General features: G+C 35.5%; 6 protein-coding genes and 3 pseudogenes across 8 annotated transcripts; 6 read left to right on the plus strand and 3 right to left on the minus strand.

Annotated features, from left to right (window-relative positions):
• Positions 1–5663: 5663 nt before the first annotated feature.
• On the minus strand, positions 5664–9803 carry LOC149382844 (protein HEAT INTOLERANT 4-like). The gene is made up of 14 exons (XM_089629435.1): positions 9559–9803; positions 9072–9110; positions 8926–8979; positions 8780–8843; positions 8613–8671; positions 7818–7942; positions 7681–7740; positions 7527–7585; positions 7335–7414; positions 6914–6952; positions 6590–6652; positions 6449–6496; positions 6132–6260; positions 5664–5987 (listed from the first exon to the last, which is right to left on the minus strand). The coding sequence occupies exons 1-14, from the start codon at positions 9685–9687 to the stop codon at positions 5940–5942; spliced, it is 996 nt and encodes a 331-aa protein (XP_089485561.1). The 5' UTR covers positions 9688–9803; the 3' UTR covers positions 5664–5939.
• Positions 9804–9956: 153 nt separating this feature from the next.
• On the plus strand, positions 9957–13537 carry LOC149382845 (uncharacterized). Of its 3 annotated transcripts, none has more exons than XM_089629578.1 (13): positions 9957–10090; positions 10506–10631; positions 10727–10853; positions 11286–11413; positions 11492–11561; positions 11650–11752; positions 11853–11970; positions 12083–12164; positions 12252–12313; positions 12456–12528; positions 12643–12726; positions 12952–13032; positions 13160–13537. In XM_089629578.1, exons 2-13 carry the CDS (start codon positions 10597–10599, stop codon positions 13331–13333), a joined length of 1137 nt encoding a protein of 378 aa, XP_089485704.1. In that variant the 5' UTR covers positions 9957–10090; positions 10506–10596; the 3' UTR covers positions 13334–13537. The 3 variants fall into 3 exon arrangements, with proteins under 3 accessions (XP_089485704.1, XP_089485703.1, XP_089485705.1); XM_089629577.1 differs by having other exon boundaries at positions 9973–10090; positions 10393–10631; XM_089629579.1 differs by having other exon boundaries at positions 9975–10137.
• A 3227-nt stretch (positions 13538–16764) lies between these two features.
• On the plus strand, positions 16765–19736 carry LOC149382846 (40S ribosomal protein S27). Its single transcript, XM_089629326.1, has 3 exons — positions 16765–17034; positions 17313–17587; positions 17702–19736. Exons 1-3 carry the CDS (start codon positions 16833–16835, stop codon positions 19574–19576), a joined length of 2352 nt encoding a protein of 783 aa, XP_089485452.1. The 5' UTR covers positions 16765–16832; the 3' UTR covers positions 19577–19736.
• Positions 19737–24542: 4806 nt separating this feature from the next.
• Positions 24543–26078, minus strand: LOC149382847 (cytokinin riboside 5'-monophosphate phosphoribohydrolase LOG1-like). Its single transcript, XM_089628476.1, has 7 exons — positions 25922–26078; positions 25751–25848; positions 25635–25665; positions 25416–25515; positions 25234–25304; positions 24776–24919; positions 24543–24694 (listed from the first exon to the last, which is right to left on the minus strand). The coding sequence occupies exons 1-7, from the start codon at positions 26060–26062 to the stop codon at positions 24611–24613; spliced, it is 669 nt and encodes a 222-aa protein (XP_089484602.1). The 5' UTR covers positions 26063–26078; the 3' UTR covers positions 24543–24610.
• A 1418-nt stretch (positions 26079–27496) lies between these two features.
• LOC149382848 (uncharacterized) lies at positions 27497–28953 on the plus strand (annotated as a pseudogene).
• An 825-nt stretch (positions 28954–29778) lies between these two features.
• On the minus strand, positions 29779–32089 carry LOC149382849 (KOW domain-containing protein). Its single transcript, XM_089628940.1, has 6 exons — positions 31950–32089; positions 31667–31742; positions 31484–31579; positions 31078–31181; positions 30850–30986; positions 29779–30078 (listed from the first exon to the last, which is right to left on the minus strand). Exons 2-6 carry the CDS (start codon positions 31724–31726, stop codon positions 29996–29998), a joined length of 480 nt encoding a protein of 159 aa, XP_089485066.1. The 5' UTR covers positions 31727–31742; positions 31950–32089; the 3' UTR covers positions 29779–29995.
• Positions 32090–40706: 8617 nt separating this feature from the next.
• On the plus strand, positions 40707–42986 carry LOC149382850 (polygalacturonase-like; annotated as a pseudogene).
• A 944-nt stretch (positions 42987–43930) lies between these two features.
• Positions 43931–46697, plus strand: LOC149382851 (small ribosomal subunit protein eS25w-like). Its single transcript, XM_089628844.1, has 5 exons — positions 43931–43985; positions 44324–44387; positions 45521–45530; positions 45704–45838; positions 46541–46697. The coding sequence occupies exons 1-5, from the start codon at positions 43931–43933 to the stop codon at positions 46652–46654; spliced, it is 378 nt and encodes a 125-aa protein (XP_089484970.1). The 3' UTR covers positions 46655–46697.
• Positions 46698–60856: 14159 nt separating this feature from the next.
• On the plus strand, positions 60857–63042 carry LOC149382852 (polygalacturonase-like; annotated as a pseudogene).
• The last annotated feature ends 7344 nt before the right edge of the window (positions 63043–70386 follow it).

Raw genomic sequence — 70386 nt, forward strand, 5'->3', positions numbered from 1 at the left:
AAGTCCAATATTTCCATTCCTAAAAATCACGTGAATCACAACCAGAATCAGTTCATGTCCAATTCGAGTGGGAAAAAGAACAAGTGGATTTGCCACTACTGTGACAAAGCTGGTAACATCAAGCCTTGCTGTTTCAAGTACCTTACTGATCTCAGAATTAAGAACGTGAAGAAAGTGCAGCCGGTAACACAAGAATAGAGGGTCAAACAGAAGATGTGTCTTGTGGTGTATAGCTCAGCCAACAACATGCAGGACATAAGCTGGTATTTTGAAAATGGTTGTTTTGGGCATATGACCAGTTACAAGAAGTGTCTCATTAAATTGAAGCCTTGTAAAAATCAGATTGTATGTTTTGGTGATGGTGGAAAAAAAAAAGAAGGTCATTGGAAAAAAAGACTCTTCATGTTACAGGCTTACCACAATTTGAGAATGTACTTCTCATTGATGGGTTGAAAGCAAATCTTATCAGCATCAACCAACTGTGTGATGGAGATCATCATGTGAAGTTTACCCATGGAGATTGTCAATACTTTGATAAGCAGGATCAATGTGTAATGGAAACTACTACTTGTAAGGAGTTAGTCGAACAAATTCTCATACAGCCTACTTGATAAGCAAGTCCAACACAAGCAAATGTGGCATCTAATTATAAAGACCATGATAAAAGTTTCTACATGTGGTCTAGTTAGAGGTATTCTAGTTCTAAAGGGAGATCTTAGCTTTATGTGTAAAGATTTCCAAATTGGGAAGCAGACAAAAGCAGTTCACCGAAGCACCACACAGCTCACCTGTAAAAGGCCTATGGAACTTCTTCATATGGACTTTATGGGCCCTATGCATGTGAAAAGCATTGGTGGTAAAAAAAATGTTTTTGTATGTGTTGATAATTACTCACGTTACTCTTGGGTAGACTTCATCAATGAGAAATCAGATGCCATCAAAGTGTTCACTACTTTGTGCAAGAACTTCAGAGAGAGAAGGAGATCAGTGATGAACACATCATGTCTATCCGTAGTAACCATGGAAGAGAGTTCGAGAACAGAGTCTTCACTGACTTTTGTGAAGCACGAGGGATTGCATATAAGTTCTCTTCTCTAATTACTCCACAATAAAAAGGAAGTTGTTGAGTGCAAGAACATAATAATTCAGGAGATGGCCAGAGTCGTGATCATTGATAAGAAGATGCCATTTATAAGTTCTGGGCTGAAGCTGTGGATACTGCTTGCTATATCATCAACAAATTCTCTATTTGTACTGGAACTAAGAAGACCTGCTATGGAAGAGAAAGAACCCTTCAATCAAGTACTTCCATGTCTTTGGAAATGTTTGCTATATATATTTTAAATGACAAAGACTACATGAAGAAACTAGATCTAAAGAGTGATGCATGGATTTTTTTTGGCTACTTCACTTCAAGTAGAGCCTACAAAGTCTATAACAAGCGCATCAGCACAATCATGGAATCCATCAATGTCATTGTCAAAAATGCTAAACACAAAAGAGAAGATGAAGATGAATAAACCCTTGTACACATTATATGAATGAGGGTAATTATATGTCTAGGCATAAGTTCAAATAATCAACTAGCCATATATATATATATTTAGTTATAATAAAGTGTTGCGTTCAAATTTTGGTTTTCAGAATATTTATTTTTTTAATCGGGTTAGAATATATGAGTCTCCAATGAGAAGTTTCGTGCTTTTACAAATGTTTTGTTTGTAGTTTGTACCATCAGTTTTATTGAAAATGATTACAATAAAATTACAAGTAATCTAATTTACAATATGATACTTGTGGGGGTTAAAAATCAATAAAATTATTTTTGTTGGGCATTAATTCGACCAAAGCCCAACAACCGACCCAGTCCGACCCTCGATGACTTTTCCAGGTCCAGATCGACTCTTCAAGTTCGGCCCAAGCGCAATCAGCAGCCCAGTTCGCCAAAGGAAGGATCAGTCGACCGTGTTGACCCAGTCGAAGGAACCAATCTTGAACAGATAGAAGACTTCGCCGCGAAGACCGGATCTGAGATAACTTCGACCAGCGACGTGGCAGAACCGAACTGATCAACACGTGTCCTCCTCGACGAATTCTCTTCTGCTATAAATAGAAGCTGATATGCTGATTTACGCATAAACAAGTCTACGCAATTATCTTCAATTCTTCTTTACCATTTCTATTGTTGAGCTCGCCCACTAGAGTCCGGCACTTCGTCCCTTTTGTAATACAGTTGATCATTAATAAAGATACTAAATTCTTTTATTTATCTTCGTTCATTTCTTTTATAACGCTCTTGTTTCCTATACGATGTCTTTTGAGACTCATATTTAAATAAATCATATATATATATATATATATATATATATATATATATATATATCATATTGTAATTTGTGATTGTTGACGATCCCGAAATCGACATCAACAATACGTATGCATTCACTTAAATTACAATTTAAATATTTCTTATACTTATTTAAAAAAACAACATAATGCACAGAGTTAACAATTATCATTATTTTAACAATAAAAATTCTAAAATAAAATAAAGATATAATAAATTTAAAAAATAGCATATTTAATATCTAGTATGAATACATTATAATTAAACATCTTTAAATTTCTTAAAATAATATATTTATTTATTTTTAAATGTATTTCTAGATCGATGAGTGAATATCGTGCATAAAAAGTAGTTCTTAATTAAAAAAAAAATTCCTATTGTATATATGTCATTTTTCCGTACAATCTTATGAGATATCCTTCGAATGTAGACCTGAAATTCATGAAGCATGTGTACGTATAACGTGAAGGTTATACAAACAATTTTATGGGAATAAACGATGAATTTATTACGTGTATGTAAAGCACATATTAGGTTAACATCATCAACAACAAACAACAAGAACAACTACAAGACATCAAAACATTGTACTTTTTAGAAAATAAAAAGGCAAATGGCATATGAATATCGCCCCACTACGCTATACATATATTTATTAAGATGCACAAACAAACAATATAATGAAGTTTATCTTCTATGACGAGTGTAACCTGAACTCTGAAGAAAAAAAATTAAGAACTGTTAGCACAACATGAAATATTATCATTTGTAATCGATGAAAATAGAATATATATCTTGTTAGATCATATCGAGCTATCTTATTTGTTCAATGATAACTTGAAGGGTGAGATTAGATGTAATTCAAACAATTAATAAATTAATATTATTTTTAGGGAAAAATTGGAAATTTCATTACTTCACCGAGACCAAATCAGTCCGGAGAATATCATAAATACAATGTACATTTAGGTGCGACATGTGGCACTTAAAAAACGTACCAAATTGAAGGATGTTTGAAGTACCAGATTATAATTGCAAGCCACTTATTTGAAGTACAATATTAGTTATGCTTAAATAATAATTGGGTCATGTATACCGTAATATGTTGAACAAAATCATCTTACAGATCTATAAACTGAAACGTACATGCCTAGTGTGGTTGATGCCTTGATGGCAACACAAAAGCATAGCAAAAACGTAATGTACGGAAAGAGAGGCAAAAGTATGGCAAAATCCAAATTTTGCCAAATTCTCACATTTATTACACATGAGAAAATTTCTGAATATTGACACCTATAAAACGAGGGAATCAACTTCAAAAGAATGACTGAGAGATGGACTTACGGAGAGTAAGTGGAGTCTATAACAAGCGCACCAACATTGTCATGGAATCCATCAATGTCATTGTCAAAGATGTTGAACACAAAAGAGAAGATGGTCATGGATCTGCATTAGGATACACATAATTAATGTGAGAGAGTGGTATAGACAATGGAATGTTTTGAGAAGAAGTGCAATGATTAGGAGTCTTTGGTTTTGAGAAAATGGATGAGTATGGAAATCCAGTTTCAACAAAAACAACATCTCTAGATGTAGGCATTTATACCCTTTGAAATGACCAGTGGGAACTAAGTACACACATTTTTGGTAGACCCGATCTGAAGCTTATTCGAATTATAAGGTCTCAAGTAGGGAAAACAGGAGCAGCCAAAAACTTTTATTGAGCTTAGAGATGGTGATTTCAAAATTTGTGATGGAGATTGATTGCTTATAACATGAGTTGGTAAAATGCTGATAAGAGTAACAAAAGTGTGCAGGTAAATGTGATTTGAGCAAGAATAGAGAGACCAATTTTTGCAAGAGAAATTTCATTTTCTAGACCCAGAAGTAATGAAAATATCTCAATTAGACCCACTACTTAAAAAATATCCAAAATTGGACTTTTGTACCAATTTTGGATGAAAATACCCTTGCAAGACCATATGACACTACTAATAACAAAAAGTTCATTCACTACTTATTGAAAATCTCTCATTCTCTCTCATTTTCTCATCATTTCGCGTATCCAATTGGTTGAATTCCTTCAAAATTGGTAAGTATGCTTCTTCATTCATCTTTTTCTTCATTCATCTTTTATAGCTTTAGTGATATAGTTTGTGTAGAATAAATAAAGTTGGTAGATGTAGATTAAACTTTCCGGAATTTGAATTTATTTCCGATGAAATCCGACCGTTTCGGATGAAATTCATGTAAAAATTCCGATGAAATTCAAGCAGAAAATCCGACAATTTTCCATTCCGACCCATTCCGACCAATTCCGACCCATTCCGACCCTTTCCGACCAAATCCAACCCTTTCCGACGTCTCCGACCAATTCCGACCCTTTCCGACCTCTCCGACCGAATCCGATGGATTCCGATGGTCTTCATCGGAAATTTCCAGTTTTTCAAAAAAAAAAAAAAAAAAACTATTTCTACCTCCAAATCTCATTCAAATCAACCTAAAATAACTAATAACCACTAAAATCTTGTATCCTATCAATCCTACACTAATCAAACCATGAAAAAAAAAACATAAAAAAACTAACTTTTTTTTGTCATTTTGGGTTATGGCACTTTGAGAGTTTGAGACCTTGAAGTGGTGTGGTGGAGGTCGGATTTGTGGTGGTTTCGGTCGGATTTGATGTGGTGGGCGTCGGATTTGAGGTGATGGAGGTCGGATTTGTGTCGGATTGGTGTGGTGGCCGGGCGTCGTAAATGAGATTTGGGGGAGCATGAGAGAAAGTGAGAGAGTGAGAGTGAAAGAGATGAGAGTGTGAATATTTGAATTGATAGTATTTTCGTCCAAAATTGATACAAAAGTCCAATTTTTGATATATTTTAAATAATGGGTCTAATAAAAATATTTTCATTACTTTTAGGTCTAGAAAATGAAATTTCTCTTTTTGTAATGTGTTGGTGTTTTCTTACAGAGATGCCATTTTGATGGTGAATGCCATTTTTGTAATGTGTTGTGTTTTCTTACAGAGATGCCACTTGATTGCCAAATGGCCAAGCCTTCCATAAACTGAACCTCTTGTAGATTCGGCTCTCCTTGCCGCGAGGCTAGTATGATGTGTACAAATGAGTCTCTACAATTATGTAACATGTTGTCCTTTTTTTTCTTCTATCACTTAAGTATTGGAAAATTCTCTTTGGCTTTAAGAGTGATTCTACTTTTGGAAAAGCCTTTGTACGTAAGCTGTAATAATGATATGCTAGGACTTGGGTCACAACTTGGAAGGAACCCATTGATGTTTTAATATTTAATAGAGAAGTTGGAGTGCGATGTTGTAAAATTTACTGCTTCATATGTTAATTGAACACTTTTTTTTTTTAAATCAAATTCAAAAATGGAAATAAAAAAGGGCCTCAAAACGTCTTATTTTACAGTTTCTCTTTGCTAGTTCCAACAATGGAAATAACTTGTTTCTGGTATCTGATATAACAAGAGCCCACTAAAGTTTCCCGGTGAGCTGATTCTTCACCGATCAAAATCTGAGATGATCTAAGCTTGGCTCGGGATTTTACACTGAACATGTGACAAAATCCAATCACAGAATCTCGTGAGCCTTACCGTAGTATCTGTTTATAAATAACGCCTGTAATACACCAATACCAAAACATCAATTTATCAATAACACCAAATCACAGTGAATACATTGCAATGAACGAACGAGTATCAAAATGCATTTGATCATGCAAAAAGAGTGAAAGTATATGCGACATTGATTTGGTTATTTTACCTTGACATTTGATATGTCGGGAGTATCGGGTGTTTGCACGGGGTAGAACTTATAGAACCTCATATTTTCAAATGCCGATCTGGCTTCTTCGCTCATCTCTTCAACGGCTTTTTTCCGTGCCTCCCTCGCCTGTAACAAATTTATTTTAATTGAATTTCAATAAACCAGGCAAATAAATGAATAGATGAAACAATCAAAACGAAACAATGCTCTTTTTCTTATATTAGTGGCATTTCTAGCATGTAAATTTGAAAATTTGCAGTTATAGAAGATAAAATATAAATAAATAAATAAAAATGAAAAAATATAAAATATACCTCTCGGTTGGCTCTCTTGGCTTCCCGAACTTTTTCCTTTACAAACTCCTACGTAAAAAAAAAAAAGAAAAAAAAGACAGATTAAATGACAGATTAAACATATAAAGGAGTTGATCACACAAATTTTATTACAAATTTTACCTTGAATGCGTCTTTCTGATCAGCAGGTAATTCCTCCTCTTCGATCATCTTGTCTGTGAACTCCTAGAAAACAGAAACAATTAGAAGGCAATGTTTATACAGGTGCCTTCACTTGAATTGATATAAAAAAAAAAAGAGCTCCTATTATATGTTTTTCAAGGTGGACAAGTTAAAATTGCTCGACTCTAATCTACAAACCTTCAAGTAAATCTAGAAAGCTTTCTCACATACTTGAAGATTGTAGTGCCCACAACACAACAGCAGGTTCTCACAGGGAGGAAGTAGATAAATTTATACATAATAAAGTGAGATTTGATTCTGTACCTCTAGCTCGTCCAACTCCCAATCAAATTCACAAAATATCTGCAAAAAATATTTTATAAAAAAAAATAAAGACAGTTAGCGTAGAATACGAAAACGGCAGTGCGCTTACAGAAAACTTCGGATCCAAACTTGCATAAACTAGAAATCACATATCCAATTAAAATTGAAATGAAAATGCAGAGCTATTTCACAGTAATGGGTCGGGCTTTCTACTCAGATTCAAAATATTGACTGGCTAGATACAGTGATCTAGAGATCATATAATTCTCAGATTCAGATAAAACTTGTCACAGTAACATTCATATTCTATCCTATTATTGTACTTCCATGACCAAAGACAATTCCATTATTTGTTCTCCAGGTAATAATGTATATTATTTCTTGCAGTAAATGTATATATTTATACACTACCGTAACATACCGGTTTTGGTTCTATGGGAAATAGAATCGAAACCTCGGTACTTTGCTCAAGCTCGTCCTCCTTGAAAGGCTGGTAGAAATCTGGCAGTGTAATTAGATTTGTCAACGCTCATAATAAGGCAATGAACCATACAGATAAACAAGTTTAATTGTGCAAAAATATGACAGTTTTAACAGAAGTTTGAGGACATACATGGCAAGCAGTACTCAAATTTCTTTACACGGTCTATCTTCAAGTGCTTCAAAGCAGCCCTGTTGCATTTTTCGCACACATTACCAAACTATTATTTATTATACATACAGAAATAATTACCAAATAGAAACTGAGAGTGTGTGTGTGTGTGTACCTTCTCTGAGTGCAACTCAAGATGAATATTTGAGATTTCAATCGATCAATTCCACTCTTTCTGTTGGCGATTTAAGAATTAACAACAAAATAAAGATGCCAAAAAGAAAAATCCAGATGCTACCGTATTAAATATACCTATCCTCCAAAGGAATATAAGGGACCCAGTCCATTTTCATTTGTTTCATGGGGATGATTTCTTCAACCTCTCTCTGGACAGACTTAATCCCGATTTTATCAGACGGTGGGAAAGGAGATACGACCTAAATTTAAATATAAAAAAATTAAAGGTACTTCAATAATACCTATTCGAGAGAAGAGTGATAAAGAAATTGAGAAACCAAGAAAAGAACTAGGATTAAGCCAGCCAAGAAATATGAAAAACAGACCAATTACCATGATTAAAGTCACAACCCATTGGGACAAGAAATAGTTTTGTGGATATGCAATAATATCAAGACAGAGAGCATATACATATGCCATTTATCAATTTCAATTTTATGATACATACTTTTTTCATTCAATAACAATGAAGCTTTTTGTTAAATAAAATAAATCAAATGTATTCTTTAGATTCAGACAGTGAGGTTCTTTATTCATAATTCTGCATCCCCACTGCAAAAGCTTATAACTCTTTCATCCAAGCACCAGTGATTCAACGTAGCACATGATTGCACCAAAAATTTGATTGATAAAAATATTCTTCAAAGCGTTAAAGAATCACGAGTACGACTTGAAAAATAAACATCTTTTTTTTTATTATTATAAAGAAACGAGCAACTTAAATCTCTGATATCACAGTTGCAAAAAATGCAACTTTTGGAAACCAAAATAGATAAACAAATTTCACGTGAAGTGGCAGCAGTATAATATTTGAACAGTCATCAAAACATCAGATGAGCAAGTAAAAGTAAAACAATGTAAACAGCTTACCGCCACCACGGCTGGAATGCAGACAATTTTATTTTCCCCATTGACAGAGACCAATTGCGCTGCAAGAAATAAAATCGAATAGCAAATGAGGGAAGCAATTTAGTAATTTCAATTGATGAGATCTTTTTCGACGAAAAAACAAAAAATAAAAAGTTGAAGCTGCTTACGTTCACTGCAACCAAATAGATAAACTTTCTTCCCATATAGTTTCCCACCCTCTTCAAAAGCATTCTGTCCATGACGATAAAATGAAACAAAGTTCATAACAAAATCATTCAAAAGACAACAATATACAGAAGAGATTCTTGCTCACCTCTAGATTAGAAAAATCCCACTTGAACTGATAGAGCAAGTCAAATTGATCCCACTGTCGTAAATAAAAAAAATATCGCAATGTGAGAAAAAAAAAGGTCACAATAACATAACAGAATTTTCGACCAAAAAAAAAAAAATAATCACCTCTGTTCCAACAGGGAAAGCGACCTTCCATAAGTCCTCCTAACACCAAAATTCATTGATTGATGATAAGCATAACAGTTTAACAATAATCACAATAAATCCAGCTTTGCAATTAGAGAAATGAAATGGAAAAAATAAAAATAAATAACATGCACAAAACACCTGGCCTAGAGCAACTCAGTTGATTCTTCACAAAGTTAGTACCAATTCAATATCCATTCAGAGCTCAGTAAACAAAGACAAGTAAATTTAAAGTTTCAATCAAGACAACGTTTCTGGATAGCGCAATGAAAAGAGGAATCAACGAATATAATAATACCAAACCCTAAGCTCAACAAGCAACCAACGAAGAATTCAAACATCCAAAACAGCCGAATCGAAACAAAATTATACCAATTTCCAGCTCAAAAACCATAAACAAGTGACAGATTAACTTGTGGAAAGCAATGAAGAAAAATTTGAAGAAAACCGAATAAGGTAATAGTACCAAGTTTCGCTGATCCTCGAAGTACTGAGGCTCGGATTCAGGCTTGGAGGCCTTGACTCGCTTGGCACGCGTGGTTGTCTTTTTCGCAGAAGGACTCGACTCTTTTCTCTTCGCTCCTTTCTTCTTCATTGCTACCTGGTTCTAGAGAGAGAAACCTCGCGCTGAGAAATGCGGAGAGAGAAAGTAGGGTTTTGTTTGAGCGCAAAAAATCTGTGGATCCGAAATTTCGAAATTGAAAACGCCAGAGAGACAGAGAGGGAGAGAGAGGACACACGGACAAGAAAAAGAGATTCGTTACTGTGTTGGGCCTAATCGGATTGACCCGGAAGATATTGGGCTTTCCAAATAAGGCCCAATAGTTAAAACGCGTAAGCCCAATTACCCATTATAAACGGGTTGACCCGAACTTACTTTTGTGGAGGATAAAACTTGTCTTGAACCCGATTCTGGCCGTGGAAGGCGTTTCTGCGAATCTACTCTTCGTTGGCTGAGAAAAATCCGCGGCAAACTTTTCTTCGTCCGTACAATCGAAGTAAACTTTAGTTCTTACCGATATATTGCATCTATATATCAACATATGTATGTATAGAGCTAAAGCCTTGTTCGTTTGCGCTTCTTAATTCGTCTCAGCTCTTACTTTAAACTTTGCTTGCGATATGTTTGACGAATTGCTTCGTAGTTCGAGTTCGAATTTGGCCTAGCTCTACCAGAATTTCATTGCTCGTTAAGCTCTAGTAAATTTTCCTTGGCAAAGCACTGCGCTTTTGAATTCTGAGATTGTTGAATTTTTGGTGTTTTTTTTTTTTTTTTTTTTTTTTTTTTTAATTTGATTAGGTGCTTCAAAGAGCAAGCTTAGATTTGAATGGAATGAAGATGATGACGTTGAGATATTCTTCGGTTGTTTCGGTACTTCCTATTCATGAATCTTTATTGAATACACATTGCAGATCTTCTTCTCACAGTAAAGTGAGTGGTAGCCGGAGAAAGATATCGAGCTATAGTCGGAAGTGTAAAGCAGCGGCGAGTCAGAATTTCGATATGGTTTCGCAGAAATATCTTCCACCTTGGTTTAGGTGGGTTTTCCAAATCCAGTGTATAGTCTGTGTAATTGAGATGGGTTCATAAACTTGGCTGTGTGGTTTTTTTTCCTTCCTATTTTTCTTTACAGTGTGGCTCCGATGATGGAATGGACCGATCCACATTACAGAACACTCGCTCGCCTGATATCGAAACACGCGTGGCTCTACACCGAGATGCTCGCCGCTGAAACCATTGTCTATCAGCAGAAAAATCTCGTAAGTTTCCGACTTTTTTTGCGATCGTGACATTTTGGTACCTATTAATTTTGTAGCATTTTAATTGAGTTTTGTTACCCAATGAAATTCGACACCTAAACAACTTTAAACATATTTAGAAACTACAAAATCTTGTTAATTGTATATAAACAACTGATTTTTTTTTTTTTTTGTTAAAATACATCATATTGAACCTAAAAATACTAGATCAAAGTTAAAACAATTTTAGAGTGTTATTCTATTTTCGTTTTTAAATATGTTTTAAAGTGTTAATTTCATTAAATGAATAATATACTACAAAATCAATAGGCTAGGGATCAAAATGCCACAATTATAAAAGTTCATGGACTATTCACGCCAAAAAAAACCTTATATATAACAAGTTTTGCCATTTTTGGTGCCGGGTATTTTGGTCTGTTTCTGTCGGCTCAGGACAGATTCTTGGCATACTCATCGGGACAGAATCCGGTGGTTCTTCAGATTGGAGGGAGTAATTTGGAGAACATTGCTAAAGCGACTCAACTTGCACATCCTTACGGCTATGACGAAATTAATTTCAAGTATGTCTCCATTTGTTTACTCTGTTAATCATAATTTATTTCATGAACTGATTGTTTTTTTGTTTTGCCTGATATTAGTTGTGGATGTCCTAGTCCAAAAGTAGCCGGGCATGGGTGCTTCGGCGTTAGTCTTATGCTTGACCCAAAGGTTTGGAAACTAGGGTGATGATTATAGTATCCTATTCTGTGTTTAAATAGATGTCTTCTTGAAATTAGTTTGGTTTTTCCGAGGGAAGTTTGTTGCTGAAGCTATGTCAGTTATTGCCGCTAACACCGACGTTCCTGTCAGTGTCAAGTGTCGAATCGGCGTTGACGATCACGATTCGTATAACGAGCTCTGTAAGCTCTTAACTTTAAGCTTCAGTGTTGAATCGAATACTTCAGATAAAAAAAAATGTCTTATTGTATGTTACTTAAATTAACTTTTTTTTTTGTTCAGGCGATTTCATATACAAAGTTTCTTCTCAGTCGCCAACCCGGCATTTTGTTATACATTCGCGGAAGGCACTTCTCAACGGAATCAGCCCAGCTGAAAATCGATCAATTCCACCTCTCAAGTATGATTTCTCAGTATTTTTTTTTTTTTTGAAAGCTCTACTTATTTAGTTCTCTGTGTATCCATTACTCTCCTTCATTGGCGTTATTTATTTATTTATTCCGTACATGCAGGTATGAGTTCTTCTATGGCCTCATGCGTGACTTTCCAGACATAAGATTTACAATTAATGGAGGCATAAAGACTGTTGATGAGGTGAGCCCAAAACTTTTTTCAAATTATATATATAATTTGCTAGTTTGGTTAATCACATAGTTACCGAGGTTTTTTTTTTTTTTAAAGGTCAACGCAGCTAGGAATGTAGGAGCACATGGTGTGATGGTGGGGCGTGCTGCGTATCATAAGTATGTTTTTGTTTTTCATTTTTGAATTCCAAACATCTTCGCACTTTTTCTTATTCAGTACAAAATAAATACTGTACTATTTATTTAACGTCCTATTTTTCATAGTCGGTATGTTGATACTCTGTATCATATAAATTTACAGTCCGTGGCAAGTTTTGGCGCACGTTGATTCCGCAATTTACGGTGCGCCATACAGCGGTATCACACGCCGACAGGTTTGGGACCGAACTTGGCTCTTTAAGCAAAGCTATATATTGGTTTTGATTATATATATATATATATATATATATATATATATATATATATATATATATATATTTGTTTCGCAGGTCATTGAGAAGTATCAAATCTATGGCGATTCTGTTCTGGGTATACACGGAGGACGTAAGCCAAATGTCCGAGATATTATAAAGGTCCGAAATTAAGTATTCAAACCCAAGCAGTTTGTTATAAAATGTTTCGAGTTGTTTAGGTGTTGAATTTCATTAATAATATTATAAATAAAAAGACTTGAAAGGTTCCAAAATGAATGGTTTATGGACCAAAATCTCTGAAAAAAAAAGTTTAGGGACCAAAATGGCACTATCGCAAAAGTTGAAGGACCAAAAAGTCTAATAATATTTGTGGTTTTTATGCAGCCTATGATTAATCTTTTCCATTCGGAACCCGGGAATAGCTTATGGAAGCGCAAAGCCGACGCTGCTTTCCAAACTTGCACGGTAACCACTTGATTTTCCCCGGCCGTTTTCTATTTGATGATCTTATTGTTGCATAGATTAAGAATAGTAGAGCTCTTTTTTATTTTACTTTTTAATTATTATTATGTTTTTGTTTGAATTGATGTAGACCGTGAAGTCGTTTTTTGAGGAAACACTAGTAGCTATACCGGACTTTGTGTTGGATAGGCCTATTGGTGAGTCACCGCCGCCGGGCCGCCAAGATCTTTTCGCCGGCGTCGAGAAATTATTGCCTCCTCCGTACGAATCGAGCGCACTCGAAAAGATATGCGCTTTTTATTAGTTTAATTCACATTTACACTTTCTAATTATGATTTTTGGTTACCTATATATTAAACATTCATTTTTTTTTCTTCCCCTTTTTTAATCATATATATAAACGTTTGTTGTAAGTTAGACAAGCTTCAAATGTAAGCTTATCATTCATTCCATTTTTGGAAACATTGATTGGTTTCAATGCTAATGTAACAAAAATATTTAGGGAAAATATCAATAGTATCCCTCGTGTTTAATCGAAATGCGAGATTTATCCCCTCTATTTCTAGAAATATCAGACATATCCCTTCAGTTTAATATAAATGATATATACATCCCCTAAAAAAATGTTATATTACAAATACCACCATTTTTCGTTTATTTTTTACAAAAAAAATAATTTGAACTCCCCAAAATACCCTTAATGAAATAATTTTTTATTTTCTATTCTATATACAAAAAGTTTAAATTAAAAAATTTCTTTATAAAAAGTTAAGGATTTTTTTTTATAAAGAGAGATTTTGATTTTTTTAATAAAATAGTAAATAAATATTTATTCTATTAAGGGTATTTTGGGGAGTTCAAATTATTTTTTTGTAAAAAATAAAGGAAAAGGGTGATATTTGTAATATAACATTTTTTAGGGGAGGTATATGTCATTTATATTAAACTAAAGGGATATGTCTGATATTTATAGAAATAGAGGGGATAAATCTCGCATTTCGATTAAACACGAGGGATAGTATTGATATTTTCCCAAATATTTATGTGCGCTTTAGATCAAACTTTTATACTTTTCATATTTTTTTTTTTTTGCTCAAAATATATATTTTTTTTAGTTTGCTCATTGATAATATTCTTTCTTTTGTTTTGTTTTTGTTTTTTTTTGTTTTTTTTTGCTGTTTTTTTTTTATTGAATTCGCTATCAACACGAGAATTATGTAATGGTTTCACTTTATTTTATTTATTTTTGTACAAAACTTACTAAAAAAAAATTATAAATGTGCCATAGAAACATATTGTTTGACGTTGCTTGAAACATAACACAAGTTGACTATTATCTTCCGGAATAAATAATGACTAATGCTGGAAATGTTAAAAATAAAAATGTTAGACAATATTTTTAGCTTTGATTAGTTTTTTTTTTTTTTTTTGTCGAAAAAAAAGTAGCAATTAAAAAAAAAAATTAGATAACTAGCCAGTTCAGACGTTTGGGTTTGTTATATAGTCAACGTTTGGTAAATATTTGGTAAATAACAACAAACATAACGTGACATTTCTGGTTTGCCTTTTCATTGAAATAAAATAGTGGGGTATTTATGTCAATTTAAGCGTATAAATACATAGATGTAGCTATTTACCAAATATTTACCAAACGTTTGCTAAATAGCAATATCAAAATGTAAATATGGATATATAGTTAATCGACGGCGAAGCCTCCGCCACAGCGCCATTCTGCTCCACCGCGTTCGAGGTCGGAGAGAAGAAGAAAGACTCGACGGAGACTTGATTTTGATTACATTGAGATGAATTCAGGTGAGGCATGTTGTGCAAATCCTCGTCGGAGGTGACAGAGATGAGAGAATTGAGACCCTTATCATAGTAAATCTTATTTATAATAAAAATTAATTCAACTAACTGTCACAGTTAATCTGATTAACTGTCACATCGAATCCGCCGCTCGATCTGTCATGTCAGGGAGTCTATCTGAGTCGGCTTTCGTGACTCGCTCGCTTCTGCAAATCCGGCTATGCGTAAGTTAATTCGATTAACTGCCATAGTAAATGTGACCAACTGTCACGGTTAATCTGAGGAATCTAAGCCGTTCGATCTAGACAGTTTTTTTTCTTCTTTTTCGTTCGCAAATGGTTCGGAGCTACTCGCCGAACTGGAACTCGTAGCATCGCTGATTCGGATGATGGAACTCAACGATTCAGCAATCGAAGAACTCGCTCCGGCGTCCTCTGCATCGACCTGAACGAGATCCCATCGCCGGCGGTGGAAGCTCTGTCCGATTCGATCGACCTAATTAGGTCATACCACGACCATCCATCTCATCTGTCGAGAAATCGAGATTCTGGCGACGATGTGGAGGAGGAACAGTGACGATGTGGAGTCGATTAGGTTGAATATGCGGATTTCGACAGCAATGGACGTGATGATGGAGATTCTTCGGTGGTCGAAGAAAGCTTGGATCGGAAACGAGCGATTTTAAGGTTCGTCAAAATAAAATCGCGAATGACCGTGGAGAATGGCTTCGTTTATAGGGATATAATAAGGATTATTATTTATTAGTAAATTAGCTAATTACCCGATTATCATGATAGTTGGACTATTATTTAAAAAAAAAAAATACGAAGTGAAAAAGAATGAGAAATTTCATTTTATAGACCTAAAAGTTAACAAAATATCGAGATTAGACCTCATACTTTAAAATATCTAAAAATGGACTTAAGTCCCAATTGCGGACACAAATACCCTTTTCAACAAATACACTCATTTCACTTTCACTCTCTAACTTCTCAATCCCTCATTCGATCTTTCACCCTTGATTCCGACGAGATATAAATAAATTCGATGAGATACGAGGGAATCCGATGAGCTATGATAACTTAGAATGACAAAATTTCACGTTAATTTGACTTTTTGCCACTTAAAATATCCAAAAAGTATGAATTTTAGAGTATAACATCCTACGGTATCGTACATTATAACGTGATTTCATTTTGTATGAATTTTATCGACATTATAATTATAATGTATCGTATCTCATCGTATTATATCGTACGGCATCGTATATTATCGTACGTTATAACGTACGATAATATACGATGCCGTACGATAGTGTACGATATAATACGATGTCATACGATAGTGTACGATATAATACGATGTCGTACGATATGATACGATACGATACATTATAGTTATAATGGATCGTAAAATTCATACAAATTATAATGTACATTATATAATTATAATTATAACGTACGATAATATACGATGCCGTACAATAGTGTACGATATAATACGATACATTATAGTTATAATGTACGATAAAATTCATACAAATAAAATTGCATTATAATGTACGATGATATACGATAGTGTACAATACCGTATGATAATGTACAATGTTATACGATAAAATTCATACTTTTTGGGCATTTTAAGTGGAAAAAAGTCAAATTAACGTGAAACTTTGTCATTTTAGGTTATCATAGCTAGTCGGATTCTTTCGTATCACATCGAATTTAGTTATATCTCGTCGGAATCGAGGGTGAAAGATCGAATGAGAGATTGAGAAGATAGAGAGTGAAAGTAAAATAAGTGTATTTGTTCAAAAGTGTATTTATCTCCGAAATTGGGACAAAAATCTATTTTAGATATTTTTAAAAGATGTGGTATAATCTCCATATTCTATTGAAATTTCTCAAAAAAGAATACTGCACTAAAATAAACCACAAGTCTAAGAAGAAGAAGAAAAAGTGACATCGGAGAAATAGGAAAAGGGCGTTCTTCGAGAGATGGAATCTGAAGCGAGCGTGAACGGAGATCCCAATCTATGGAGCTCCGATACGAACTGGACCGTCGTCCGTGGCACTCTCGTAAATTCGATCACTTTCGAGTCCTCTTCCACATCCGACGAAGCTCTCAAATCCCCGGCTAAACGATGTCCTCTTATCCTGAAACCTAACGCACCGGATTCCAATCCATGTGAAATCACAAGTAAGTCAACGAATTTGACCTTTCACGTTCACTGATTCATTTTCATAACACCGTTTGGATTCCGATGTAATTGTAAGAAATAGGGTTTTTTTTTTTTTTTTTTGGGTCGGAAAGCAGTAATTGAGCTTATAGTAATCGAATAATTCGTTTGTAAAGAAACAAAGACCTCACAGAAATCATAAAATTGCCAAGCTTCGAACTTTAATCCTAGTCTTTTCTGTTACTCTGTTTTGAAAATCAAGTTCATGATAATGTTTTTAATATTATTTTTTTTCCAGTTAGTTTCGCCCGAAAACACGAGCTTCGACAGATTTACATTAAGAGCACGGCTCGAGTGTATGAGATATATTCTCAGTCGAATCTGCAGAGTGAAAGTGAGTATCTCTGGACCGTCCGATGCAGCTCCGCCACTTCCGATGATGATCGCGATGATGAAGTTTCAAATGGATCGCATGATCATGATAAGCGATCGAAAGAGAATAATGTGGGAAGTGAAGAAGAATGGGTCAGCGTTAAAGGCCCGGATGATAGTTCATCGGTATTAATCAAGCCTGTAAGTAATAGAGGATTTTAGCTTATTAAGAAAATCGACTGAAATTGGATAAGTATTGGAATTGTTTATGATTATATTCTGGCTAAATTGGATTCGGACCCGGAATTTTTTCAGGAATTGTACGAGGCGACGGCGCAGATTAATGACGTGGATCCTTGTCTATCGATCACTCTCCGTCTGCTTTCGGTTCAGAGCAAAGACAGCGTCGTCATTGATGAGATCTTTGTCTTTGCCGATCCCGTTGACGATGCAATGGAGTCGGAGAATCAAGTGGGTCGTCACGAGAACACGAACGGGAATTCTCTCATGGCAATGCTATTGCCTTCCCTTTTGCAAATGTCCAAAACGAAGACTTCTAACGGAGCACAGGAAAAGTCGAATTCGGAGCTGCCGAGAAAACCGAATTTCGAAAAACCGGCCTCGTTGGAAGCTTCTTTTTCGGGTTCCTCGAATGTTGAGGGCTCGAAAACCGAGTTGCAGAGTCCTGGGATTGAGAGATCGGTGGACCAGCTCTTTTCCCGAATCGACAGAATGGAGGGTCTGTTTCTGAGATTGGAAGAGAACTTGCTAAAGCCTATTCACAGCATCGAGGCGAGACTCGGCCGGGTCGAGCACCAACTTGAAGCGCTCAACAGCAAAACGAAGAACACTGATCAGCCTTCTTGTTCACGATTCTCGGCTCCAAATTTTTCGTCCGTCTTGTCGGATTCGAATTCCTTTCCTTGTCGAGAGACTTTCGACCCTCCTCGTTCTGAGGAATATGAATCGAATGCCAAGAGATTTCATTTGGAGTCCGATGATGATGAGGAAGAAAATCTGGTATCGGATATGGTGGCCGAGACTTCTTCAGTGGATCAAGAACCCAAGAGAGCTTTGACGGTTGAGGACGCTTTGGCATCGGCACTTGCCGGATTGATGATGAACCACACTCCGGCTTTTACCATGAAAGTTCCCGAGTTTTTGAACAGTTCATGTTCTACGGAAGCCAATGAAAACGATTCGCCGAGAGGTCAACAAGGCGGCGCCGGAACTGGTTCGTTTACGAATGGTTCCAATCATCATTCTTTAGTATCACCACTGACTCTTTCTGTGGAAGATACGAAGGATCTATCGAGAGTCCAACGGGATATAGAAGAAGCTGACGAGGCAGAGACAGAAAACGGTTCTCTTTTAGAAGAACCTATTGATGAGGATAGCTCGGAAAAAACAGCCGAAGAAGTGAACGACAAGAATGAAGAAGTTAGCTCTGCAGCTAACCAAGAAGAAGCTTCCTCAAGTGCCGATCCCGACTCTGTAGTCGAAGACGGGAACGGAATCGTTTTACCTGAGATTTTGGAATCTCCGCTTGCTGCCCCGTCCAAGGTAGGTTTTGAATTGCCGGTCTTGGACGTAAAGTTTCGATCGGTGGATATTCGAAAAGCTTCGTCAAGTGCTGATCCCGACCCTGTAGTCGAAGACGGGAACGGAATCGTTTTACCCGAGATTTTGGAATCTCCGCTTGCTGCCCCGTCCAAGGCAGGTTTTGAATTGCCGGTCTTGGACGTAAAGTTTCGATCTGTGGATAGCCGAGAAGATTCGTCAAGTGCCGATCCCGACCCTGTTGTCGAAGACGGAAAAAGAGTTGTTTTACCAGAGATTTTGGAATCTTCGCTCGCTGCCCCGTCCAAGGTAGATTTTGAAATGCCGGTCTTGGATGTAAAGTTTCGATCTTTGGACAGCCGAGATAGCAACTTTTCCCTGGAAGCCCTTCTGTCGGAATTCCCAGAATCCCGGGAAGAAAGTATCGACACGGAAGCTCAGAGCGAGAACGAGGATCGTAACTTGATTTCGGTGGAGGACAGTGAGCCAGTTGGTCCTTTGATCAGCACCCAAATATTTATGGACTTCAATTATTGTTCTCTTCAAGAGCCTTTGAGCAGAGAAGATGAAACTCCATTAGCTTCTGTGATTCCCTGCAGTCATGACTCTCTTCCTACAACTCTCATTTGAGATGGTACCTTTTTTTATTGGTACATGAATCAACACTCATCTTTTGCTAATATGTACTTTTTAGTGTACTTTGGTGGTTTGAAATGAAATACTTAATTTGTGCAAAACCAAATTATTAATCTATTCTACCATCTCTGTGATCTTAATATTTTTGCAACTATACTGATTTCTTGGCAGTTATAACTTTTAGCATAACTGTAATATTATATGACTGAAAGTCTGAAACAGATTTGTGGATAGAATAGTCACTGATGATATCCAACAAAATTATTGCTTCTAGAGTCCCCACTTGTATTTCTATCTTTTCAGCACTTTTGTGTCTAGTGTCATTCAACAAAAATAACGCTCCTTTTATTTCCCCCCCAAAAAAAAAAATCTTAGTTTTGAGTCTTTTGACTATATAAGAGCATGGCATATATGATATGTATATATACATTGGAAATCATGTGTTCTATTGTAAAAGGAACTAGTGAATAGCCTCTTCTACATAATGAATCTTGTCCATATAAGTACTTACCATTATTACGATATTAATGAAGTTGTTCATAAATATATCTATTTCTTCTATCCCAAATCTCGTTCAAAATAACCCAAGCCAAAATTCGCGAATATTGCGTGAATTCTTCTTCGGTCGAGGTCGCACAAGACCTGCCTGCTCCCCTTAGGTATGATAAAAATTAATGTAGATGCTTTTTTTAAACTTGATATTAGGAGGTTAGATGGCTTTGGAGGAGCAAAGTGTTAGCAAGCACTCCGATGGAAGCTGAGATGAAGGGAGTCTTTTTGGCAATGCTTATTGCGAAATTCAGAGGAGTGAGGAATGTTATTTTGGAAGGGGACAACAAGAGCATCATGGACGGCTTGAGAGTCTCTAAGTAATGTCCGGTTTGGTTTTTGTTGCCTTTGTTTTTAGATATTCTAGAATTGTCGAAATAGTTTGATGTTATTCATTTTGTCTGGATTAAGAGAACGAACAATGTTGTGGCTCATGAACTTTGTAAATGGATGTACAATTCTATGGAGTTTAGTTTTGGGCGTTCTAGAAATATGGCCAAAAGCAAACCTCTTTTTTTTTTTTTTTTTTAGCACATGTTTGTCAAACTTTAGGAATATAGTCAAACGGACTGATAAGCAAAAATAAAAAGTCTGATTTGCTCTTATCTATTAACAAATTCGTCACTTTCCCTCTCCTATTTTTTCCTACACTTTTTTTTTTTTTTTTTTTTTTTTTTTTTCATAAAAACTTCAAAAAACCATATTTATCTCATATGAACTCGAATGATTTTTCGTGTAGATATATCTAATTGTTTTTCGTGTCATAAAAACTTCATAAAACCATATTTGCCCTCATAAAACCTCTCCAAATCAAAATATCTAATTGTTTGTATTTATATTTATTTAAGGACAAATATGAAATTTTAATCCATCACCTCTAATGCCACCTAATATAATTGGTTATTTTTTTAAAATTCTAAACGTGGACTACATCACAAACCTCGAGTTTAAGGTGGCCTTGTTAGTTACAAAATTCTTTAGTTTTTGTGTTGTTGGGGATTCTCCGCCTCTTGTGCGGAGAGTTTTGGCTGGCGATTGTCGGGCTTTTATAGATGCAAGGGGTGCTCTTTCCTCGCCCATTTCTCCCTCACGGGTTTGATGGAGAGGTTTTATGAGGCTCATTTTCAATAAAAAAAAAATGAAGTTGTTCATAGGACTAGTAACTGAATATTGGAAAGACTGTTCTCAGTCGTAAATGTGTAACAGTAAATCTTAGTTTCCAAACGATAATCATGTGCTATTATTGTATTGGAGTTTGTACACTTTGCCATTCCTTTAGCCTCTTATATTGTCCAAAAAAAAAAAAGCCTGAAAGAAAATGTGTTTTTTTTAAAGGTTTGTTTTTAGATGGAAGATTAATCCAAGGAAACAAAAATTGGAAAAATTGTACGAGATAGTCAAATTATTACTCAATTAAAATCATAACTAAACTATTTAAATATTAAAAAAACGTAGGAGTCTAAATGGACTATGGACCTGTTTGGTACAGCTTATTAAACTTGTTTTTGGTTTTTTATAAAAGCTAAATCTCTTTTTTCCTGTTTGGTAAAACAGCTTTTGAAAAAAATGACAAAAACACTTTTGAGATTATAACGTAAGTTTGAAAAGCTACAATTCTTAGCTTTTGAAAAAAACTATTCTTAAAAAAAATACAATTACTTATTTACCCTGTATGAATGTAACAATTATTACCTAGTTAAATTAATACACCACCACCGTGTTTGACTTTTCTTACTCTCAGTAGTTTATTTGGCCCATCATACTGTGTGGGTGAGATCAATTTTTTTTTGAAACCCAGTTTGAAAGAAGGTTCGTCGACTATCGAGATAAATTTTAATAATGGCCCCTAAAAACGTGCAATAAAACTTATGCCTTTATATTTTAGATGAGAAAAAAATGGATTGAGCAACATTAGAAACACCTTTTGTACCTTGCTGAACTAAGAGAATTACAGCACTACATAAAGGTAGATATTTTGGTTATAAAAAAAAAATATAGTGAAAATTGTATTGCGTTAACTTTTTTAAAATTAATTTAACTATTTGTCAAATTATGCATTTTTTTGGCTGCTTATACTTTATAAATAAACATATTAATAATTATTATTTCATTTTTAAGAACATGTCTATTTTAGTCTTTTTTACTATAATATATTTATTTTACCAAACGCTAAATCAGTTTTTGTTACCAACAGCAACTGTTTTATAAACAGTTTACCAAACACATGTCAGTTTAAAAAAAAAACAGTTTTTTTCAAAAACTGAATCTAAAAGCACTTTTTTTAAAAACAAAGTTATGCCAAACAGAGCCTATATTGTGTACATTTTATGTGATCACTATTCCGATTGAGTCTCATACGGAGGGATTACTTGTCTTAAACTAGTAGAAAAAAATTCGATGAGTTTCATCTCACGAAACGACTCGAAGGAACTTCGGTAGTCGAATAATTTTTTGACGGAGAGGAATGCAAACTCATCGAAAGTTATCGGGAATAATTAGATGTCATTGAAAAGACTGAGGTTTGCTGTATCGATTTTTTTGTTAAATTTTGTAGGAAGCAATTAGTTTGTTTTAATTCATAGAAAATTTGAATAACGAAAAAAATTTATAATTTCTAAACTTTAGATCCAACTCTAAGTCGAAAGTAGAAATCATATTCTAATACATAATCATTTGAAATAAATATATGAAATGTATATACTCATTGTTTGTAACCTTGGGAGAGTAAGAAGGAGAAGACAATGAGAGAATGAGAATAAATGAGGGTATATAAGTTTTGAGGGATATTTTTGTAAAAAATGGCAAAAATCTATTATCATAAGGATAATTTTGTTTTCTATGTGTTGAAAGAAAAGGAATTATATTTCTAAAGGATAAATGGAATAAATTTGGAATATATGTACATTTGACTTAAATGTCCTTGTACACATAGTTTTCAAATAACAAAACTAATCAAGACTCTTAATAATTGACCGCACTCAATCACAATTAAATGCAATATTGTTTGACCGTAGCTGACTGCGGCCAACTTGAAATAAAATAAAAAAATTTAGTCAAAATTTACATATTTTTATATTTAGGAAAAATTGTACAAAATAACCATTTGAAACTTATTGATTAGCAAAATAGCCAAAGTTTCAACTTTTCAGCAAAGTAGCCAAATTTACGTTTTCAAAAAATTTTTGACAGCCAAGATTAAATTTTTTGACGATTATTATAAACAATTTATCACTTTCAAAAAATTAATCTTGGGTTCAATTTTTTTTTTTAACTAGCTTACTGCACATTTTGGCTATTTCACTAAACTAAGACAAACATTGACTATTTTGCAAATTCATAAATTTAAATTGGTTATTTAGCTACATCACCCTTATATTTATAACAAATACTCTTTAAAAATTGAATTTCTTGCACTATTAGACATATATTACAAAATTTCCCTATTATAAGTGGGCAAAGCAAACTACCAAACTTATTCACAAATTTTGTTATACTTATTAGAATGAAAATTCAAATGATAGAGACAAGAGTTTTGGTTGCCTTTACAAATTTGCATTATTGGTTAAAAGCTGTAAGAGGCACTAAGACACAAATGTGTCGATTCATGTGGGGTCTATTGAAAAGGTGGAAATTACACTTGCCTATCAAAGCAGAACAGAAGCAATTGGCCTCTTGTACTTATCACATAGGGATTAGCCAACAAGAAAACCAAAGCAAATCATCCTTAAAGAGAAACCACCAAAATCTTTCTTACCCATAGTTTGTAACAAATACCCCATTTTGTTCCACCAAAAAAAAAAAAAACATTCATTATTTTTTCTCCCTCTTTATCAACAAAGCTACGACTGCTTTGTTGACTGGTATAATTAGTCTAGCAATGAGAAAATAAAGAGGAAGAGAGATTCATAACAACATATATAGTATATACACATTCATAAACACACATATAAAAGTTCCCACGCAATCATAAGAAAAAGAGAAATTGCCTCGACTATTATAATTTGATAAGTTTTTGTTTTTTTTTCTAATTTCTGATCAAAAACTTAATTTGGCTAAAAATACTAGTAAATCATTTGTACAAATACAATTTTACCATCAACATGATGTCAACAATTGACATCATTTGTGTCAATAATTGACTTCCGTGAGTTTTGGATTCTCTGTTTGTTGACATAGATGTCAACAATCGACATCTATTGTTTACTTTAATGTCAACAATTGACATCGATTGTTGAAGGTAAAATTGTATTTATAGAAGTAATTTAGTAGTATTTTTTTTTTATTAAATTAAACTTTTGATGGGAAGTTAGAAACGCTTGTTAAATGGTGGTAGCTGATGCAATTTCTCTAATAAAAACATACAAAAGAGACTCTTTTGCCATTTATATAATATATATATATATATATATATATATATATATATAATATGATAGTATTATAAATTTAATTTAATTAAACATAAAGATGGTGGAATGATATCTAAGATCTTGGAGTAGAATCTAATAATTGGTCCATCTCCCAGCTTTGTCTTGATGCAACCTTGTCATGTACAGGTGCATATTCCTGCAAATATAGATTAATTATTCCCTAATTTTTTATTATTATTGCAAAGAGACCTATTTTGTATTCATTTAATTATATTACCTCCATCTTAGTGATGAGATCTTGAGGTGTGTTGGCAATGAGGAGAATATTCCTTGCAGATTGGTCTATAAAGCCTTCATCAACTCCTTTATCAAACAAGGAAATCAAGCTATTGTAGTACCCATCTACATTCAACAATCCCACCTATTTTCTCACACCATTAAATTCAATTAAGATTATAAAAAATAATAATAATAGAAAATAGCCAAAGTCTGAATCTTTTTACTAAATCAGTCAAGGTATAATTATTATTATTTTTTTTTAGTAATAAAGCCAAAGCTTAACACGGGAGATAAAATATATATACCCGCAAATTATTTACAACTGGTACTTGCGTTTTTTTTTTTTTTTTTACAAATTTATTGGTTTCAGTTGGCTGTTAAGATCAACCCTCTCATCTTATTTTTTTTTTATAATTTATTTGTAGAATCAAATCAGTACAATATCATTTATTTTACCGGTTTGTCATGAATTCCTAGCTGTGACCATGTTATCACCTCCAACAATTCTTCCATGGTTCCATAACCACCTGAGATAAAGATTGTATTAATACTTTTTTCAACTTAAAAAGTTCATCATGTCATGATTAGACACTAAAAAAAAAAAAAAACTAATCATATTTGAGTGAAAAATAAAAGACCGGGAAGTGCGATGAACGCGTCGGCGTGTTTCGCCATTTCAGACTTCCTCTGATGCATGTCTGCTACGTTTATCACTTCCCCAATTGTCTCTCCTGAAATCTGCTTTCATTTTATGTGAATCATGTTTAATTCAACATATATATCAACAATAATCACAAGACTTATAATAGAACAGCTGAAATATTAGTCAGAGAGAGAGAGAGAGAGAGAGAGCTAACCTCATGAGGCAAAAGAGCTGTTGGAATCACTCTATCAAAAAACAAAAAGGAAAGACAAATATATGAGTGTTCACTACAAAGACTTGTGGAACAAGTAATCGTGATTACGAGATTACCCAAGAACATGACAGCCTCCATCAAAAACAGTCTTAGAGACCAAGCCCATCAAGCCAATACTTCCTCCACCATAAACCAAGTCAATATTTCTCTCAACCTGATTTCATGATAATATTATTATTAGAGAGAATGATAATACTAAAAATTATTGTTGTTAGTATTATTATTACCAAATGTTTTCCGAGCTCAAGAGCAGCATCACTAAATGCAGACTTGTGGCCAGCTTTGCTTCCACAGAAGACACATATTCTTCTAAACCTTCCCTTCTTTTCATTTGATGCCACTTCTCTTCCTTCTTTTTCTTCCTCCATTATTCCAATGAGAGAGAGAGAGAGAGAGAGAGAGAGAGAGAAGAAAAAAGAGAGAAAGAGATGGGCTATATTGCTAGGGTCTTCTCCAACAACAAGTACTTGTTTAGGCAGACAAAAGGTGTTTGAGATAATGTTGTACTCAATAAAAGCATTGTGGTTCCCTTAAACACTATCCATATATATGATATATCTATTTGGAACTAATTATGTACAAGCCAAAAAAAAAATGGTACTTGTGAAAGCTTAGGTGGATTGTGGAGAGTTTTCATGATATTGTCTTTCCTTTTTATATCAATTTTGAGATTGACCTTTACCTGCTTTTACCCTAGTGTAGTTCATAACATACTCTTAACATATACTTAGTGTTGACAATAAAACAAACACGTAAGAAGACACATAATATCAGTGCTCTAATCCCATTTAGTCTCTTTAACTCAAGACATGGAAAAACCAAGTTGATTTATGTTCACTCTGTCTCAAGCATTGAAATTGAAATGAAATGAGAAGACCACATCAATTATTGGTGAGGTTTAAGAGGCAGAGAGTTTGAAAATGAATATCATTGCATTTTTCACATGCCTTACAGTCCCGGCCTGAGGACCCACCACTAAGGGAGTTTTGTACTATCATCAACAATGCTCTCTAAACTCTCATTCTGGACATTTTATGCCCAAAAGAAAACAAGTTTAACTATGGAAGAGATTTAACAGCTGTTATAGAATAGAATATTACATAATTATGATACAATATTATGTAGTTATTAGGAGAATATTTTGTTACCAATTACGTTATTATTTTTGTGTATAAATACCCGTAACTATGAATGAGAAATATTCCTTAAAAAAAAAAAAAAACTACGAATGAGAAATATACAACCTTCATTCTCCAATTCTCTCTGATTTCATAGTATCAGAGCCTTCTCAAAATTCGTAGCCTCACAAACTCAAAGCCTTCTGAATTCCCAATAACCATTTTTCGATTCGGCCACCACCCGCGTGTTCGTCAGCCTCTTCTCTGCCCATTCGACTAATCTATTTCGGGATTCGCCTCCTGTAACCGCTGCTCTCATCCTCGTAGCGTTTGCCTTGCTCCCATACTGTCGTGAAGTCTCGTTGCCACAATCCTGTTACCGCTGCGCTCATCCTCGTTACAATGAGTGAACATAAGCCCACTGACGTATTGAAGATGATGCCCGTCCTCTCAAACATCACGGACCACAAGTTGAATGGTTCGAACTACCTAGACTGGAGCAAGACCATTCGATTGTTCCTTCGGAGTATTGACAAATACAATCACTTGACTGACGTTATTCCGAAGGACGATTCAAAGCAAGCATGGCTTCGTGAGGATGCTCGTCTTTTTCTGCAAATCCAAACCTCCATTGATGGTGAGGTAATTGGTCTAGTCAATCACTATGAGTTTGTCAAGGAATTAATGGATTACTTGGAATTCCTTTATTCCGGAAAAGGGAATCTTTCTCGCATGTTCGATGTGTGCAAAGCCTTTTATAGGACTGAGAAACAGGACCAATCATTGACTACTTACTTTATGGAGTTCAAGAAGACTTACGAAGAGCTCAACACGCTGCTGCCTTTTAGCCCCGATGTGAAGGTTCAACAACAACAACGTGAGCAAATGGTTATATGAGTTTTCTTGCGGGACTGCCTTCGACCTTTGACACTGCAAGGTCTCAGATTATCTCTGGTTCCGACATTTCCTCTCTCCAAGAGGTGTTCAGCCGCGTTCTTCGCACAGAGGGAACCCCGTCTAATCCTGTCAGTGGAGCTCTACTATCCCGATACACGCATAACTCAAGCCGCCCCGCTTATTACAAACCTGGAGCCCCAAAGAATTCAGATTCTCGTTTAACAAACACTGCCGCAGTCCCTTGTAGCTATTGCAAGAAACTAGGTCATACGATCCAAGAGTGCCGAAAGCTTCAGTTCAAGAATCAAAAGAACCCATCGGCTCATCTTGCATCCTCCAACAACAATTTGGTTCGTGTCCCTACTGATGAATATGCCAAATTTTTCGAGTATCAAGAATCACTAAGGACTTCAAAACCTTGTGTCGCTCGCTGCCATTGCCGAATCAGGTAATCCGAGTGCTTGTCTACTTTCCTCATCCTCCAAATGGGTGTCATTGATTCTGGTGCCACAGATCATATAACAGGTAATTCAAAACTCTTCTCCACCCTTACACCTCATACTTCCGCTTCCACGGTTACCTTAGCTGATGAATTCCCTTTCAATGTTATTGGTTATGGCACTATTACACCTACTCCTTTGTCGTTATCTCAAGTCTTGTTCTTACCCAACCTATCATTTAACCTCTTGTATGTTAGCCAACTCACAAAAACATTAAATTGCTCAATCTCATTTTTCAGTATTTTTCAGGAGCACAAAAGATGGTGTCATTCTCCTAGTTGTTTATGTTGACGACATAGTAATTACAGGGAGTGATACTACCGGCGTTTCGTCTCTCAAAGCATTCCTCCACACTCAATTCCAAACAAAAGACTTGGGCACGCTAAAATACTTCTTGGGAGTCGAAGTCTTGCGAAGCAAAAAAAGGTATGCACTTATCGCAAAGGAAGTATGTACTTGATTTGCTTTCCGAACCAAGAAAATTAGGTGCCAGACCATGCAGTGCCTCAATGACTCCCAACATGCAGCTTACTGAGGAGGTAAAATCAATGGATGATCCTGAAAGATATAGAAGATTGGTCGGCAAGTTGAACTACCTCACCTTTACTCGTCCAGACATTGCATACTTCGTCAGCATAGTAAGTCAATTCTTGTTTTCCCCGACAGTTGATCCAGCATACTCAAATCATGGTCATACTCGAATTGAATGCTTCACAGATGCAGACTATGGATGATCTAAGATAGACAAAAGATCAACTACTAGATATTGCGTATCTTTCGGAGGAAACTTGATCTCATGGACGAGCAAGAAGCAACATGTCGTATCAAGGTCAAGTGCGGAGTCTGAATACAGAGTGATGGCCCAAGAAACATGCGAGATAATATTTGATACATTAGCTATTGACTGAATTAAGCTTCAATGTCACTTTGCCAGCGACATTATGGTGCGACAACCAAGCTGCCATCCATATCGCATCCAACCCAGTTTCCACGAGAGAACAAAACATATTGAGATCGACTGTCACTTTGTTCGCGAGAAGATTCAACAAGGCTCGATTTCCACCTCATATGTAAAACAGGCGATCAAATAGGAGACATTTTCACGAAGGCACTTAATGAGGTTCGGGTCGAATATCTTTGTAACAAGCTGGGCATAATTAACATATTTGCTCCAGCTTGAGGGAGAGTGTTATAGAATAGAATATTACATAATTATGATAGAATATTATGTAGTTATTAGGAGAATATTTTGTTACCAATTACGTCACTATTTTTGTGTATAAATACCCGTAACTATGAATGAGAAATATACCACATTCATTCTCCAATTCTCTCTGATTTCAACAGCAAAAGGAATTATATCCTTGGTTGGTTGTGTTTATTTATTATTTATACTAGGGGTCCATTGGAGCCTTTGAAGCAAATGTTCTTTTCTCCAAAGATTTCAATTGGGTCTCATAGAAAGTCCTCTCTTACCCTTTTGAAAGGCATGGCTTGAGTTGAGTATATATCAGATAGTTGACAGGGTGTGTATTATGATACCCAAATGCAGGCTTGTAACAATTTGGATATAGGATCACAACAATATAGCTTGAAACAACAATCTGGTGTTTCATACAAGAACATATTCAAGGAGTACATTATTGCTAGATGAAATGATCTTTGAACCACCTTAAAGGAGGGTCTCTCTAAACAGAATCAGCTATTGGGCGATTTGACTCGTATCTTCGGCTCACAATGCCCATCGTAAAGAAAAAAAATAGATCGAGATTAGATTAGCACTCTTTCAAAGTGGAGGCATTCCTTTTCCGGTTTTGGCGTCGTAAGTCTTCTCCATAACCAACTCCATTGGAGTATCCTTGGCACCAGCTGTCACGGAGTTCATAGCATGGTCAGCCGTGAAGAGTATAATATAAAAATAAAAACGCAAGGATCGCCAATTGCTAGCTTTGGTCTGAGCCAGTAGACAATTCTTAAAGATAAAAAAAAAAGTAGATAATAATAAAAAAAAAAAAACTGTAAAGAATCGATAAAAAAAGTTGATAATAATAATAAAATAAAATAAAAAAACAAAAAATTAGACAAATAAGTCACCGAAAGTCTAAGAATTGCTAGATAGCCAACATTTTGTAAATAGTCACCTTAACTTATTTACGGCACTCAAAAAGACAAAAATATCCAAAAATATTCCCGCCTATTTTAAGTTTTTTTGTTTTTGAGTGCCGTAAATAAATTGAGGTGGTTATTTACATAAAATTTACAAAAGATTGGCTACTATACAAAACACTATAAATCAAATGACTATATAGCTAAAAGACCCTAAAAAAAAAACCGTAAAGAATCTGCCCCGTCTTGAAGCTAGGTTCAGTTCAGAAGTTAAATGCATATCTGAACTTAAAAACGGTTGGTGTCTGTCTCAGATTACCCACACACGAACCCTACAATATCTTCGTAAACAACCCATGGGTTTGAGTTGACCATTGAGCCTAGGGTCAAGCATTAACCAAAGTGAAAATAACGAGATACTTGTGTCTCACGATTTGTGTGTAGGATGTGACTGAAAACAGCTTTTTTATTTTTATTATTATCATTTAATGCGTAGCCAAAAAAAAAAAACGAAGGGGGTTTTTGGATGAGTACCAACAGTTGGTCTCGGAGTAGTTCGAATCTTCAAGATTTCGGGGCGAGGAATAATGGAACCAGACGCTCCCATGCCTCTCGAAACTCGAACTTTGGTGCCATCTTCAAGATACTTATATGCAACCTTACAAGCCTTTCTGAACAAGAAATCGGATCATTCAAAACCACAAAACAGAGAACAAGAACAAAAATACTGAAAAAGAACCCTGAAACGAGCAGAGCAAATACCCGGTGATTGGATCGATGTGGTTGACATTTGAGACATGAATTGGGGCTTCGACCGAAAAGATACCACCTTCGTGACCCTGACCTTGCTTGATATGTTTCTTAATCTGCAAATAGTAGTAAAAGAAATGAACCGTATATTCCGTCCAGAGAATCAGAAAGGATTATTGATTATGTGCAATCGAATTCGAACAAACTGCCACACAAACATCAATAAGTCTGTTTTTAACAGCACCAAAATCTCGATTCGTTTCTGCTATGTAAATAAAACTCGCATAAAATAATCACTTTTTTACCAGAATCCAAAAGGATTATAGATTATTCGGCCTCGCAAACATCAATAAGCACAGCTATTTTTTTTCTTCTCAATTTGAAACAAGTCACATCAAAATTATCAATTAATATTTACCAGATTTTTGCCATCTACAATGACACGATTCTGGGAGCGAACAACACGCTTGATGACACCAGTCTCGCCTTTGTCTTTGCCCCGAATTATCATAACCTGAATAAACAATTACCTAAATCTATATGTATATGAATATGATAAATAAATAAAAACACGCAGAATTCAAATCAATAAAAGCCTCACATGATCTCCTCTCAAAATCTTCCAGTTTTTTATAAGCTTCTCAGCTGCTTTCCATCCCATGATTTCCGAGAATAACCTGAAAATCAAAGCACGAAAACGCTTTACATTTCGATACACTGTAGTTCATTACTTGTGTTTGATTTCCAACTCTCGAGACAATCCTAAGACCTAATTTGGACCGATTATGTTGGACAGAGTAGAGTTAGCGATTGGGAGAGAAAGTGTAGAAGAGTTAGATATATATATATATATATATATATATATATATATATATATATATTACCAGTTCAGTGGCGGTGATCGGAGTCGAATCGGCTGTTTGTCGGCGGCGATTGAGGCGGTTTATCGGTATCAGCTTCACACTCTAAAAATGACCTATGGCGATACCATTTTTTTACTTTTATTTTTGGTTCTTAAATTTATACTAAATTGAAATTTTGGTATTTAGTTTTTAGTATTCTTGAATGAGAAAATTAGCTAAATGCATTTATAAAAAGTCAGTTTTAATTCTATACCCTCTTCTCTTTTTTATTTTCTTTTTCATTTATTTTTCAGCCCAAACCATCAAAATTACTTATATATCCTAACCTTATTTTTTTTAATTAAAAAAAAAAATAGAAAACTTGAAATCTGAGAACCCATTCTTCTTCCCGCGTCTGTTCTCTCACCCAAGAGACCTAGCAGCAGCCACTCCAGCAGCCAGTAGAGAATCGAGAACCCCAGAGAATCCGACCTAGCACAACAAAGGAACAAGAGAGAAGAGAGACCACCCGACCAGCGGGAGAGAAAAAAACTTTCGGCCAAGAGAGAGAGAAAGAGAGGCGTGGGCTGAGTGAGAGGCAGAGCGAGAGTGAGCAGAGAGAGAGAGACACCAGCGGCACGGAGGACGAGGGCGGCGAGGTACAGTCACTCGAAATGTTTAATTCTTGTTCGAATTCAGAGCATTAATTGTTGGTTTTCTTTGTGCTTTGATTTGAAGATTCGAAGGTTAATTTTGTCTTGAATTTTGGGGTTTGAAACTCGTCGGAGTTGAAGAGTGGAAGAATGTGAATTTCGTTGTAGTTGCTAAGGTACATAATTCTTTGAGCTTCCAGATTTCTTAGGATTCTGATTTTTCTTTTGCTTGGATTTTGGTATTGAAACTATGGGTGTGAGCATTGGTGTTTGGCTGATTTGATTCTTGATTTTCTCTCTTTCTTTCTTTGCGTCCCCAATTGATGATGATTTTGTTTGAGGATTAACAAATTGCCAATTACATTAGTCAAATAAGCAATATCAAATATTGTAAAGCCTTTTCACTCAAATGATTTTTGATGTCAATGATAGAAGAAAGCAAACATCAACGTTGTGGCTAAATATTTTTTGGAAGTCATATAGATGGATTTTACTTTGAAATTGAAAGAAAACTTTTGACCTCGGTGTTGTATGTTTGTTTCTGAACTCTGTGGTTAAGCTGTTGAATGATAATAGTACATATTTTGAAGAATTTTGAATGAAGTCACCGGTGAGTTTTAAGTGGTGGTGTATTGGTTTTATATTTAGGTACCCAATGAGTTCGAGTTTTCGCTAATCCATTATAGAAGCGGAAAAACAACAAGAAGAAAATGAAGATAATCACGAAGAGTCTACGGACGCAGGCCTTCCCTTAAGAAGGTGCTAGACGGCTGATCGGAAGCTTACTCAAATGCATTGCATGTTGAGAGCTCAGAAATCCTAGTTTTGTGAAGAGAGTGTGGAGTACACGTACGAAGAAGATAACAGAAATGATGATGGTTCGAATGCATCAGATGAAGAAGAACATGAAAGTGAGGACGATGAAGAGTCGTCAAATGATCGGATCATTCAGGTAAAAACACTTAATTTATTGCAATAAAATGCTACTCTACTGGTCAGTAGAGCAGATTCTGCTCCAGTCTACAGCTCAGTAGAGTACTCTACTGAACTGTAGAGTAAACAATATTAATAACTTGTTTACTACTGTTCTTACGTTTTTTCAGATCAAAGATTTAGAACCATTGAAGCCAGTTCTTAAAGAGGACGATTATTTCCCGATGAAGATCACCATAAGAAGTAATTTTGAAGAGTATTGCGAACTTATCAAGAAATGTTTGATCAGGAATGAGTTTGAGATTCTCAAGAAGACGCAATTCGGCCATCTTCTCACTTTTCCTAAACCATACCAACACTCGAGTCAAATGATGTGGTACTTTGTTCTTCGTCAGATTCAGCAAAGAAGAAAAAGGAAATGTGGATGATGGTTAATTCAACACCAATGAGATTTTCAATGGAAGACTATCAAATGATTACGGGGCTCAACTTCACTCATGTTTCAGATAGAGAGAAAATCAAAGATGAAGCATCTCAGAATGTACGCCTCGCGACCTAGTTTTTTGGTAGGAAAAAAATCAACATTGATAATTTGGTGTGTGAACTCGAGAAAAAACCCGTGAGAACCAAGAAAATTAACTACGAAAAGGTTAAGACCGCTCTTCTTTTATTTTTGACTGGTGTCTTATTCGGGTATGAGAAAAAGACTCCGATTGAAGATTGGATCGTTGGGCTAGTTGATGATATTGAAGTATTCGATCGATTTGATTGGGGTGTTGAATCGTACAAGTGCACATTGGCGGCTCTTAGGAAGGACGTAAAGGCAAAACTAGAAGAACACTCAAAAAATAAGGAGAAGACATATACGTTTTTAGGATTCGTGCATGCTTTTCAGGTATGATTTTCATGTTATATCAATATTAATAGTGGTCTAATGGCCAGTAGAGCCGCATTTAATTGATCTACTTACCAGTAGATCAGCTCTAATGGCCACAATTAGTTGATCTACTGACCAGTAGAGCTGATCTACTGGTCAGTAGATCAATTAATCATGGCTCTACTGACCATTAGAGCTGATCTACTGGTCAGTAGAGTAATATGAATTATTTTGAATGTTGTATTGAAATACACTTTTTTTTGTAGATATGGATATATGAGATGGTACCTGCAATAGCATAAGAATACGCTGAAATGATTAGTGAAAGTACGTATCCACGCATTTTACGACGGAAAACTAAGATGTGGAATAAACGAAACTCTCCTAAGTTGAGCGATATTTCCAACACTATTGCAAAATAAGAAGTAAGTGTGTAGATGCTATTTACAATGTCTATTTGTTAGGTAATCAACTTTGTGTTATTTTTTTAACTTTTATTTTTTTTTGGTAAACAGGGGAACGGATTGTGGAATATATGTAATCAAATATATCGAGTTTGATTCCGCCGGAGTAGGCTTTGAAGATATAAACGATGTTAACGTTCCACTCTTTAAGAAGAAGATGGTCGTTGATATTTTTTAAGGCAATTAGGAACCTTGACTTATATTCAATATATGTACTAGTTAAGTATATTATGTGTCTTGATACTTATTGTTTTTAGAAATTAATATGATGAACAAGTCCTTGAGAACGTTTTTATAGAAATGCAAGGTTCTACCGAGCGGTAGAGCTACTCTACTAGTCAGTAGTTTTAGTGGTTCTACTGAGCATTAGAGCTACTCTACTGGTCAGTAGATCAATATTACTAGTGGTTCTACCGAGCATTAGAGCTACTCTACTGGTCAGTAGATCAATATTACTAGCCACTCTACCGAGCATTAGAGCTACTCTACTGGTCAGTAAATCAATATTACTAGTCACTCTACCGAGCATTAGAGTTACTCTACTGGTCAGTAGATCAATTAATTATAATAAGATTCATCTATAACATTAGTGACAAATTTGATTAAATTATGTGTCCTATGATATATTTGATTAAAATTAGTGAACAATAAATTAGAATTAGATTCATCTATAACATTAGTGACAAATTTATTAATATTAGATAGTTTCATGTATAATAACAAAGTCATATGAATAATTTAAAATTAATGAGCTTTATCTATAATATGTGTCCTATGATATATTTGATTAAAATTAGTGAACAATTAATTAGAATTAGATTCATCTATAACATTAGTGACAAATTTATTAATATTAGATAGTTTCATGTATAATAACAAAGTCATATGAATAATTTAAAATTAATGAGCTTCATCTATAATATGTGTCCTATGATATATTTGATTAAAATTAGTGAACAATTAATTAGAATTAGATTCATCTATAACATTAGTGACAAATTTATTAATATTAGATAGTTTCATGTATAATAACAAAGTCATATGAATAATTTAAAATTAATGAGCTTTATCTATAATATGTGTCCCATGATATATTTGATTAAAATTAGTGAACAATTAATTAGAATTAGATTCATCTATAACATTAGTGACAAATTTATTACTATTAGATAGTCTCATGTATTATAACAAAGTCATATGAATAATTTAAAATTAATGAGCTTCATCTATAATATGTGTCCTATGATATATTTGATTAAAATTAGTGAACAATTAATTAGAATTAGATTCATCTATAACATTAGTGACAAATATATTAATATTCGATAGTTTCATGTATAATAACAAAGTAATATGAATAATTTAAAATTAATGAGCTTCATCTATAATATGTGTCCTATGATATATTTGATTAAAATTAGTGAACAATTAATTAGAATTAGATTCATCTATAACATTAGTGACAAATTTATTAATATTAGTTAGGATCATGTATAATATTTTTAAGTTTTAAATGACTCTACTGAGCAGTAGAGCTATTCTACTGGTCAGTAGATCACAATTACTAGTGACTCTACTGACCATTAGAGCTACTCTACTGGTCAGTAGATCAATATTACTTGTGGTTCTACCGAGCATTAGAGCTACTCTACTGATCAGTAGATCAATATAACTAGTGGTTCTACCGAGCATTAGAGCTACTCTACTGATCAGTAGATCAATATTACTAGTGGTTCTACTGAGCATTAGAGCTACTCTACTGGTCAGTAGATCAATATTACCAGTGGTTCTACCGAGCATTAGAGCTACTCTACTGGTCAGTAGAGCAATATTACCAGTGGATTGTTTGGGCCTTAATGAATCTCCTACGAAGAATAGTTTCAACCTCTGGTGTGAAAGTAGTGTTACACGATAACGCTTCATTTCGATGCTTGTAGGATTTTTAACACAATCAACCACAAACACAATCTTACACGACTTTACTATCTTCATTTCAAAACAATTTTTAATCGCCGCGTCCAACAACATATTTTTCAATTCATCCTTACTTTTGAAGTGTTGGCCTAATTCAAAGTTTGTACCATCTGTGAAGCTATATGGCTTATTAGATCTTATATCGATTGATTCAACGTCGGATTCAACAAGAAATTCCGACTCTCGGAACATTTCTGATGGTGACGTCGGTAGTAAAGTAGACGTGTTTAACTCATGTTGTGGGAGACTTGATCCTCCTACTACTTTGGTGGTTTCATCTTCAATGTCTTCCATTGTAGCTGCAACCACATTATTATTATGTGTTAGTATACAGTAAAAATAATAAGCATTAAGATTGTTGAATGGTCAAATTATTACCTGTTTTCAAAGTGTTGTTATGATTTCCTTCTAAATCATTACCATTTGCGTCACCTTCCTCAACTTGAGTTTCATGATTAACTGCAAGTTTCTCTATGAATTCTACACGGAGTGAACTTCTACGGTTTTTTTCATCACGATCCATCAAGAAACCGTATACATCATCGTCATCTTCTATGTAGATAGGATCGTATGCATCCCATGAAGTTGACATAAAACTTAGCTTCAAGTCTAGCTTACTTTTATCCACTTTGAGTTTCACATACAATTTTTCAATTAAGTCGGCTAACTTGATCTCGATATTTATGACGATGATAACAGGCTTATCATTCTTTTCACTAACCCAATGATGCGAGCCATCTTCTTTTTTCCATTTTCCATTGTAATAAACCGTTATCATAGTCTCCGTCATTATCTACAAAATGATAATTAAAAATTAGAATACTAATGATAAATTTAATATACAATATGAAAATTAAAAAGTAGAACACTAATAATAAATTTACTATATAAATCTACTTTGTTCATGAGATATAACTATGTCACTCTACTGCTCTACTGATCTAACTCTCGAACTCTAATGCTTAAATCAAACTCTACTGCTCTACTGATCTACCTCTGGAACTCTACTGCTTAAATCAAACTCTACTGCTCTACTGATCTACTGCTCTACCTCTGGAATTCTACTGCTCTACTGATCTACTGCTCTACCTCTGGAATTCTACTGCTCTACTGATCTACTGCTCTACTGCTCTACCTCCGGAACTCTACTGCTCTACTGGAAATTACCAGTATCGGTAGAGTTCGACGATCATCTTCAACATTCGAAAATATTTTCCAATCAAAGTTTCATTGAGTTGGATACATATTTTTCTGGTTCAAAACTAACAAAGTTTTCAATCTAACACAACAAAAAGAAGTATCAAACTCGAAATATAAAAATTTCATTGATGAAACTACCTAAACACAAAGCCCTAATTTGTTTAGGGGTTGAGTTTTTGCACCGTCAATATCGTCGCCGTCGTCGGAACTCGACTTCGCCACCGGAATGTCTACCGCCCGAATGAAGCTTGACTCGATGATTGGTGTGGTGTGCAAGCGAGAACCCTTTACCAAGCACATACGCTGTTTTTTTTTCTTTTCAATATGCGTTCATTTGCTGTTTTGTTTAAAAAAAAAATAAAAAAAAAATAAATAAAAAAAGAAAAGGGTATATTGAGAGAGGTATAGAGGGTACTCACTTAAAAATGAAACTTTTAAGGGTACGGAGTAAAAACTCTCAACTTTTAAGGGCAGTAAGCTAAATTAATTGAATTGACCTGGAACATTTCAATTACCGCTAAAATGTCCTTAGTATTGCTCGGTTAGTCCCTGAATTTTCACAAAATAAAAAATAGTAATTTGGTGCCCTCGTTTTTTTGTTTCCTTCTTTTTTTAACTAGGTTGCCCTTGCCCCTATACTTTTTAAATTAGAACTATAATGATCATTTTTATTCAAATTCTATATAAAATATTGTATTTGGACCATTTATTGAGGTTAAAGAAACTCATATATAACATAAGAGATTTCCAATTCATAATGTTTCTTTCTCATATCTCTTGTTCTCCATTAACTATATATCCCGGTTAATGGCATTCCTCTTGCCACGTACGTCACCACTATGATTTATGGTATTAGTAATACTAATAAGATATTATGCGAAGATATTGTCGTTGATACAAACAAACAAAAATGAAAAAATTCAAACCGTAGTTTAATTGAATGTGACTAAATGCTCGAAGATTACATGAAGTAGTTTACACAATTCAAACCGTAGTCATTAATCATTATAAAAAATGAACAAAACTAATTTGGTAGTATAACCTTTTGTTTGATTAAATCTCAAGAAAAAAACTGCTTGTCTTGGATTGATAATTTTGTCATTCATGCCAAAGTCTTAAAATTCATATAGTACTAACGTGGCAAAGTAAAATTACAGGGCTTAAACTACCACAAGAAATTCAGAGTGCAACGTGTTTGAATATCATTTTAGATAAGAAAATTAATATTAAATATAGGTCTACACTCTGCACATACGTATTCATTCATATATGTAACATTTGATTACGATGTAGTTTGGCAAAATGAAATAAAAAGGTCCAGTTTGTCAAATACGGCTGTTATTAAAATATTATTGATTTTGACCAAGGAAATATGAAGATACAAACGCTGTTGTGTATTCTGAACTGAACTTAAAGTCGGGCACAAAATTGGCAACTTTGTGTTCGTTTACTTTTGTAGTCACAAAATATAGTTAATTACGTTTTGCGTGCTAAAATAAAAACATGGGTCAATATTATCATAATCGTACATATAAATAATTTCAATCCAAACTGGTTTTCATATGTTCAAAGAAAGCGAAGAAGCTTCACTTGGTTGGAGAGTGACCAACATAATGAAACTAACTATTCTTTGACTGAAGTGGATTGTGCACTTTTAGTTATTTTATTTAGGGTTTGTCACAAGTATTATTATTATATATATGGCTTGTTAGTATAATATTATGTTTTGACAACACTATATGAAGCCTGATTTTCTATTATTTTCGATGTCAAACAATTTGTGGTTTTTAGGTCAAAAGATAACACACAAGAGACCGCATCGAACCGAGTTGAATTCCCAAGTAAAAAAACTACTATGCACAAAATAAGTGGACTAATACCAACATAAACAATATACATATTTTATACGTACCTTATTTTTGGCCAACCACTTGTGACTACTTGCAAAACGTTATTCATTAACCCAATAAATGTTGAATATGACAAGAAAATAAGGGTTTTGAAAAGAAAATAAAAATAATTTCCTTTACTAGAATAATTGTTGGAACTCAACTGACTAACCACATATCATTTTTCCTATAATAATTAACTTGTGTGATCTATTACAAGTATTTGTATTCTGTGAATTTTGTATCTCAACCAAACCCTCTTTATATGTTCACGTTAACACAAACTAACTAACCTTTAATATGAATAAATTGACCGTGTACATACATGTGAAAAAAAATGAGAAATAAAACTCGCAGAGAATAGTAATATATACACGTGCCTGCTAATTGGTAAACAAGCACAAGCACAATCACAATCACAATCGTCCACTAATGACTAACTTCTATTGAAATTCCTTAGTAATGTTGAAAATTGTAAGAGGACCAAACTCGGCTATACCGGTCAATTACTAGATACTTATCGCTCACCCATTTAATCATATTCCACTATGATTCTATTCATTAACAAATAGGAAAGAGAATTAGAATGTGTAGTTAAACTCTAAAAGTAAGCTCCACTAATTCACTATAAATACACGAGAGAGATCTATAGTCTTCATTTCAAAACAAACAAATCCATTTCACTTCTTCTCATATTCTCTCAAGTCATATAACTCTTTCGATCTCTTCAACCAAATTACTCATATCTCATATATACAAAAACCGTTTTTCATTTTTAGTCGAAAATAATTCATCATTCCTAAAAAAAAATGTCAATAACAAGAAACTATTCCCATCTCCCTTTCCTAGTGCTCACTATATTTGTTTCACTTTCATTGGCTCTCGCCCTAGACGAGTCTGAAATTAGAAGCCCGAAATCGAAACTCCAAAACTCGTATGGAATTACGACAAGGCTTAGCCGAGCGATCACACCCTCACCAAAGAGAGTATTCATTAACGTGGATGGTTTTGGCGCCAAAGCCGATGGAACAGACGATAGCCAGGTAAACAATTAATTATACCATCAAAATCAAAATAATTGATTCATACATAGTACATGGATATTTTATGCTGATTTTTGGATATATGTTTATACAAATATATATAGGCATTTAACAAGGCATGGAGTAGGGCTTGTTCCTCTAAAGAAGAGAGCATAATTTATGTGCCAAGAACCAAATAAGTTTATCATCTTAAGCCAATCAAGTTTTCAGGGCCTTGCAAGTCTTCCATTACAATGAGGGTGAGTTTGTGTTAGTAAATAATAAATTAATTTCGGTTATTATTAACGTCGATTAACTAATAATTAACAAGATATGGAACGGTTGGAATTGTGATTATGAATAGATTTCGGGAGTGATAAAAGCGTCGCCACATCATTCGGATTACGAAAGCGACATAAGGCATTGGATGGTGTTTGAGGGAGTCCGAAACTTGAGAGTCGAAGGTGGTGGCACTATCAATGGCAATGGAAGGAAATGGTGGCTCAACTCTTGCAAAATCAATAAAGCTCTTGTAAGTATATATATTCTCATTTAATACATATTTTTTTTTCATTTTAATCATATTAATATAAATATCTAACTTTCTTTGTTTCCCTTTTTAACTTGGTGTCTTCCCATTTTCTTTCGTCCACAGCCTTGCAAGCATGCCCCAACAGTAAGTTCAATTATCTATCTATTGTGTTTTTCATTCAAAAATCCATTAATATGGAAATAATCTTATATTAATTTGAATTTTGAATTTTGAATTTATGCGTGTAGGCTGTGACATTTTATGGGTGCACCAATCTAGTGGTGGCCAATTTGAGGTTCAAGAATGCACAACAAATGCATTTAACATTTCAGAAATGTTTGAACGTAAAAGCGGTGAATCTGAAAGTGATTGCCCCCGGAAATAGCCCCAACACCGACGGAATTCACGTCACCGCATCTCAAAACATTCACATCATGAATTCTCTCATCAGAACAGGTGAGTGATATATATTGTTTCATGATATGTATATATATTTCTCTCTTTACGTACTAATAAATTGAAGATATATATGCACGTGAAATATTTTTTTTATTAATTACTTTTACTCCTATATATGAAGGTGATGACTGCATTTCAATAGTGAGTGGATCAAAGAATGTTAGAGCTACGGACATAACTTGTGGACCTGGCCATGGAATAAGGTATTTATTTATGAATTAATTGTTATATTAGAACATAATACGAATCAATTTATGTATAATTTTTTGTATTATATATACTGACATCTCGGTTATTAATAATTGATAAATTATCCAGCATTGGAAGCTTAGGAGCTGGGAATTCAGAAGCTGAAGTTTCGAACGTGTTTGTGAATAGAGTCAAATTCACAGGAACCACTAACGGAGTGAGAATTAAGACTTGGCAGGTACGTAAATAATATTTCTACAAATTAAATTTTATTTATAACCAAAAAGGGTCATTTTATTAAATGTCTCTTTTTTTTTTCAGGGAGGTTCTGGATATGCGAAGAACATAATATTTCAAAACATATTAATGAGAAATGTTAGCAACCCAATTATCATTGACCAAAACTATTGTGACCAGAAGGAACCATGTCACCAACAGGTAATTAATCAATTAATTATACCGAATGTAATCTCTTTTTTTGCAACCCTAATATACTACGTATATATAATCAGTATAAATACAAAATTTTAACGTTATTTTGTAATTATTGCATGTATATATATAATATAGGCCTCAGCCGTGGAGATAAGCAACATTAAATACATAAATATAAAAGGGACAAGTAATTCAAAAGTGGCTGTGAAGTTGGAGTGTAGCAAAAGCGTGCCATGCAAAGGCGTTTCTCTTCACAACGTCGGTTTCGAGCGCGAAGGAGATAGCGATCTCGTCGAAGCTTCTTGCCAAAACGTGAAGCTCAACAGAATTGCAAGTGTTTTTCCCAAATGCTCTTGATTTTATTTATTTGATAATCATTAGCATTAGCTTAATTTATATCCTTTTGGCCCTATAGTATTGTTACCTATAAGTGGCCTCGTCTCTTTCTTTCCTTTCCCTTAGTTTTTTCTTCATTCTTGGATATATGTGCATACACACTTATCCATTCTTTTTACATACCTTTCTTTTTTTTGGAATTTAATCATTTTTTATTGGTTCATGTAATTTGAGTGTTAGATCAGCATCTGAAACAGCTATTTGGGAGTTTCAGAATTTAGTGAATAAAGGTTGTGAGAATTACGTATCAAGGTTGGTTGGTTTATAAACAGATTCATATGTATATTGAGTTTTGTTAATCTTTTGAATTTTTGGATCGAACACTTATTTGAAACCACTACGTACGGCTCAAAAACGTTGTTTTAATTTGTAGCTATACGTGTTAATTGGTTTATATACACACATGCACACACGCTAAAAGCGTTGTTCTATTTTTGAGTAAATTGTAACCCCTCATAAACAGCGATTCGATGAGTAAATTTTAACCCTAAACAAAGAGGAAAAAATGTGATAAAATGATAAATAGAATGTATACTTTTAGTATTTCAAAAACAAAAAACAGGTTAGGAGATAACTATGGTAAAAGTAGTTTCCAAGTTACAAAGAGGTGTGTTAGCGTCACTTTAATTTTTTTCAAAAATTACATGAATTGGCCAATATCGTGTGAAATGTTGAAATTGTAAATTAGTCAATGTTTCATTTTTTTTAAATAGCAAATTTTTATGATGTGGCAATTAAACCAATTTTTTATTCCAATTTTGCCATTTTTAATATCTATTTTTGAAATAAAAATATTATTAATGAAAATCAAATCTGGAAATTGATATACACAGATGATATATCTATTTGATTGCTCATTATATTATGATTTGATTGTCCAAAATATACACCAATGGAAATTTTCATTTCAAAATATTTGCTCTTTCACACTCTCTCTCTCTCTCTCTCTCTCTCTCTCTCTCTCTCTCTCTCTCTCTTTCAAGATCTAAAATTGGCAACAATGGAGGATGTCAGACCGACGACAGACGGAGCCGGAGTAAGCTGGCGAAGCCAAGGTAAGATCCAACGGCGAGCACGTAGCTAAGCCGCGACGAGCTCTCATCTCAGCCGTCAAATTCGGGCCCCGAGACCTTGAAGTCGTTGATGAAGGCGGATCCGAGGCTGGTGATTTGTTACGGTGGTGAAGGAGTAGCGTCGGATTGGAGGGCGGAGGTTTTTTCGGTTGGCAATAGGGCGATCATGGTTTGTTTCTAAAACACCCTCATAGTATGAATGATGGTTTGCGCTAAAACTCTCTCCTTCATAATTTTTTTTTTATTTCTTCTCCGGTCGTCCAAAGGTAATATGTCAGTATATTTTTGTTAATGTTGGTAAATTTGTGTTTGAAACGTAGGTTTCGAGTGTTTAGCGGGCCAGTCCGCCATGGTCGTCTTGGAGGTTATTCCACAAACGGATCGGTATATTTGTGTTTATTTTTTATAAATCAATTTTTTTTTTAATATCATTATTGTTTTCTTAGAGCAACGGTAACATTATTGTTATCAATATATAATAGCATAGTATATATAGATACAAATACTTAGTTACTGATGAAGCTCAACAGGATCCAAATGTTTCTCCAATATGTTCTTAAATTGATTTCTTTGCTCTCATTTTCTCTTTACTTGTATGATCTTCTTTTCTTTTTCTAATATGGATCTGACACTACCAGAAATATGGGATACAACTACAGTTTTTTTTTTTTAACTTCAGTTTAGCCTTTTAATGGAGTCTTTAAATACAGACTACGGTCACCTTTTTTTTGGCCTATATTAGACTCTAGTCGAATATAAAACTGTAGATAATGGTCTACTTTTCTCTACAGCTTATATAAAAAAGTAGTGGTTTTACTAAAAAAATTAAAATGATCAAAATTTCACCATTTTAAAATAGAGGGAAATTTCCCACAAAATTTTGGCACATTTACACTACAGTCAAAGGTAAAGATGGAGTTGTAATACTTAAAATATAAAAAATTAACAAAATTTTACTATTTAAGTGTGGAGGGAAATTTCCCACTAATAATTTTGTTTAAGACAATGTATGAAATCTTCAAATTTGACTAAGTATAGAAACAACACTATATTCATTTAGACAAATTGAATATTTTCTTTATTTTCTTTGCTTCACCGTAAAAACATCAAAAAGAAAAAAAAAGAAAAAGAAAGAGAGCTAGAGGGAGCCAGAGAGATTCTGAGAGTGAGAGCTAGAGAGAGCGAGCGAGTAAGTGAGGGTTGAGCGTCGCCGGACTTGTGTTGGTGAGATCTCGTCCTTCCTCTGTTCTTCGTCTTTCTTTTTCCTTCGTTCATCTTCGTTTCTTTAGTTGAATCGCGTCTAATCTTAGTCTATGGCTCCGTTTCATTTCTTTACAAGGTCTTGAGCGCGGATTTCTGGTTAAGGAGAGACAAAGAGTCCGTGGTTCGTTCATTAATAAGAGGTAGGAGTTTCTATTTGAAAATTTCTTCTTTCTTTTAGTTCGATTTAGGTTTAGAAATTAGGGGTTTTGGATTTCTCTTGCTTGTTCTGTGATTTTTCGTGGTATATGGGTTAGATTGGGCTCGGTTTGTTGTTGTTCTTAATCTGAAATTCTTTGACTTAGGGTTCCTGAATTCTCTCTAGCTTGAAAACTCTCTTGTTTTCTTTAGAGCTAGGTTAAAAATCAAAGAACTCGGTGGAATAGAGGTAAGATATTAATTTTGGGTCACTTGTTAACTGTGTGGGTTTGGGTTTGCAGAAGTGGAGCAAGGGAAAGCAAAAGGAAAAGGTGAACAACATGGTTCTCTTTGACCAAGCGACCTATGACAAGCTTCTCGTCGAGGTTCCCAAGTTCAAGCTCGTCACTCCCTCGATTCTTTCTGACAGACTGAGGGTATGTGTTCTCACTTGTTACACGTCATACAAATCCTGAAACTATCCGAGCTCTGTATGCTTCGTGGAGTGGGCGAAGGCCAACGGCGTGTTTGTGTTGCTTCTGCTACGGCCTTCCAGCTCATCGTGCAGAGGCTTCGCAGAGAAGTTCGTGCGGCGATACCGGGAATTTTGGTGAGAAGAGGGTTGGGGATGGGCAAATCGTGTGAGGCTGCCGGAGGGGTTCGCTGTCACGGCGAGGAGTCGGCAGGGGCTGTGGCGGCAGTGAATTGTCCGGCGAGGGGTTTTGTGGCTTGCAGACATTCGAAGCAGAGGGCCTTTGAACTTTGGGGACGATAAAGTCGGGTTATTTTTGTCAATTACCATCTCATTCCATTCTTATTTTTAATTGATTAAAAATAATTACCAAACACCAGACTAGCTTTTCATTCTCATTCTATTACCATTCTCATTCACATTCTCATTTATATTCCACTTTTCTTTTTCAACCAAACATACCCTAAGATCTTGAATTGCATTCTGATGGAATGATGATATGTTTTTATTTAATTATGAATTTGGGGCAGTTTGACATTGGCCCCCAAGTGTTATTGGAGAAAGGAAATTCTTGTTTTGCAGAATTTTTGAGCAACAAATTTGAATTTTCCTTTAAATTCTGCTTCTAGTCTTACATTGTGTTGATTATATATTTTTTTTCTTTCAGATTAGTGGATCACTGGCACGCAGAGCTATCAAGGATCTGATGGCAAATGGTTTGATTAGAATGGTCGCAGCTCATGCGAGTCAGCAGATCTACACCAGGGCCACCAACACCTAAATGTTATAAAGGTCTTAAGAAAACAAATGGAGGGTAAATTAGTTTTCATGTTTTGTTCAATACACTGAAAGGAGATGCTTATGTTCGACCTTTAGCCTTAACTAGTCAGACTGTTTAGTGCATCAATACACTGTGTAAATAGATAGATGGATATAGATATGCATGCAAGCTCAGCTAAACTGCCATTTTCAACAGTCCCTTTATATTTCAACTCTAATTTGCTTGGCTGTGGGGTTCGAGAGGGGTTTGCTGGCCCAAACTCACCAAACGGTACAAACCTCTCTCTCTCTCTCTCTCTCACTCTATATATATGTATGTATATATGTATACATGGATATTTAATGATGTATTTGTGTTATTATGTTGAAGAAATGGGCTGAGTTTATTCCATGTATGCGTACAGTTATGGCTTGTCAATCCGTTGCAAACATCGTCAAATCGTCTCTCGGTCCCGTTGGCCTCGACAAGGTATTTTCATAAATTCGTCTTTTTGTTTCAAGTCTCTCTATATTCGATCTCTTAGAATGTTACCAAATGTTGTGTGTTCTTTTTATGATACTTTGTTTGGTTTTGTGGTAAAGACTGAGTACGCACTTGAGAAATTTAAAAGCTTTAATGGTTTTGAGTGTTGAAAAGTATGAAAAAAGAACAGATCTATATGAGATGGCTGGTAGAAAGTTCATAATTTTTATGTTTAAACGAGGAAATTTTTTTTTCTAACTAGATTCTAATAATGCTATCGAACGTTTTTGGTGGGCATACTCTGTGACCATGATTAATAGGCAGCAAAGACAGCTTTATCACTCTTAGTATCTGAACAATAGTTGAGTATATTTTCTGTGATTAAGTTTGTAAGAAATAATTCTGGGAATTGATTGTTGTCCTTGGAGGAAAATAGGCAGCAATGCAGGCTCTCGAGGAAGATATGAAGAAATGACTTGGCTGAGATCGACGAGCAACGTTCTAGGGAAGATACAGTGTTGTGACGTTTCTCGAAATTTGGGGTAAGCTTTACTCATTTAGTTTGTGTGTATGAGTGTGTGACTTTGTACATATTGGTTCAGTTTTCACTAACACTTTTCCCACTTAGATCAAGAAGTTGGTGAGGAAGTACTTGGTCAATCTGGTATTCTTTTTTTTTATTTAAATAAATATTTGTTTTAAGCTTTTATGTCATAACTTGTTTTTGATATGGTTTCTCTGATTCTCTGCTCTCAAGGTTGGCGACCAAGATAAAAAGCTCACAGAGGGAATTAGACTTTATGTCGTCCGGTCCAGCCACTCTCCCCGGTGAAACTTTATTGCGTTTTGTTTAATTATTTTTTTCATGTGAATGAGTATTAATTTTGCATGCTAATGAACTGATATCAAAACATGCTTAATAGCTTGTTTGGTCAAGTATGCAATAAATTAGACATGAATTATTTGTATGAGCCTATAATGATATTGATTGATGATTTAATGGAATATGAGATTTATTTGGATATCATGTGTTTTTTTAGATATTCATTTATGTATTTAATTGTATATTTATTTAAATATATTTTTATTTTAAAAAATTGCTCTACATAAATAAGATGTAGTCTATATTGTTTATGCACTCTTAACTTCAACAACTACATTTTAAAGATGTAGTCAGTCAAATTCAATTAATTAAAACTACTTTCTAAAGTTGTAGTGTTTATGCACTCTTAACTTCAACAACTACATTTGAAAGATGTAGTCTTCAACAGAAAAAACTGGAGTCGTAGGCAAAGAGATAAGACTCCAGTGCAATAGATGACACAAAAACGCCGTAGTCTATATAATTAAATCAATTAAGACTACTTGTTAAAACTGTAGTGTTTTTTTCTTATGTAATTGAGTTATATGTAACTACATCGTAACGCTGTAGTATTTATAGATGAGACTAGTAAGACTACATCTATAAAATGTAGTTATATATTTTAACTACAGTCTTATAAAGAAGATACACTACGGCCAAAAACTGGAGTCATAATCAAAGAGATAAGAATCCAGTGCAATAGATGACAGTCGGTAAACTGTAGTCGACTTAAAATGACTACGGCGTTCGGCAGTAGTTAGAGGCCAAATTTCTGGTAGTGTGAAATACGTGATGTTGTGTATCCGATCATTTTTAGGCATTGTATTGTGCGTAGTTAAGGTGTTTTTAGATTTAGCGTGCTGTATTAATTAGATCACGTATGGTTGTTAATGGGGAAAATATCAAGAGTATCCCTTGTGTTTAATCGAAATGCGAGATTTATCCCCTCTATTTCTAAAAATATCAGACATATCCCTCCAGTTTAATATAAATGACAAATACATCCCCTAAAAAAATGTTATATTACAAATATCACCCTTTTTCGTTTATTTTTTACAAAAAAAATAATTTGAAATCCCCTAAATACCCTTAATGAAATAATTTTTTATCTTCTATTATATATACAAAAAAATTAAATTAAAAAAATTCTTTATAAAAAGTTAAGGTTTTTTTTTATAAAGAGAAATTTTGATTTTTTTTAATAAAATAGTAAATAAATATTTATTCTATTAAGGGTATTTTGAGGAGTTAATTTTTTTTTTTTTTTGTAAAAAATAAACGAAAAGGGTGATATTTGTAATATAACATTTTTTTAGGGGATGTATTTGTCATTTATATTAAACTGAAGGGATATGTCTGATATTTCTAAAAATAGAGGGGATAAATCTCGCATTTCGATTAAACACGAGGGGTACTCTAGATATTTTCCCTTGTTAATGCGATTTCTCGGATAACATTTGTGGGACACGTGTCGGGGTACGAGCTTGCGACGTGTCTTGATCCTGTGTTGTCGGGGTCGTATTTCTTGAATTTTTGAGATGGTGGTGAAAACTCTTTATTCTCTTGAGAGCTTCTGAGATTGGTAGATGTCTTCTGGTTGCCTTCTTTGTTGTTCTCGCCTTTTCTTTATTCTCTATGTTGGGTAGTCAGATTTCACTCATTGTATTTCTTTTTCTCGAAGAACAATTGGGTCCTTGATCTTCGTTTATGGGTTGTGAGAATTTCGGAGTTGAGAGAAAAATGAGAGTTAAGAGGATTCTGAGTTGTTAGTGAATTGAATTTTGATTTGTGTGAGTGAGCTATTTATAGGGAAAACATGCCGCTTGTCGCTTGTCGCAAATCCGCTTGTCGCTTGTCTCAAATTCGCTTGTCGCTTGTCTCAAATTCGCTTGTCGCTTGTCTCAAATTCGCTTGTCGCTTGTTACAAATTTGCTTGTCGTTTGTCCCAAATTCGCCAGTCGCTTGTCGCTTGGTTTTAGTCAAGCATATTTTTAGCCCGTTTGACTAAATTGTCCTTTTAACGTCGTTTTAGCAATTGAGATGTCATTTTTAACATAAGAAAAATGACGGTATAACATTTGTCGCTTGGTTTTAGTCAAGCATATTTTTAGCCCGTTTGACTAAATTGTCCTTTTAACGTCGTTTTAGTAATTGAGATATCGTTTTTACCATAAGAAAAATGACGGTATAACATTAACCCCCCAGTTTCGTGGGGGACTTGTCGTGCGGGAAACTTTGTAGTCTTTTTGGCAATTTTTTTTGCGAGATGTCTCGATGCCGCGAGCTCTCTATTTTTTTGTGAGACGTCTCGATGCCACGTGCTCTCCATTTTTTTTAATTCTCGACGCCGCGAGCTCTTTATATTTTTTGTGAGATGTCTCGATGCCACGAGCTCTCCATTAATTTTTTTTATTTTTGCGAGATTTCTCGACGCCGCGAGCTCTCTAATTTTGTGTGAGACGTCTCGATGCCACGAGTTCTCAATTTTTTTTTGTGAGATATCTCGATGCCACAAGTTCTCAATTTTTTTTTGTGAGACGTCCCGATACCATGAGCTCTTTATATTTTTTGTGAGATGTATCGATGCCACGAGCTCTCCATTAATTTGTTTTTATTTTTGCAAGATATCTCGACGCCGCGAGCTCTCTAATTTTGTGTGAGACGTCTCGATGCCACAAGTTCTCAATTTTTTTTGTGAGACGTCTCGATGCCACGAGCTCTCCATTTTTTTTGGAGTCCTCGACGCCGCGAGCTCTTTATTTTTTGTGAGAGGTCTCGATACCGCGAGCTCTCTATATTTTTTTTGTGAGAGATCTCGACGCCGCGAGCTCTCTATATTTTTTTTGTGAGAGGTCTCGACGCCGCGAGCTCTCTATATTTTTTTTGTGAGAGGTCACGACTCCGCGAGCTCTCTTATTCTTTGTTGTGAGAGGTCACGACGCCGTGAGCTCTCTATTTTTCGTAAGAGGTCTCGACGCCGCGAGCTCTCCATTTTTTTTTTGTGAGAGGTCTCGACGCCGCGAGCTATATTATTTTTTGTTGTTAATCTAATTTAAAAAAAATCCTTTTTTAGAGAAACAACTACGATTTTTAACTTCAATTTTTTTATCTTGTTTTTCATGACATTACATTTTTTGGGTTCTGTGACCATTTTTGGAAAAAAAATATAGCGAAATAAATTAAATGCTCTGGCGGTGACGCTTGTCGGTTTGAAGAAGGTAGGTAATTTGGTACCGCGGCCTATTGAAAATACTGGCGGAGCATGGATGCTTGATTTATGTTCCGTCCATCTCTTCGAGGCGATACGTCCTGTCGCGTATTACTAGCCGGACTCGGTAGGGTCCTTCCCAGTTTGGCCCAAGTAGTATTGGCTTCGGTGATCTTCGCTAGGGGTTCTGCTTCCACCCACTTCGTGAAGTAATCAATTGCCACGATCGCGTAGACTCGCTGACCTGACACCATTGGCAGTTTTCCGATTATGTCAACCCCCCATTTTGCGAACGGGCGAGCAACAAGGATGGGGGCGCTGAGTGCTGTCTTGGGATATGCGAGAACCTTTGATATTTGTCGCATTTTCTGGCGAGTTCGAATGCATCTTTCTTAAGAGTGGGCCAGAAGTAACCTTGCTCTAGGGTCTTAAGTGTCAAAGAGTGTCCTGCAGAGTGGTTTCCGCAGATTCCTTCGTGGATTTCTCTCAGGACATAATTGGCCTCGGCCTCATCCAAGCATCGGAAGAGTGGCTGCGAAAATCCTCTTTCGTATAACGTGGTTCCTCGTAGAACATATCTTTGCGCTTGATACTTCCTTCCTGGCTTCCGCCTGGTTGCTAGGGAGGGTGTCTTCGCGAAGATAATCTATGATCGGCATCATCCAGTTTGGCTTCGGGTCATCTTCTATTGTGTTCACTTCTTCCTTCTTGATTGACGGGTGCTTCACGGTTTCGACGGGTACTTTCCCCAAGTTTTCATCGTCGGCCTCAGAGGCCATTCGAGCTAGAGCGTCTGCTTCAGTGTTTGAGTCGCAGGGGACTTGCACAATTTCATACCATGAGATTGCTTCGAGTCGGAGTTTAGTCTCTTCGAGGTACGCGATCATGTTCTCCTCTTTTGCCTGGTACTCTCTTTTGACCTGGTTGACGATGAGTAGCGAGTCGCAGCGGATTTTGAGGTTTTCTACACCGAGCTTTCTGGCCATGTCGAGTCCTGCTAGGAGTGCTTCGTATTCGGCCTCATTGTTTGAAGCTTTGAATTGGAAATGGATGGCGCACTTCATTTTCTCTCCGTTTGGATTCATGAATACGATTCCGGCTCCGGATCCGCGGATGTTGGAAGCTCCGTCCACGTGAAGGTTCCAGGCAGGCCCGTCGGGGATAGCCTTCCTTTTCTTTGACGCTTTTGGTTCCTCATTGATCTTGCCATCTTGGTCAAGGTCCACGTTATATGTAAACTCAGCTATGAAGTCAGCGATTGTCTGTCCCTTGATCGCAATTCTTGGTTGGAATTCTATTCCGTATTCACTCAATTCTTGAGACCAAATGGCCATCCTCATTGACGTTCCCTTTTGTAGGGCTTTCTTGATCGGGTACTTGGTTCTCACCATGATCTGGTTTGCTGGAAGTATGGTCGAAGTTTTCTTGCTGCCACCGTTAAAGCAAGAGCCAACTTTTCTATTTCTGGATATCGAGTCTCTGTGTCTAGAAGGGCCTTGCTTATGTAGTATACATGCCATTGAGTTCTTTCTTCTTCTCGAACGAGGACCGCGCTTACGGCTCTTGTTGACACGGAAAGGTATAGTCTCGCCTTCTTTGGGTTTTGCCAAGAGTGGTGGTGTGTTGGAATTGATCTAGGGTTAAGAAAAAGTTTAACGCTTCGAGCAAGCGGCGAAATTTAAAATTTTTCTTGAAAACAAGTATAACGATTTTACTAACCTAGACAAAGAGCAAGTACATATTAATTAAAACTATAAACGAGCAATACATGTCTACTAACCTTTGAGAAGCTTGAACGTTGAGAAGCCTTTGGAAGGTTGAAACGTTCGTCTCCCCTCACAGCACGTCTCTCTTCTTTCCTCGGGAACTCGAGCAACCACGAAAGTTTCTATCACAATAATCACTCGAGAAAGAAAAGAATTAGTGTGTGGACACTTTTAAACACGACGACTCGAGAATTAGTCTAAAAGTCGAAGAGCTAAAACACTAGGTCAAATGTGGACCTAGGTGCCAAAACAAAAATGAAAAGAACTTAGAGAGAGAGAGAGGAGTGGGCGGCCAAGCTAGAGAGAGAAGCTCTCAATCTCTAAAACTTTTGAATGAATAAAATGAAGGGAATGATGGCTCTATTTATAGGAGATGATTTACCTTCAATAAGGTAGTTTCCTCTTCTATAGAATATCACATATTCATGAGCAATATTCCCTTTATTTCTTTAGAGGCACACGGCCAAGAGAGTCTTCATGACTCCTTGGATTTGTTTCCTCTTTTGTTTGCTTCTCCCTTGCCTTGTAATAGCCGCCCACCTCACTTTCCTTCTAGAGGAAATTTGTTTCCTCTTTTTCTTTTGGAAAGTATCTTCATACATTAATGCACAAAATAATTTCTCTTTTTTTCTTTGGGTGTTGGGCGTGTAAGACCTTCTAGAAGGGCCTTCTAGATTTTTCTTCACTTGTTCATGACAACATAAGAAAAGCACATTAAAAATTTTCAAGTAATATGAAATGAAATTAATCCACAAGGCCCAATAAACTTGTTATGGCCGAGTGATTTAAGTCATCATATGACCATGTCAAAAATTTATTGACATTCATTTCATTCTATGTCCAAAAAGATAAAATTACCCTTTAGACAATTTTCGTAAAACTTGTCTCGTTCTTGTTTTGACTTAGCTTCTAGTTTAACTATTCCTACTCGATATGATTTGTGACATTGACCTCATGGATCCAAATGAACAAAGCTTGAGCTAAAATACTTGGACTCAAAAGTTCATAAACTTTTTCCAAGTTTAGTTTAATGTCAATCGACTCCACTAAAGAGTTGACACTGAGAATCTCTCGGTTAAAATGAATTTATTTTCTACTCAAGAATTCAACTAAATTGTGATGAGTGGATCCACTGAATATTATCTATGTTTACCCTTCATGAATATCATCAGCGAGTCGAGATTTACAAAATTACCATTTTACCCTTCTAGCTGTTATTTCCTCAACTCCTTTGTCGCTTGTGAATAAGTTAGAAACAATGTATCGACAAGGAGCTAACAAGTCACATTGTTCCATCCAAAAGAGTCATGACTCGATTTGGACACTGGCCAGTTCATTTATTCACATTCCAAGGAACAAAGCATGAGGTGATATACATTGCATTTCAGCAATCTTGTACATGAATTCCATATCTATGAGATCTTCACAAAGTTACTCATGACATCTTCATAACTTAGTATTTCACCAATAGGTCTTGTTAAGAATCATAGTGAATCCGAACTCTGACTTTCTCAAATGAGAATACGTAAGCTATGAAATGACATGTCTCATTTCAGGATTGAGGTAAGCATGATGTAATTCATACGTAGTGACCTCGAGTCATAAGAGGTTAAATGGTTTGTTCTTATCTTGTCTCTAGAAGTGCACTGGTCAATTAAGTATCTTCGGAAGATACCTAGAAGAACTATACAGTCTCCAACTCTCAATGTCCCATAACCAGACATAATAGATTCTCCTAACAATCGTACTGGGATCAATAGTCATTTGATCATTAGATTGTGAATATATTGTTTTAAGCAAATCATGAAGAGTTTGTTCATGCAAATCTACACTTGTCTCTTCATATGTTAGGTTTGTTTATGGACTAAAGACTAAGGTTTTATCATAAAGCTTCAGACAAGGAAGAATGAATAAACGTTTCAACTTTTTATTAATAAATAAGCAATTACAAGCAAGAGTCTTCGTGAGGCTTTATTACATCAAATGTACAAAAGTAAAGACTACAACTCTTCTTGTGGGCACCATTGACAGCATGGTGTTGCGAAGTAAACTTTTAATTCTTGAAAAGCGGTTTCGCACTCGTCGCTCCATGCGAAGTTCTTCCCTCCTTTTATGGCTTGAAAAAATGGTTGACAACGGTCTGTCGCTTTAGAGACGAATCGGCTCAACGCCGTTATCCGTCCGGTGAGGCTTTGAACTTCCTTTGCTTTTGTGGGGGATCTCATGTCTAGCAGAGCCTGGATCTTCTCAGGGTTGGTCTCTATTCCTCGTTGGTTGACAATGAACCCTATGAACTTTCCTGACTCCACCAAATGCGCACTTGTTTGGATTTAGCTTCATCTTATATTTTCGAAGAAGTGCGAAGGTCTTTTGTAGATCTTTGACGTGGTCATGTGCCTTGAGACTTTTGACAAGCATGTCGTCGACATAGACCTCCATGGTTCTACCGATTTGTTTTGTGAACATTTGATTCACCAAAGGTTGATACGTGGCTCCGGCGTTTTTTAGTCCGAATGACATTACTCGGTAGCAAAAGAGCCCCCGATCCGTGGTGAATGTGGTCTTGAGCTCGTCGGGCTCGTGCATTTTTATCTGGTTGTGCCCAGAGTACGCGTCCATAAAGCTCATTATTTCGTGACCAGCTGTGGAATCAACTGGTTGATCGATCTTTGGTAGTGGGAAGCAATCCTTTGGGCACGCCTTGTTGAGGTCAGTGTAGTCAATGCAGATTCGCCATTTTCCGTTGGTTTTCTTTACCATGACTACGTTTGAGACCCATTTGGGAAATTTTGCTTCGCGGATGAAATTGGCGGTAATAAGCTTTTTCACTTCCTCATTGATTGCGAGATACCTCTCGGAGTTGAAAGATCTTATTTTCTGGATTTTTCCTGCTTCTCCCGGAGCATGTTAAGGCGATGGAAAACGATCTCTGGGTCGATTCCAGGCATGTCTGCGTGAGTCCATGCAAAGACGTCTTTGTGTTTTCTAAGAAATTCTCTGAGTTGCTGTTTTATTTCAGGTGTTAGGTGTGCTCCTATCTTGACAACTTGTTCAGGCTTATCATCGTCGAGAATCACAGAGGAGAGGTCGCTCGACGCTTCCACCTTTTTTGTGGCGGCTTCTTCCCTTGGGTCCAAGTCTCCAAACATTTGGGCTTCTTTGACCTCGCCTGGATGATCGTCTTCGATCTGACATACAACTTCTTTCATCTCGTCACATATCTTAGTAGCGTCGATTTTTTTGGTGCGTAATCCCTGGACGTGGCACATCCTCGAGTCCGCCTGATTTCCCTTCATCACTCCGATCCCTGACGGTGTCGGGAATTTCATAAGAAGATGGTATGTCGAGGTGACGGCTCGGAGTTTGTTGAGCGTCGGCCGGCCTATAATAATGTTGTGGGCGGAAGGACGATCCACAATTAGGAAGTTGACTAATCGAGTGGTTTGAGCTTCTCTTTCCGTTCCGAAGGTAACCGGGAGATTGATGGATCCTTCTGTGTAGACGCGTTCTCCGGTGAATCCAAAGAGTTGAGTCTTAACTGGGGTTGGGTGGATATCGCCGAGGTCCATGCGTTCAAGGGCCGTCTTGAATAGGATATCGGCTGAGCTCCCGTTATCAATGAGAATTCTTTTCACCATGTTGTTGGCCACTTGTGCTTTAACTACGATCGCATCGTTATGATGGTGAATCACTCGGAGAGCTTCTTCTTCAGTGAAGTGGATAGTTTCGTATTGGGTGGTCGGCCATTTGTTTACCGTGAGGACGATGTGGTGAGAGTAGGCTTCCTCAGTTGCTGCACGTGCATAATTCTTTCGCTCGTGCGCGGTGTCCCCCGTCTCTTGTCCTCCAAAGATGGTTGTCACGTCGTTAAGTGGGGCGTTCTCTGCATTTCTTTGGATGCCGCGGTTGCTGCTGTCGATGGCGGGCCTCTTCCCGCGATCTTGTTGTTTGTTGGTTTGAGTGGCTCGCCTCCTTTCAGTGGCGTCTGGATTGGCGACCATTAGCAGGACAAAGTCTTTTAGTTCTCCATTATGGAATTTGCAATACTTTCTTTTTTCTCGCACAGATGGATCTGCATACATGGGTTGCGGGTTAGTGAACATGTTCTTGTGTAATGAAAGTATCCGGTCTGGCGTTGTTTTGAGCGGGGTGAAGTTCGCGTTTCTTTGGAACTTCTCGACTAGCAGAGGTCGAGGGTTTGGCGGGGGGCAAACATTTGAGAATGAGACCGTTGCGGTTCGATTCTTCTTCCTTCGTGAGTCGTTGTCAAATTGTTCTTCTTCTCTCCGGCGGTTTCCCTATCATTGGCCTTCCGACTGTCGAGGTGTTCGTCGACAAAGATATCTTGGATGGCGCGAGTGATGAGTTCTGACATGGTTTTTGGGCGTTGCTTCACCAGCGATATCAAAAAGTTGCACGTTCTTAGCCCGTCGATAAAAGTGAAAATGGCATCGCTGTCATCGTAATCGTCTACCTTATTAGATTCCTCGATAAACCTGTTTAGGTAACGTTGTAGGGTCTTATGGTTTCCTTGCTTGATTGTTAGGAGATGCGACTTTTCTTTCCTCTGGACGCGTGACGCAGCAAAACGTGTCAGGAACTTTTCTTGAAGGTCCTCGAAAGATTTGACCGATCCTCGCTTTAGCCTTTGGAACCATTCGAACGCGGTTCCGGTGAGTGTGATGCTAAACGCCTGACATATTGTCGACGATGTTTGTCCTGCCATCTTCATGTTTGTTTGGTATTGATGTATGTGGTAAGCGGGTCGGCGCTGCCGTCGTATAATGCAATGGTTGGTGGACGGAAATTTCCTCTGGCGTCTTCTGCTAGTACGCTTGCGGCTAACGGGGAGGCCACGCTTTCAATCATGCTTCTCACCATCGGAGTCCTGGTCTGTGCGGCTTGTATTTCTTAGATTTCCTCCCTTAGTACATTGACCATGTTGGTTATCTATTCGTTTCCTGCGCGAGCGGCGATAGTCGCAAATCTGGTGGCGCGTCCTCTTTCGCTTGATGCTTGATCAACTAGAGTGACATGTGGTGCGGGAAGTACAACAGTTGCCGGAGGTCCGACTTCATGCATCTCAAGGGCAGCTCGGTGCCTCGGGATCTCCCATCGGGCGTTGAGATGGCGTCTTAGGTCCATGTTGGGTTCGAGGCGTCCTGGCAACTCGGTACGTCTAGGTGGTGAGGACCGTATCGCGTTTCCACTATCTGCTACTTCCTCTTCTGGTACCAATCGCTCGAAGGCAGATCGTCGCGATGGTTTGGTCCTTGCTCCTGCCGCGGAGCGTGCGGTTTGAGGGAGTTGTTGTCTTAGTGCTTCATTTTGGTTTGCTCCCGAGCGCTGAGGCTGCTCTGCCCATTCTGCTTGGTGGTGATGATCGATGTCTTAGATGCTTGGGTCGGGAGCTTCGTCTTGTCCACCTTCGTTGGCGGGTTCCTCGTTAAGTGTTTTTTCTGTCTCATGCCTTTGACCCCCTAAGCGGGCGTTTCGCCGGCGTCTCTCTATCGCTTGGGAGTGTAATGTCATGAGCCTCTCTTCTCGCTCCCTCGCGAACTCGCTTGCCAGCAGGAAAACATTGTTCTCGAGGCGCTCTATGCGATCGTCTCGTTCAATGAAGACGGAGTTAGGTGTGGCGGGATTCGCCAGGCCGGTGGGATTCGGGTGCAATGATGGCACGGTGCTTGCTGATGGGACGACGCTTGGTGGCGATGTTTCTTGGACTTGGCTATGTCTAGCTTGAGTCCGAGCTCGCGTATGAAGCGCTACGCTTTCTGCCCGTTGAGGGGCGTTGCTTCCAGAAGCGACAGCGTGGTTGGTCATCTTGCGGAGATTCCTTGCATCGCCTCTTGAGTTAGGATTCTCAGGTGGATGTGAGCTTTCCTTCGGATGAGAAAAGAATAGTCGACGGGAATGTCGTGGTTGTTCTAGAGATCCTCTCTTTCTAGCGCCAAAATGTTAATGCGATTTCTCGGATAACATTTGTAAGACACGTGTCGGGGTGCGAGCTTGCGACGTGTCTTGATCCTGTGTTGTCGGGGTCATATTTCTTGAATTTTTGAGATGGTGGTGAAAACTCTTTATTCTCTTGAGAGTTTTTGAGATTGGTAGATGTCTTCTGGTTGTCTTCTTTGTTGTTCTCGTCTTTCCTTTATTCTCTATGTTGGGTAGTCAGGTTTCACTTATTGTATTTCTTTTTCTCTATAATATATGTAACATATATACGACCATCTGATTAGTCTATAATCGTTAGAAATCAGTCCAAGTCAGATGCCACGTCAGGCAGTCAATAATCAGTTGTAAAGTTGTTAAGTACTTGGTTAGAAAGATTAGTTAGTTACACGAAATCAACGTAACAATATTTACACCGGTGAACTCATAGTATGAAGGTTCTCAGTTAATGAGAATAACTTGAAAATCAGAGAAGGTTTTTCGCTGCTAATCGATAGACTTTCTCATCACATCTCTTCTCTTAGCTAAAATTATTTTTTTTTATCAGCAATTAACTATGTTTAAATAAGTCGATATGATCATTTCAAGTGGTGAATAAATCTGTATATAGGTCTACTCGCACATATGTATATCATTTCAGAGGGCCACGTGATAAACGACAGACATTATAATATATACGTACGTGTCTACACTCGCACATACGTATCCATAGTTTGGCAAAATGAAACAAAAAGGTCCAATTTGTCAGAAACGGCTGATATTAAATATAATATATTTTGACCAAAGGAAATAATCAACTTAAATATATATGCTGTTGTGTATTCTGAAGTAAAAGTCAGGCACAAAATTGGCAACTTTGGGTTCGTTTACTTTGTTGTAGTAACAAAATATAGTTAATTAATAACGTTTTGCGTGCTAAAATAAAAACATGGGTCAATGTTATGATATGATTGTACATAAAAGCTTATTAATTTCAAACACGAAATGGGTTTTCATATGTTCAAAGAAAGCGAAGAAGCTTCGCTTGGTTGGAGAGTGACCCAACATAATGAAACTAACTATTCTTTGACTGAAGTGGATTGTGTACTTTTAGTTATTTTATTTAGGGTTTTGTCACAAGTAGTATTATATTTGTATCGGTTGTTAGTATAATTATGTTTTTACAACGCTATATCAAGCCTAGTTTTCTATTTTTTTAAAGTCAAACAAGGTCAAAGGAGAACACACAATAGTTCAACACATGAGAACGTTGAACCGAGTTGTGTCTGAATAATATATAGAGATAGACTACTATGCACAATAAGTGGATAAATACCAACAAAATTATATAATACTTATGTACCTTATTTTTGGCCAAACACTTTTGACTACTTGCAATACGTTATTCATTAACCCAATAAATTTGGAATAAGACAAGAAAATAAGGGTTTCGAAAAGAAAAGAAAAGTCATTTCTATTACTAAAAATTGTCGGAACAGTATACAAGTATTTGTATACTGTGAATTTTGTATCTCATGTACCTGCTAATTGGTAAACAAGCACAATCAAAATCTCAATCTCAATCGTCCACTACTAACTAACTTCTATTGAAATTCCTTAATATTGTTGAAAATTGTAAGAGGACCAAACTCGGCTATACCGGTCAATTAATAAATACTTATCGCTCACCCATTTCATCATATTCCACTATGATTCAATTCATTAAGAAATAGGAAAGAGAATTAGAATGTGTAATTAAACTCTAAAGTAAGCTCCATTAATTCACTATAAATATACACGAGAGATATCTATAGTCTTCATTACAAAACAAACAAATCCATTTCACTTCTTCTCATATCCTCTCAAGTCATATAACTCTTTCGATCTCTTCAACAAAAAATTACTCATATCTCATACACAAAAACCGTTTTTCATTTTTAGTCGACAATAATTCATTATTCCTAAAAAAAATGTCAATAACAAGAAACTATTCCCATCTCCATTTTCTAGCGCTCATAATATTCATTTCACTTTCATTGGCTCTCGCCTTAGACGAGTCTGAAATCAGAAACCCGATGTCGAAACTCCAAAGCTCATATGGAATTACGAGAAGGCTTAGCCGAGCGATCACACCCTCACCAAAGAGAGTATTCATTAACGTGGATGGTTTTGGCGCCAAAGCCGATGGAACAGACGATAGCCAGGTAAACAATTAATTATACCATCAAAATCAAAATAATTGATTCATACATAGTACATGGATATTTTATGCTGATTTTTGGATATATGTTTATACAAATATATATAGGCATTTAACAAGGCATGGAGTAGGGCTTGTTCCTCTAAAGAAGAGAGCATAATTTATGTGCCAAGAACCAAATAAGTTTATCATCTTAAGCCAATCAAGTTTTCAGGGCCTTGCAAGTCTTCCATTACAATGAGGGTGAGTTTGTGTTAGTAAATAATAAATTAATTTCGGTTATTATTAACGTCGATTAACTAATAATTAACAAGATATGGAACGGTTGGAATTGTGATTATGAATAGATTTCGGGAGTGATAAAAGCGTCGCCACATCATTCGGATTACGAAAGCGACATAAGGCATTGGATGGTGTTTGAGGGAGTCCGAAACTTGAGAGTCGAAGGTGGTGGCACTATCAATGGCAATGGAAGGAAATGGTGGCTCAACTCTTGCAAAATCAATAAAGCTCTTGTAAGTATATATATTCTCATTTAATACATATTTTTTTTTCATTTTAATCATATTAATATAAATATCTAACTTTCTTTGTTTCCCTTTTTAACTTGGTGTCTTCCCATTTTCTTTCGTCCACAGCCTTGCAAGCATGCCCCAACAGTAAGTTCAATTATCTATCTATTGTGTTTTTCATTCAAAAATCCATTAATATGGAAATAATCTTATATTAATTTGAATTTTGAATTTTGAATTTATGCGTGTAGGCTGTGACATTTTATGGGTGCACCAATCTAGTGGTGGCCAATTTGAGGTTCAAGAATGCACAACAAATGCATTTAACATTTCAGAAATGTTTGAACGTAAAAGCGGTGAATCTGAAAGTGATTGCCCCCGGAAATAGCCCCAACACCGACGGAATTCACGTCACCGCATCTCAAAACATTCACATCATGAATTCTCTCATCAGAACAGGTGAGTGATATATATTGTTTCATGATATGTATATATATTTCTCTCTTTACGTACTAATAAATTGAAGATATATATGCACGTGAAATATTTTTTTTATTAATTACTTTTACTCCTATATATGAAGGTGATGACTGCATTTCAATAGTGAGTGGATCAAAGAATGTTAGAGCTACGGACATAACTTGTGGACCTGGCCATGGAATAAGGTATTTATTTATGAATTAATTGTTATATTAGAACATAATACGAATCAATTTATGTATAATTTTTTGTATTATATATACTGACATCTCGGTTATTAATAATTGATAAATTATCCAGCATTGGAAGCTTAGGAGCTGGGAATTCAGAAGCTGAAGTTTCGAACGTGTTTGTGAATAGAGTCAAATTCACAGGAACCACTAACGGAGTGAGAATTAAGACTTGGCAGGTACGTAAATAATATTTCTACAAATTAAATTTTATTTATAACCAAAAAGGGTCATTTTATTAAATGTCTCTTTTTTTTTTTCAGGGAGGTTCTGGATATGCGAAGAACATAATATTTCAAAACATATTAATGAGAAATGTTAGCAACCCAATTATCATTGACCAAAACTATTGTGACCAGAAGGAACCATGTCACCAACAGGTAATTAATCAATTAATTATACCGAATGTAATCTCTTTTTTTGCAACCCTAATATATTACGTATATATAATCAGTATAAATACAAAATTTTAACGTTATTTTGTAATTATTGCATGTATATATATAATATAGGCCTCAGCCGTGGAGATAAGCAACATTAAATACATAAATATAAAAGGGACAAGTAATTCAAAAGTGGCTGTGAAGTTGGAGTGTAGCAAAAGCGTGCCATGCAAAGGCGTTTCTCTTCACAACGTCGGTTTCGAGCGCGAAGGAGATAGCGATCTCGTCGAAGCTTCTTGCCAAAACGTGAAGCTCAACAGAATTGCAAGTGTTTTTCCCAAATGCTCTTGATTTTATTTATTTGATAATAATTAGCATTAGCTTAATCCATCATATTGGCCCTATAGTATTGTTACCTATAAGTGGCCTCGTCTCTTTCTTTTTTTCCTTAGTTTTTTCTTCATTCTTGGATATATGTGCATACACACTTATCCATTCTTTTTGCATATTTATACCTTTCTTTTTTTTGGAATTTAATCAATTTTTTATTGGTTCATGTAATTTGAGTGTTAGATCAGCATCTGAAACAGCTATTTGGGAGTTTCAGAATTTAGTGAATAAAGGTTCTGAGAATTATGTATCAAGGTTGGTTGGTTTATAAACGGATTCATATGTATATTGAGTTTTGTTAATCTTTTGAATTTTTGGATCGAACACTTATTTGAAACAACTACGGCTCAAAAACGTTGTTTTAATTTATAGCTACGTGTTAATTGGTTTATATACACACATGCACGCACGCTAAAAGCGTTGTTCTATTTTTGAGTAAATTGTAATCCCTCAAAAACAGCGATCCGATGATATGTATTTATTGTCGAGGGCCAAATTTGATTCCTTCAATTGCCAACGCTCAAACAGAGAACAAGGAAAAAGTCTTGAAGATAAGAGTTCTAATAATTTCTTGCTGATGATGATCTTTTCTTTTTCTCTAAGTTATAGTGTCCTTTCATAAATGTTTTTTCTCCCTTATTGTTGAGGCCTCTTTTGTTTCTTTACAGGTTTGAGTAAGGATTAAAATATTGCATCTCGCGGTCGTACCGTACTTCCAATTTTGGGGTATCTCATCTCGTACTATTGTATCCCGTGATTTTTGATGAACGTTGGGGGTATCTCGTACTGTGTGGTAAACCGCATTCTGTGGGATATACTGCTCAAAAAGGTATTCCGCGGGGTATTTGAACAACTTTTTAATTAGGATTTTGTCTAAATTTAGGATATAGAAAAATTAAATTTTAAAATAAAGTTTTAAGTAATTAACACATAGAATTCTAAATAGAGTACAAATCAATACACATGTAACATTATTGTTTTCTCTGAGCAATGTTAACATTATTATTATTATAAAGGGTTAATGGTGACATAAATACTTATAGTTTGAACATAACCATACTTATGTACCTATTCTTTTTTTTTCGACGGCAATAATACCGAACGTTACGTTTTTGTGTTTCCGTCACTACCTCTACCGTTAACTTATAACGGATGTCCACGTGGCATCATCATATTTAATCTGCATATTTTTGCATTAAAGATTGTCTCTTGCCGAAGCATATTTCTTTATCACGCAAAAAAGATTATTTCTCTTTTTTAGCCCCCAAAGCTTGAAAGCGTTTATTCCTATTCTTTTTCCACTCTCTATCTCGGTCTCTCTCTCTCTCTCTCTCTCTCTCTCTAGCCGAGATGGATCTGCAAAGCCCATATTCTTCAGGCTCTCCGGCGGAGTGAGAAGATCAGAGAAACACGGAGAAGAATCGAAACCGTTCTGGATTTGATCAGAAATTCCAAGCGTCGATCTCAATTCTCAATGGAGAAGAAATGGGGGCTGAGAGCACTTCGGGGGGCGGAGGAGAGACCACGACGGAGGTTCGGTTGAATGTCTACGATCTAACGCCTATCAACAATTACAGTTACTGGTTCGTCCTCGGAATATTTCACTCCGGCATTGAAGGTTCCAATGCTTTATCTTATTTTTTACATAAATTAAGCGACCTAGGATCTGAATTCCCTTTCTCTTCAACTAGTTAGAGTGATGTATTGAGTGATTGTGGCAGTGGAGGGGAAGGAATAAGGATAACTGAAAAGACTATTATAACCTCAATAGTGAGCTCACGTGCCTAAAACGTGTGAAACTCATGGATGATAACTGATAAACTTTAATAGAAGGGGCAAAAGTCAACACAAATGTGAGTTCAGAGTATTTTTTGTTGAATTTTTGGATCGAACACTTATTTGAAACCATTACGGCTCAAAAACGTTGTTTTAATTTATAGCTACTTGTTAATTGGTTTATATATACACACTTGCACACACGCTAAAAGCATTGTTCTATTTTTGAGTAAATTGTAATCCCTCAAAAACAGGGATTCGATGTGTAAATTTTAACCCTAAACAAAGAGGAAAAAAATGTGATAAAATGATAAGTAGAATTTATACTTTTAGTATTTCAAAAACAAAAACCAAGGTACGAACATGGTTTTAAATCCCGGGGGAACCAGACGGCCCTTTTTTTGAAGACCCCGGCACCGGAAGGTGTAAAACCGGGATTTTCTGGTGATTCCGGGGGAACCGAACCGGGAACCAGACAGGAACTCGGTTCCCACTTCCCGGTCCGGTTCAATGTAAAATTAATGAAAAATCGGGTATAAAACCCGAAAACCCCCCAAAAAATTGTAAAAAAGTCGAGATTAGGTCTAGAGTTTTCCGCCGCGAACCAGAGCATTTCTTCTGCAATCCCGCCCGAATCCCGCCGTGCCGTCATCTTCCCGGTTCGACGAAGGTAAAAGTTCACCAGATCCCGCCGGTTTACATGTTTTCCGGTGAGCTTCCCGACGTCAACATGTTTTTATTTTTTATTTTTTTATTTTATGATTTTGATTTTAATTTTTGAAATTTCTTGATAATTCTTGAAATTAAGTATAAATTGGTTTTTGTGTTTATTTAGAGTTTGTGTTCATATTTTCTATTTTTTTAATTAATCCGAATTATTTTTTAATTTTTTGATTAGTGAATGATGATTATGGTTATGTTGAACTTGTTTATCGATTTATTCCGAAATTCTTATGACTTGTTTTAAAATTTAGACTTTGTGTTCATGTTTTCTAATTTTTTTAATTAATCCGAATTATTCTGTAATTTTTTGAGTAGTTAGTGATGATTATGGTTATGTTGAACTTGTTTATTGATTTATTCCGAAATTTTTATGACTTGTTTTTAATTTTAGACTTTGTAATGAATTAAATTTTCATTTAGATCCGGGAATATGTTAGTTTAAATCCGGGAATATGTTAGAGTTTGTGAATATTGTGAGTTTTTGTATATGTTAGAGTTTGTGAATATGTTAGAGTTTGTGTATATGTTAGAGCTTGTGAATATGATTCATGATTGTTAGTTTAATTTAATTTACTAAAGGTGATTTGTTAATTTGTAGGTTATAACTTACAAGAATGTCCGCCCCCGACCAAGCTAGGAGGTATTGTACGCCCGTGCCCGGAAAAAAGTAGCGCCCACCAGTATATATTTTGCAATTATATTATGGGAGGCGGCGGTATCACTAGAGTGAAAAACCACCTAGTCCATGTAGACCTAACCAAGAGTGTAAGATTTTTGGGAATGTCGAAAAAAAGAAGAAGAAACAGTCGTTGGCCTCTACGATTCGCAAGACATAGAATAAAAATATTGTCGTCGACGAATCAGACGAAGAAGAAAACTACGAAGCCCAATTACGATCAGTGATGAAGAGGTCAAGACAAGAGGCGGCTCAGACAAAATGGGAGGCTCAAACGATGTCGGTGCCTGGCAGTGGTTCTGCGGCAAAATCTCCACCGGCTGCTCCATCATTACATGAGTTTGTATGATTACTATATGACCGTTGCATACGGTCGCTATTCATAGTAGTCTTTTATATTCCTTTTATGTTGAATTTGTTGAACAATGGTATTTGGTGGATTGAGTTTAACTTTATCATTTTTGTTTGTACTATTGAACTTAGTTTTTGTTGTGTTTGTAATTTTGTAATGTGTTGAAACATTGTGCACTATTATTAATTTTATAAATTTTATCCTACGTACTTTGTATGTTTTTTGTAAATTTCTTTTCTGGATTCCTCTCGGTAAATACGGTATTTGACGGTATTCCTCAACGGTAACGGTAAGTTCAACGGTACCGGTTTTCTTTTTTTTTTCTTGCTTTCCCCGATATTAATTTACGATACCAGCGGTTACCAGTAAATTCTGAACCTCGGAACGGTAACGGTAACGACATTTAAATCCTTGGTTAGGAGATAACTATGGTAAAAGTAGTTTCCACGTTACAAAGAGTTGTGTTAGCGTCACTTTAATTTTTTAAAAAATTATATGAATGAGCCACCGTGAAACGTTGGAATTGCAATTTAATCAACGTTTCACTTTTTTTTTTTTTGTTTAAATAGAAAATTTTCATGATGGCAATTAAACCAATTTTTTTATTCCAATTTTGCCATTTTTAATATCTATTTTTGAAATAAAAATATTATTAATGAAAATCAAATTTGGAAATTGATATACATAGATGATATATCTATTTGATTTCTCATTATATTATGATTTGATTGTCCAAAATATACACTGATGGAAATTTTCATTTCGAAATATTTGCTCTCTCTCTCTCTCTCTCTCTCTCTCTCTCTCTCTCTCTCTCTCTCTCTCTCTCTCTCTCTCTCTCTCTCCATAAGATTCTAGATCTAAAATTGACAACAATGGAGGATGTCGACCGACGACAGACAGAGGCGGAGTTATAAGCTGGCGAAGCCGAGGTAAGATCCAACAGCGAGCACATAGCTAAGCCGCGACGAGGTCTCGTCTCAGCCGTCAAATTCGGGCCCCGAGACCTTGAAGTCGTTGATGAAGGCGGATCCGAGGCTGGTGATTTGTTACGGTGGTGAAGGTGGAGCGTCGGATTGGAGGGCGGAGGTTTTTTCGGATGGCAATAGGGCGAGCATGGTTTGTTTCTAAAACACCCTCATAGTATGAAGGATGGTTTGCGCTAAAACTCTCTCCTTCATAATTTTTTTATTTCTTCTCCGGTCATCCAAAGGTAATATGTCAGTATATTTTTGTTAATGTTGGTAAATTTGTGTTTGAAATGTAGGTTTCGAGTGTTTAGCGGGTCAGCCCACCATGGCCGTCTTGGAGGCTATTCCTCAAACGGATCGGTATATTTATGTTTATTTTTTATAAATCAAGTTTATTTGTTTTAATATCATTATTGTTTTCTCTAAGAAATGGTAATATTATTATTATCAATATATAATAACATAGTATATATAGATACAAATACTTAGTTACTGATGAAGAAATATATATATACATATATATGTATATATATATATATACATACATACGTACACACTTTTCAGGTTTCAGCTGTGCAAATAAGTAACGTGAAATACAACAATATAAAAGGTACAAGCGAGCGAGTCAAAGTTTGCTGTGAAGTTAGAGTGTAGCGACAACTTTCCATGCAAAGAGATTTCTATACAAAACGTAAATTTTGTGAGAGAAGAAGGCCACGAAGACGGTGAACTTGAAGCTTCATGCAAGAACGTGAAGCTCAACAGGATAGCAAGTGTTTCTCCAACATGTTCTAAAATTGATTTCTTTGCTCTCGATTTCTCTTTACTACTTGTATGATCTTCTTTTCTTTTTCTAATATGGATCTGAGATACGTGATGTTGTGTATCCGATCATTTTTAGGCACTGTATTGTGCGTAGTTATGGTGTACTTTTCAGATTTAGCGTGCTGTATTAATTAGATCATGTAGATCAATTAATTTACTAAAACTATGATGCTGTCATCTTGTTTGATTCAATCAAACAATTTATATTAGACAATTTCATCCTCTACAGGTTCATACTAATCTTAAAATAATTCACTTCAGCCATTCAAAGTTGAATATATGGAATCAGCGGTCAAGAGTGGGTCCTTATTTATGTATGTATGACAAGCGATATACGGTGCGTTTGCAGCGGGATTAATCGATCCATTTAAGAGCATTAAATTTAGATTTGAAGTATTAATATATAAAATAATATACTACTTTGTTTTCTATATAAATTCCACTTAACATGTAATATGGAGAAAAAATATATTTAATTATAATAATAATAATAACAATATCTTAACAAAAATATTATATTAAAATATATTTAAATTTTAGTGACATAATTTTAAAAAATTAATGTTGAAAGGATTTTAATCATGATTTCAAATATTAATTTAAATTATTTGAAAATTGTCTATACGTTTCCATATATATATATATATATATATATATATTTATATATATATATATATTTATATATATATATATATATTTATATATATAGGGAGAGTGAGCATACTAGCCCAATCAACCACTACCAGAAATTTTGCATCTAACTACTGCCGAACGCCGTAGTCATTTTAAGTCGACTACAGTTTACTGACTGTCATCTATTGCATTGGAGTCTTATCTCTTTGATTATGACTCCAGTTTTTTGCCGTAGTGTATGTGTTTTATAAAACTGTAGTTAAAATATATAACTACATTTTATAGATGTAGTCTTACTAGTCTCATCTATAAATACTACAGCGTTATGATGTAGTTATATATAACTCATCAATTACATAATAAAAAACACTACAATTTTAACAAGTAGTCTTAATTGATTTAATTAGACAGACTACGGCGTTTTTGTGTCATCTATTGCACTGGAGTCTTATCTCTTTGCCTACGACTCCAGTTTTTTCTGTTGAAGACTACATCTTTAAAATGTAGTTGTTGAAGTTAAGAGTGCATAAACACTACAACTTTAGAAAGTAGTTTTAATTAATTGAATTTGACTGACTACTGTGTTTTTGTGTCATCTATTGCACTGAAGTCTATTTTATTTGGCTATGACTCCAGTCTTTTCTCTTGAAGACTACATTTTTTAATTGTAGTTTATATTCATGAAATTATATTTTAACAATATAGACTACATCTTATTTATGTAGAGCAATTTTTTAAAATAAAAATATATTTAAATAAATATAAAATTAAATACATAAATGAATATCTAAAAAAACACATGATATCCAAATAAATCTCATATTCCATTAAATCATCAATCAATATCATTATAGTGTCATACAAATAAAATTCATGTCTAATTTATTGCATACTTGGCCAAACAAGCTATTAAGCATGTTTTGATATCAGTTCATTAGCATGCAAAATTAATATACTCATTCACATGAAAAATAATAATTAAACAAAACGCAATAAAGTTTCACCGGGGAGAGTGGCTGGATCGGACGACATAAAGTCTAATTCCCTCTGTGAGCTTTTTATCTTGGTCGCCAACCTTGAGAGCAGAGAATCAGAGAAACCATATAAAAAAACAAGTTATGACATAAAAGCTTAAAACAAACATTTATTAAAAAAAAAAAAGAATACCAGATTGACCAAGTACTTCCTAGAACGTTGGAAAAGTGTTAGTGAAAACTGAACCAATATGTACAGAGTCACACACTCATACACACAAACCAAATGAGTAAAGCTTACCCCAAAATTTCGAGAGACGTCACAACACTGTAAATCTTCCCTAGAACGTTGCTCGTCGATCTCAGCCAAGTCAT

The sequence above is a fragment of the Urtica dioica genome, chromosome 10 (genome assembly GCF_054948205.1).
Source record: "Urtica dioica subsp. dioica isolate 48M chromosome 10, U.dioica_male_clone48M_v1_H2, whole genome shotgun sequence".
Taxonomy (NCBI): domain Eukaryota; kingdom Viridiplantae; phylum Streptophyta; class Magnoliopsida; order Rosales; family Urticaceae; genus Urtica; species Urtica dioica.

Bases quoted from the DNA above. Each gene is read 5' to 3' on its own strand.
- LOC149382845 (XM_089629577.1), top strand. From the start codon at position 10,426: ATGAAGATGATGACGTTGAGATATTCTTCGGTTGTTTCGGTACTTCCT. The intron at 11,753-11,852 runs GTAAGCTCTTAA...TTTTTTGTTCAG, and splicing joins CGATTCGTATAACGAGCTCT to GCGATTTCATATACAAAGTT. The intron at 12,314-12,455 runs GTATGTTTTTGT...ATAAATTTACAG, and splicing joins GGGCGTGCTGCGTATCATAA to TCCGTGGCAAGTTTTGGCGC.
- LOC149382851 (XM_089628844.1), top strand. From the start codon at position 43,931: ATGGAGGATGTCAGACCGACGACAGACGGAGCCGGAGTAAGCTGGCGA. The intron at 43,986-44,323 runs GTAAGATCCAAC...TTTGAAACGTAG, and splicing joins AGTAAGCTGGCGAAGCCAAG to GTTTCGAGTGTTTAGCGGGC. The intron at 45,839-46,540 runs GTATGTGTTCTC...TTTTTCTTTCAG, and splicing joins TTCTTTCTGACAGACTGAGG to ATTAGTGGATCACTGGCACG.
- LOC149382849 (XM_089628940.1), bottom strand. From the start codon at position 31,726: ATGGGATGGAAAGCAGCTGAGAAGCTTATAAAAAACTGGAAGATTTTG. The intron at 31,182-31,483 runs GTAAATATTAAT...TACTATTTGCAG, and splicing joins TTGTAGATGGCAAAAATCTG to ATTAAGAAACATATCAAGCA. The intron at 30,987-31,077 runs GTATTTGCTCTG...TTTCTTGTTCAG, and splicing joins CACATCGATCCAATCACCGG to AAAGGCTTGTAAGGTTGCAT.
- LOC149382844 (XM_089629435.1), bottom strand. From the start codon at position 9,687: ATGAAGAAGAAAGGAGCGAAGAGAAAAGAGTCGAGTCCTTCTGCGAAA. The intron at 8,980-9,071 runs GTGATTATTTTT...TATTTACGACAG, and splicing joins CTTTCCCTGTTGGAACAGAG to TGGGATCAATTTGACTTGCT. The intron at 8,844-8,925 runs GTGAGCAAGAAT...CGTCATGGACAG, and splicing joins GGGATTTTTCTAATCTAGAG to AATGCTTTTGAAGAGGGTGG.
- LOC149382846 (XM_089629326.1), top strand. From the start codon at position 16,833: ATGGAATCTGAAGCGAGCGTGAACGGAGATCCCAATCTATGGAGCTCC. The intron at 17,035-17,312 runs GTAAGTCAACGA...TTTTTTTTCCAG, and splicing joins CAATCCATGTGAAATCACAA to TTAGTTTCGCCCGAAAACAC. The intron at 17,588-17,701 runs GTAAGTAATAGA...GAATTTTTTCAG, and splicing joins CATCGGTATTAATCAAGCCT to GAATTGTACGAGGCGACGGC.
- LOC149382847 (XM_089628476.1), bottom strand. From the start codon at position 26,062: ATGGAGGAAGAAAAAGAAGGAAGAGAAGTGGCATCAAATGAAAAGAAG. The intron at 25,849-25,921 runs GTAATAATAATA...TCATGAAATCAG, and splicing joins TTGAGCTCGGAAAACATTTG to GTTGAGAGAAATATTGACTT. The intron at 24,920-25,233 runs GTAAAATAAATG...GTGAGAAAATAG, and splicing joins TAGGAATTCATGACAAACCG to GTGGGATTGTTGAATGTAGA.